The sequence below is a fragment of the Triturus cristatus genome, chromosome 11 (assembly GCF_964204655.1).
Source record: "Triturus cristatus chromosome 11, aTriCri1.1, whole genome shotgun sequence".
In the NCBI taxonomy this organism is placed as follows: Eukaryota; Metazoa; Chordata; class Amphibia; order Caudata; family Salamandridae; genus Triturus; species Triturus cristatus.
This window is the reverse complement of record NC_140594.1, coordinates 853111987-853184075: the sequence shown is the minus strand read 5'-3', so window position 1 is coordinate 853184075 and position 72089 is coordinate 853111987. Positions and strand designations below refer to the sequence as shown.

The 72089-nt window shown below is 46.9% G+C and overlaps 1 protein-coding gene across 1 annotated transcript; it reads right to left on the bottom strand.

Moving 5' to 3' along the window:
• Nucleotides 1-21837: 21837 nt before the first annotated feature.
• On the bottom strand, nucleotides 21838-50428 carry OTOS (otospiralin). The gene is made up of 4 exons (XM_085633397.1): nucleotides 50334-50428; nucleotides 49105-49167; nucleotides 48402-48428; nucleotides 21838-22264 (listed from the first exon to the last, which is right to left on the bottom strand). The coding sequence occupies exons 2-4, from the start codon at nucleotides 49160-49162 to the stop codon at nucleotides 22080-22082; spliced, it is 270 nt and encodes an 89-aa protein (XP_085489523.1). The 5' UTR covers nucleotides 49163-49167; nucleotides 50334-50428; the 3' UTR covers nucleotides 21838-22079.
• Nucleotides 50429-72089: the final 21661 nt, after the last annotated feature.

Below are 72089 nucleotides of genomic sequence, written 5' to 3'. Positions count from 1 at the left end.
GTGCGCATATATATACATCAATAAATTGATAAACAACTATCAAGACAGTTTCCTGCCAAATGCATTAAATGACAAATGATAACATATTTACAGATATACATTGTCTGTTATATATGTCTGACAATACAAACAAAGGAGAAATGACAAATCATAACATAATTACAGATATAAATTCTCTGTCTTATAAGTCCCGTGCTCTCCATGCCACTGGAATCAAGCTATCCTGGCTGAAGAGGGGTGAAACCCCGAAACCGGTCCTAGGATGCTTGTTTCCAGTCCAGGGAGGACCTGGCTTGGCAATTCGGGCTGGACTGTTCCCATAGGGCACAGGGTCAAGACTGATTTGCATATGGCTGTGTGCAAACTGGAATGGCATGGTGAGCAAAAAAACGATGGATTTAGGCCCAGATCTCTGTACTGGGGTGAATGTAGGACATTATTTTGCATTCTGTCCAACAATAGTTCTTTTTGCATTTGTCACTCCGAGTGGGACGGGTATGCTCAGACATGAGTTCGTGCTCTCCATGCCACTGGAATCAAGCTATCCTGGCTGAAGAGGGGTGAAACCCCGAAACCGGTCCTAGGATGCTTGTTTCCAGTCCAGGGAGGACCTGGCCTGGCAGTTCGGGCTGGACTGTTCCCATTGGGCACAGGGTCAAGACTGATTTGCATATGGCTGTGTCCAAACTGGAATGGCATGGTGAGCAAAAAAACGATGGATTTAGGCCCAGATCTCTGTACTGGGGTGAATGTATGACATTGTTCTGCATTCTGTCCATCAATAGTTCTTTTTGCATCTACACAAGACACAGCAGAGCCCTGGCCACACACTCCAAATGCTACTCGCGGCCTGTTGGCACGGGTCACCTTGACAATGCAGGACTCGACTGCTTCATTGCCCCCAATGCAGACTGTTGCTAGGCATTGTTGGCCCTGCCTACTTCCACGAAGCGAGCCGCAGCGTGACTCACTGAAAGACAGACTTTGTTTTCCCAGAGTAAAGGTACTGTAATACTCGAGACCCGTGAGGTCTCTGCACCCAGCCTACACAATATCACGGGCGTCTGGAGAACATTGAGAACTTGGGGGAGTACTATGCTGGTGCTCCGACCATGAGGAAGTTCCTTTGCCTTTCTTTTGTATTACCACAAAGTACCTAAAAGAAGTGGATATATTTATTGCAATGTTATTTTACCTGTATATTTTGACTGCACATATCCTGAAAAGCGTTGATTGTATTTTATGGTTTTGGTCTCATTTTGTTGGCAATGCAGAACGTTATTTATATACACCTATGTGGAGTCTTTTTGTGGTGTATTCATTGCATTACTGTGTGTGTCTGTTGCACAAATACCTTACACATTGCCTCTTTTGATAAGCCTGCCTGCTCTGCGCCAGGTTACCAGAGAGTGAGCACAGATTATCTGATTTGTGTATCAAGCTTACCCTGACTAGAGTGGTAGGTTCTGCTTGGCCAAGGTGTATACCTTAGCCAACTAGAAACCCCATTTCTAACACAGTAGAATTAGAACCACAGTTCCTTCTCATGCTTAGCCTTTTTGGGTACCGACTCACTCCAAGGGATGAGTGCTCATGTTCCCTATCCCTTTAGACATGGAACAACAATGCCTTCATTTGCGCCTGCCTGGGTACCACCCCTCACACTGTAACAACGACATCGTCTTCATTCTACTTTCCACTGGGGGCTCTCATTTTCCTGATCATCAGATCTCCCCCCCTATTGTTTCTCTTAGAGGTATTGGCTCTGGAACGGCTTGTGAAACAAGATACATCAGTAAATGGAACTTGTCCTACATTGCTCAGCCTGCTTCTAAGCTGCCTCCATATTTCTCTGGACATCTAAACATGCAGTTTCACTTGTGATCAGCCAGGTATTTTCTTTGTTTTTGGAAACCATGCCTTTTCCTGGCTACCAAAGGACTAGTTTGGACCCTCCCACCCGGTTTATGTTGTTGTACTGGCCATAGTACACACTCATGTTAACTTCCTCCTATACATAAGAGATCAGCCAGAGAAATCTCTGAGACTGCTTGTTACTTTGCCATTATATTCCGTAGTTATGGAGTGGTACTATCTACGAAATACAGTGGCTTGGCAAGGTATATGAGGAGGTAGTGAAATAAACTGCCCAAACTTTTGGAATTGAGTTATGAACAGCTAGAGGCTAAAACAACTGACTAATTTTGCAAAACAGAATGGCTCTCATTTTTTAACCTAGCTGTGAAAGGTGGGATTTCCACAATTGTAGGTTCAAAATGCTGTATTTTCATATGAAATGTTTTCTTAGTCATACATGAACAGATTTATCAGAAATGTGAAAATGCTACGAGAATACACATCATAGATAGATCAGTACTGAAGGGTGGAATATGTGGTCCTGGTTGAAGAATATATATGAAGGTTGGAAAATTAAGATTTTGGAAATTGTGATGCACACCTTTTTTGTTCTCATATTGATCTACATCATTGTCCTTACTAGATCCCCTTATTATCTATTGATAGATTTAAAAAAATTATGTCCCATATTAGAAATCTTAATATGGATCAATGGAATGTTTTGAAACTGTTGATGCAAATTTTCGTCTCTTAGAAAATGTTTTTATTTTTAATGTGCAAAGCTTATGTTAAGTAACACATATGCTAAATGTAAAATTAGTAGTAGCTAATCCTGCTTAAATGTTATAGGCCTGCAAATAAATAAAAGTGCTGTTTGAAGTTAACCTAACTGTCGATGCCATGTTAACTGAAAAATAATACATTAACACGGAAAGGCCTGTTTTCCATATTGACCAGTTGTTTGCACATATTGTTTATCTCTTTATTTCAAATGTTGCATTTTTTCACGAAGACTTATGTTAGCTAGCGTATAGACGCTTGTTTTGTATTAGACAACTGATAGTGAGTTCTAACCGGGAGAAGAGGATGTGACCAGAAGGATGACTGATGAGAAGAATTGTCTGGATTCCAAAATATCAACTGTGTAACTTTTCAAGGTTTAATGTCTGAAAGTCTGTTGTGCCTCTTTGTGAACATGGAGAGTTTGCCTGTTCCCCGGAGTTTGCTGAAATTCTATTGGAGGTTAAAGAAGACTGAAGAAATAATGCTGCAACATAGAATAGTGTGCGTTTAAATTAGTGCGCGTTCCTAGAGTAGCAGCTAGATTCCTTGATTCCAGGATTCCATTCCTGACTCTCTGTCTAGAGACTCGCTGTTGCCTTACTTAGATTGTGAGGAATTGTCTCCGAATAATTTGAGCTAATACTTTCCAGCTTATTATGCAAAGGTTTTGTGCTTGTACAGTGATTATTTCATCAGAGCTCTTAATTGGGTTTCTGAACTGCCACCTTTTTCTCTCATTATTCCAACTTAATTTAGCATATGGAATTTTCCTTTATGGAAGACGCTTGCTTTATTATTACTATATGAACTGGGATTCTAATGAACAGTAAACCGTTTCTTAAAAATAAAGACACTTGAATCTACACATTGTGTAAGCCTACCGCATCCTGGCCAGGCCAACTTACCCAGTCCTATATAGACCATGGACACCGAACTAGCGTTCAGTGAGGAAACATACGCAGAAATACTTAGAGCACCGTCCCTGTGCTCTAAGTATTAGAGGACAGGGACGGTGCCCTGTTAGCTGAGACTGTCGTAGCACAAACAGTGCAAAATTCAGACGAATGCGAGGCGTTGTCAGACAAAAAGAAGGAACAGATTTGCATGGCCTTACATGGGGCAGTTATGATGGAATATATGCAAAAGAATACCGCACCAAGGGGTCTCATAATCACTTACAAGTCCAGGCTGTTCCTTAATAATAAAGAATTTTGCACCAACTGGTCCTGCATTGCGTGGAAATGCAACAAAGACTGGCTGGTACTAATCATAAATAAGGCCAGACAACTGGCCAATGCCCTCCTGATCAAGATCCAGCAGAGTGAGAGTTGCCTGAAAACTACAGTGCACATTTCGGTGTTTAAAAATAAACTTGACGAAATTAATAAAGACCACTCTGAGTATAAAGAATATTTAACCCAATCAAAGCTCACAAAACTTAAAAAGGATGTGCAAAAATTCAGCCGTGAGACTGTATACCCATACATCACAGATGAACATTATGAGAAACCACCACAACCACAGGCGGGCAGGAAACAACAACGCTTTAGACCAACCCCGCAGAACTGGACGTTCAGTTCTGGAGAAGAGAGGAGTGCGAGCGACAGTAGCAGTGACGAGAGTACAGGGGGACAATATGGCAGACCACAGCAGAACTATCGCCAACCAATGATGCACCCGCAAATGCCCCATTTTGGCTTCTGGCAGCAGCCATACTATCCACCAGGTTTTGGCTTCCCACAAGGCCCGCAGCCTTTTTTATACAGGGGCAGGGGCAAAGGCAGAGGAAAACAAAAAAGACAAAACCCAAGAATACAGTGGGAAGACCAGCCGCCCAACACAGTAGTGACCAGGAGCAAAGGGAGAGGGAACGGCCCAACGACCAGCAGAGAGTAACGGATATCGTGAATCTCAGCAATCACATATTAACAGAGGATGAAGAGTCCTCTCTAAAGGCCTTGGATTTGTCCCCACACCGACAAATGACCCATTTACCCTGAATATAGAACTAGCCCAGTTCTTTAGAAAAATAAAGCTTCAAAACCACTTCGGGGATTCTAAAGATGAGCGGGACGAAAGCACCAATACAGGCTTCAAGAAAAAGTCTACATTTCTACCTCCTACCCAAACCATTAAGTGCCATATACTAGCATTTGAACAGGTGGTCCTCAAAGAAGTGGAAGAGATTAACTTTAAAAAAACAAAGGGCTTCCAGAACCTGACAACATGTGAACGAACCGCACTCCAGAACCTGAAGGACAACAAGGAACTGGTTATAAAACCTGCGGATAAAGGGAAGCCATTGTCCTGATGAACCAGACAATGTATCAAGAGGAGTGCGATCGGCAACTCTCTGGCACAATCAGTTACGAAATACACCACAGTGACCCTACGAACAGTCTCTCCAACAAAATCAAGAGTCTGGTGGACGAAGGTCTTAATAACAACTGGATCACCAGACCTGAAGCGGAATTTCTCTTCAATGAGATCCCTAGAACTCTGAGGTTCTACACCCTCCCAAAAATCCATAACGAGAGAATGCCCCTTGCAGGAAGGCCGATAGTATCAGACTTCGGCTCTATCTTGGAACCCTTGTTGCAGTTCTGCGACTGGTTCCTTAGACCTACTGTACAGAAATCACTCTCCTATTTGAGGGACACAAAGGATGTGTTGTGCTTTTTGCGTGACCTGGAGATTAACACAGATGAGGACCTCTTCATTACAATGGACATAGAGGCTCTGTACACCAGCATTCCACAGAGATGCACGCTTGCAGTCGTAGAACAGATTCTACTGAATATGGATTGGGATTTCACCACCCCCCAACACTTCATCATGGAGTGCGCAGAGTTGGCCCTGACTGAGAATTACTTCGAATTTGAGGACGTGATATATCATCAAATCAAAGGCACGTCAATGGGCAGCACTGTTGCCCCAAGTATGGTGTGCCTCTACATACAACAGTTTGAAGAGGACTACATCTTTAACCAGGATAACCCATACATTGAACAACTGAAAACATGGAAGCGTTACATTGATGACGTGTTCATCGTGTGGCATGGAAACGAAGAGACAGCAACAGCATTTGTACAATGGGTCAATACCAAGGACCAACACCTAAAGTTCACTCATTCCATCAACAAAGACCATGCCACCTTCCTGGACCTTGATATCATCATGACTACAGAAGGCATCAGCTCTAAGGTACACAATAAAACCACAGACAAAAATAGTCTGCTTCTCTATGAAAGCTATCATCCCAGGGCTCTACGACAGAATCTCCCTGTGGGACAATTCCTCTGGGTCCGCAGGAATTGTTCCAATACCGAAACCTACAATGAACAAGCAGAACAACTTGAGAGGAAGCTTCTCGACTGTCACTATCCAAGAAAGATGGTTAAAAGAGCAAACAAAAGAGCCAGAAACAACAATCGGGAAGCGCTACTTGAGAATAGTCCCAAAGAAAAAACAGACAGAATTGTATGTGTAACCACACATACTTCAGTATCCAACGATGTACAGAATATCATCAGGAAGAATTGGCACATTTTGAACAGTGCAAAAAAAAAATGGGAATCCCTACTGTTTGCGTTCAGAAGAAACAGAAGTCTACGGGACGAGCTGGTGCTTGCAAAAATACTGACCCAGGAGAAGGAAGAACAACCCACACTATGGAATCTATAGAAATTAACAGGAAAACAACCCGTGTGGGGGATCCGTCGCATGCCCACTAACTATTACCACTAAAGAGGTGGACATAGGCACTGCGAATCCCTGGAAACTTAAAAGTTTCAGCAATTGCAACACAGAGAATGTGGTATATCTTCTCACCTGCCCCTGTGGTCTTATGTATGTGGGCATGACCACTAGGAAAATAAAGGTCCGCATAAACGAACATCAGAGCACCATTAGATGCAAAAAAAAAAAAAACAACACCAAACTAACGAGGCACTTCTTAGAACAGAATCACAAGGACACCGATATGAGATGGGTAGTCCTTGAGGTAATGAAACGCAAGACGGACTTGACCAAACCTCTCCATACCAGGGAACAGCGGTGGGTCTACCGCCTCCGGTCATGGGAAAGGGACTCAATGATGAGATCCCATGGCTACAACTGGGACGTTAACCAAGTACACCTTTAGATCGAACCAGACTAACATGAGCGTGTGCTTTCCGGCGCCGGGCGTCAATGACATTGTCCTCTGGCGTTTCCGGTTGCCACTCAGGGTGATGAGGGATGGTGTCAGTGACTATTCGTCCCATTAGTAGATGCGCAGGAGCCACACCAGTGGTCGTGTGAGCTGTCTGGCGATAACTCCGGAGAAAAGTGAATATAGCCAATTCTAAGGATTGAGCTTTGTCTTGTGCAATGCGTATTACTTTGTTAAGTGTCCGCATAAATCTTTCAGCTTCCCCATTTGCCTGCGGCCAGCGTGGGGTGATCCGGCGATGATGGATACCTAGCACTTGTAGGTATGAGGCAAATTCTTGACTTTGGAAAGGGGATCCATTGTCAGTTCTTATCTCTTGCATGAGTCCATGGGCAGCCATGATCTTCTTGAGTTTTGGTATGACTTCCGTAGCGCTGAGTGCTGACAGTATCTCCACTTCGGGATATTTAGAGTGGTCATCGATAGCTACCAGGGTATGGCGACCATCTGGAAGACTGCCAAAGTCTACACTCACTCGGGACCATGGGACCCTCGGCCGAGGTTCCACAATGACAGGGGCAGGTCGGGGCGCCTCCCCGGTGACCTGGCACGAGGGGCAAGCATTGACAGTGGCCTCTACAAGGTCGTCCATTAGTGGGAACCAAACTTTGGTGCGAAGCCGCAACTTCGTTTTGACCATGCCCTGATGTCCTACATGGGCAAGGTCCACCACCCTCTGGGTTAGAGATGTCGGGATTACTAGCCTATGCCCTCTTAACAGGCACCCAGTGTCATCCTCGGTGAGCTCGTCCCGGACATGGTGCAAGCTGTCCATTATTCTTTGTGCCGTGGCTGTTAAACTCTTCCACTCCTCCTTAGCTCTGTGCCAGCCATTGTTCCGGATATCTCCCTTGGCGCACTGCAGACAATCATCTTGGTCCGTGGCCTCCCGTAGGCTTGTCATGGAGATGGGTATAGGGCATGATCGAGCGGTGACACACCTAATGTATTCTTCAGTGTCAGCTGCATCCTCCATTTCCTGGGCCGTGGCTTTCCGAGGATGGCGGGACAGGTAATCGGCCGGATTTTTGGACCCTGGTTGATACTCTACTTTACAGTTATAGTTCTGGAGTTGGAGCATCCACTTCTCAATCCGTGGCGGCGGCTTGGTCGAGGTTCCTGAAAAGAGTGCCACCAGCGGCTTGTGGTCTGTTGCTACTACAAACGTTTTTCCGTACAAGTACAAATGGAAGCGGTGGCTTCCTTTTCTATTTGTGAGTATCTCTGTTCAGTGGCGGTAAGGGATCTGCTGGCGAATGCTACGGGAGCCCACTCTTCTTGAGGGTTCCTTCTTTGCAGGAGGACGGCTCCTAGTCCGACCGGACCAGCATCCACTGCGACCAGTGTCAGTTTCGTGGGGTCAAAGAATGCCAGGGCGGTGGCTTCGGAGAGAGCCTCCTTGATTTTCTCGAAGGCCTGGGCTTGTTCACAGCCCCACTTCCATGTGGTGGACTCCTTGGTCAGCTTCCTCAGCTGTGACGTCAGGTTGGCCAAGTCTTGGATGAATCTCCCGCAGTAATTGACCATCCCAAGGAAACTGCGGACCTCTGTCACGTTGGTGGGAGCGGCAGCTTCTTTAATGTCCCGAACTTTCTCAGGGTCCGGGTTAACCTCTTCCATGGAGAAGGTATAGCCAAAGAATTGCAGCCGGGACTCCTGCAATTAACTAGTGTATCACATTTTGGAACACCTCCGCAGCACTGGATACTCCAAAGCTTAACCTGGTGTACCTCCGGAGTCCCACATGTGTAGAAAACGTGGTGATGTTGCGGGAGGCTTCGTCCAGCACCAGTTGGTGATATCCGGATCTCAGGTCCAGTTTTGAAAACCAACAGGCTCCTGCCATTTCTCCGATGAGATCGTCTATCGTGGGAGTGATGTGGCGTTCCCGCTTGATCGCGACGTTAGGAAGTCTCATGTCAACGCAGATTGTCACCGCACCCGGCTGTTTGGGTTTCCAGGCGACGACGATAGGGGACACCCACGGTGTGGGACCGGACAATTTTTCGATTATTCCTGCTGCCTCTAGCTTCTTGACCTCCTCCTCCACCAGTGGCCTCAGGTGGAACGCTATTCGCCGATGTCGTAAGGCGACAGGCTGGACCGTTGGGTCAATGTGGAGGTGAACTTCTTTTCCTCTGAACTTCCCGATCCCCTGGAAAACTTCCTCGAACTCGGCCAGGATGTGCTGCAGGGACTCCTGGTGGACGCCAAAAGCAAAAGTTATGACTCCCCGGTCCTCGGCCGCTCGGCACCCTAGCAGCATCCCCTGGCCATCCTCTGTGACGTAGACGTTGGTGGTTACCGACTGCATGCCGTGGGAGATTACCGTCCGGAATCGTCAGCGTATTTTCAAAGGAGCTTCTTGGCCATACGCAAACACTGTTATCGTTGAGGGGTGTAGTGCCGGCTTCGGGTTCATGGTGCTGTGTAGGGCTGCGGCCATGATGTTAATGGTGGCGCCGGTATCTACAACTGCGGTGACCTCCTGAGACCCTACTCGGATACTGCATTGTGGTAGGCGTCTTGCCTTGCGGGTGGTGGTGCCAATCATGTGGATCTTGTGCACCACTCTCTCTTCCTCCTCATCGTCGTCCATGTCGCTGGGTGCTGGGTCTTCCTCTTTGAGAGTGTTCGCCACTTGTCGGGGCTTGCGGTACTTTTTTGACCGGCATACTTTTTCGAAGTGATTGAACCTTCCGCACCCGAGCACCTTTTACCTTTCGTGGGACACTCTGCTGCTGAGTGCAGCGATCCTCCACAGTACCCGCATGACTTAGACTGCCCTTGGGAGGGTGTTCCCGCTCCTTTTTTGCCCCACCTCTGGGTGGGTCTGGTCGACACCGCGTTCACCGGTTCGGTTTTCACCGGTGCTTGAAGAGCGGCTTCCATGTGCCCCGCCCACGCTTTCCACAGTTCTTTGGTCCGACCCATGTTCAGGATTTCCGCCAATGGCTTCCCAGACTCTTCTAGTATACGCTCTCACAGCTTGGCCGATGCACAGCCCTGGATGATCTGCCCCCTGATTTCTTCGGTCTCATCCCGGAAACCGCACGTGGCTGCAAGGTTTTTCAGGCGGGCGTGGTACGTATCTAGCGATTCTTCCGGAAGCTGGCGCGCTTGTTGGAAGATGAACCTCTCGTAGTCTTGGTTGGCCATTGGTTCAAAGTGTTCAGGGCGGCTATCAGTGTCAGGTGTGTCCTAGGAGTGGCCTCCACTAGCGTTTTGACGATGTTGTGGATGTCTTTTCCACCCAGGTGTATAATCATTGCCCTTTTCTGGTCCCTATGGACCTTGGTGGCCTCGAAGAATATTCGCAAGCGATCTTCCCAGTCCTTCCACTTGGCCGCAATCGAAGAGGGTGATCTCTCTACTATGAAGGATTCTATTGGTGGTATTGTGGCCATTGCTGTTGCTCAGCGCTGTGCGTGGTCCTCTCTGACCTCTGCGTTTATGTAGGCTGCCTGACTTGCCTCCAGTCCTCTTGGGCCTTCCTCTTTTCTGGGGCACTCCCCGCTCGCAGCATCCTGATGCACTCCTTGATATAGGTGTTGCAGGGGCGTGTGGGCAGCCCCTCCCCTTCTCCTTATACGCGTGTGCTTGGGGTGCACCTCTGTTCGCTGGGCCTGCCCCTGACTGCTAAAGCCTCCCTCCGGTGTAAAGTTAAGGAGGGCAGGGCCTCTGCACTGGGTGGTGAGCTTTTCCCCCTCAGTCTCTCCAGTAATTGTGGCCCCCGGTACTCACAGGGCATTCCAGGAACTGCTTCCCCTTATCAGCACAAGCAGCAGTCACCCGCGGGGCTCAGCGCGTTGGCGCGCTACAACCGGCACTCTTCAAGGCCTCGACCACGTGGCTGGAAGGCCGACGCTACACGCGCCTCATGCGCGAATTTCAGCAGCGCTTCTGCAGGGTCGTGCGAGTGCACCGCACACCAGGCGCCCCACGAGGTGCGCAAGGTACAGCGCTCCGCGCCACGCGCTGGGTCACGAGCGCCGTGAGCCAGAAGGAGCGCTCGCGGCAGCCACACCAGCGCACCGCACTTCGGCGAGGGCACGCCCGCCCTTGTCGCCAGTTTACGTAATGTCCTCCGGCTCCCGCAGTTACGCTGCGGGGAAGCGACCGCCGGGTAGTCGCGACTAGCGGCCTAGGATCGGAAACAAAAGACCCAGGAGACCAGGTAGTTTGGTGTAAGGTCCGCCGTCGTAGCCCTAGTGGCGTACGTACATGCGCGACTGTCTTTTATTAATCCTAACCACGTGACTTGACGCGTACGCGCTAGGCATATCGCGTCACAGTCACGACATTACACCCATGTATGTGTCTGCACACCTTGCTGCAATATAAGGATAGTGATGACAATGCACTCTCCGGCTGCCGTAGACTGGGACACCCCACTTTTTTCAGGCTTTACATTTTGAACCAACCTTTTAATAGCCACTTTGAGTGAAACTGTACAGCAGGGCTCTCCTTTCTTAGGCAGCCCCTCACACGCAAGTTAGTGAGGGTAACACATTTATGATGCTGTGCATTACATTAATCTGGCCAGTATATACGATTACAAATACATGTAACTTAGCCACGCCCATCACCCGTAGATTCCAGCCTTATCTGGCATATGGAGAGTGCTACACGAGTGAGGTGGTTACCGGCAACTCAGGTTGTTTTACACCACTAACAACATTGCTTTTAGTTATAATGATTTCGTTCTGGCGAGCAGATATGGACTATATAATTGTATTGCTGTGGCCTGTACAATTGTATTGCGGTGCAACATATATTTCTGCAAGCGAATCCGATCATTTACACACGCGGGCTCAGCCACGCCCCCTTATGTTTAAGTTGTGATCCTAGGTTGGACAAGGAGAACGCTACAATTTGTGGGCGGCACAATCATGATGCCACGCCCACACGTGGCTCAGTCATCCGGCAGCACACACAGTCACAAGCAAACATGGGCTGAGGCACGCCCGCAACCAATCTCTTGAGAGATAAAGGGGGGAGGGGGGGCGAGCCGACACAAGACCAGTTTATTGTGTGTGAAAAAGGCCGCTTTATTGAAACAGGTGCATATCACAATTTCATCCCTTGGCCACTGCCTTACAAAACTAAACACCTCACTATACAAGAATTTCCTGACCCCTTGTTCCTCCCCCCACCCCTACGATCCCCACATCAGTTCCCCCATCCCACAAAATACAACATAACATTCCATAACCATAATATAACCCAATCCTACACAATCTATCCTTTCCAAATCCTAAACCCCCCTGACCGTAATCCCTACCTGCCTTTGTGCTACTGTAACTAACCAACCTCTAATCTAAACATATCCTACCTGGTTACCCTTTCCCTGCTCCTGCTCACAAACTACCAAACATATAACAACAAACTCCAGCCAATCCCAGCCAACTGTCAACCACCCCGCCTGCACCTGTTCCAAGCGACAATACACCAATTCAACCCTTATGTACCTGTTCCAACAAATGCCGCCCGCAAAAAACTCCCAAAGCCAAAATGGCTAACCAGCACCAAAACGCCCCCTTAAACCTCTGAAACTAGGGAGGGCGGGTGGGGACAAAAAACATGCCCTGCCAAAGCGCTCCCAGCCACCAGGTCACCAAACCTAAAATGGTGGCTGGGTTAGCGCGAAAATACGTTATAATAAGCTTTTGGGCTATACTTCTGAAATTGGGCTACATTTGGGCTATTCCCAAAGTAGCCCAAATCCTACAAAATGGCCACTCCAGCCACTCCCCTCCTCCCCCCTCCCAATCTGCCCGGGGGGCAGACCTCGCTGTGCTCGGCTGCCCCCCAAGCTCCCATTGGGAGATAAAGGGGGGAGGGGGGGCGAGCCAATACGAGACCAGTTTATTGTGTGTGAAAAAGGCCGCTTTATTGAAACAGGTGCATATCACAATTTCATCCCTTGGCCACTGCCTTACAAAACTAAACACCTCACTATACAAGAATTTCCTGACCCCTTGTTCCTCCCCCCACCCCTACGATCCCCACATCAGTTCCCCCATCCCACAAAATACAACATAACATTCCATAACCATAATATAACCCAATCCTACACAATCTATCCTTTCCAAATCCTAAACCCCCCTGACCGTAATCCCTACCTGCCTTTGTGCTACTGTAACTAACCAACCTCTAATCTAAACTTATCCTACCTGGTTACCCTTTCCCTGCTCCTGCTCACAAACTACTACACATATAACAACAAACTCCAGCCAATCCCGGCCAACTGTCAACCACCCGGCCACCCAGAAACAAGGCGGGAGCGTAGGCAGATACGCCGCCTCCCCCTGTTTCTGCCCCCCCCCCAACAGTAACCTTTCCCGCCTAACGACGGTAAACCCCTAACAACCGGGCCAACACCTCCCGCAATTCCAAAAGATACAGTTCCATGCCTAGCCGAGACAAGTGTACCCCATCATCTCTGAAAGAATCAGGCGAGTTGTAACAAATTTCCCTATGCGCAATCCTACCAATCCCCAAGTGCCGGCAAAACCTCACCATCTCAGAGTTCAACTTCTGCCTAGCTTTGTCAACTGCCCCAGGATTGACCGCCCCCCTCCAAACTCTCCGGGGGACAAACTCCGTCCATACAATGGAGCAACCTGCTCACTGAGCCTTGATCAACGACAAATCCCTCTTCATAGCCCGCATCAGCGCCAAACCCGTCTCCCTGACCATGTCGTTTTCCCCCAGATGCACCACCAACACATCCGGGCACCTACCAGCCACCAAAATCCTGTTCAGCACCGATAACAACTCCTTCCAGTGCATGCCACCCCTACCTCGCCAAGCAACAGAGAATAAGTCTTTGCTAAACCCCAAACTGTCTCCAAAGTAGCTCGAGCGGGCTTGGACCTCCGCCCGTTTCACAAAAGAATGCCCCACAATCCAGATGGACATCTCCCTGACAAGGGGACCCATAACCGAACCTGAAAAGAGAAACGAGAATGAGAAACAAGAAAAACACCAGACAAACATTTTTTTAATTTTTTTTTTTACACAACACCTCCCCCAACGTCGCTGCGCACATAACGCTGATAGCAATCCGATGACCACCTGCCCAGCCTCATAATGTCCCCTCGCTCCCAACCCCTAGAATGGGCCTCCGACGCTGCCCCAATCCGAAAGGAATGTGTGCTAAACCCCTTTCCGTCGATCCCCAGCCGCCCCAGCGCTTTCCTCAGTACCGCTATCAGCTGTGAAGCCTTGACGCACCGCCCATCCCCATGAGCAAAGACCAGCCCTCCCAAACCCCTAGACAGGGATTTCCACCGCAAACCCCACCGAAAAGGACAAACTGGCGACGTGCGCCCCCTTTTCAAAGATACCCATTTCCCTTTGCTTTTCTGATCCGTTTTCGCCTTCCGGAGCCAGATATTGACCTCCTCTGTACCGAAGGAAACCTCCTCCCAAGACAAACCCCGCTCCCCTTTGGAACCCAACAACTCTGAAACTCTAAAGGCCCCGAAAAACATCCAGGACATGAGCGTAGAAAAAAGTAGTGCTTCCCCTGCATCAAAACACACCCCAGGCAACAACCGAAGCATCCCTTCCAACAGTTCCCACGACAACGGTCTCCGCACTCGAGAGGCGCGCCCACACTCCCGCGCCCAGCCCTCCAACATCCGTGCCCAAAGTTCACCCGCGGAGGGGGCGTAGCCCCACAACAATTTCCAGACGAAAGCAATTCCCGCCAGCTTGCCCACAATCGTAACCTTCGTAAGTCCCTTCTCCACCAAGTCCAAGATAAACTGTACCACGTCCTCCTGTCTAGCCACCAAAGAGGCCCGCAGCCGTGCCCCGGAACGTAAGAACTCTTCCCATGCCGCTCGATATGCTGACCTCGTGGACTGTGCTAATGAGCCTAAAACCAGTTGCAACATCCTGTGTTGCCTACGTACCACAGCTGGTGCGGCATTCTGGTCGGGGTCACGTCCACGTCCTTGGCGAGCCCACAGAATCTCCCCCACTGTGAACGAGACAAAGCATCCGCAATGTCATTGTCCACACCTGGCACATGCACCGCGCGAAAAGCAATATCATGCTTCAAGCACCCCAACACGAAAACCCTCAACAAATCCAGAACCTGTTCATCTCTCGCTGACTGTCGATTGACCACATGCACCACTGCCATGTTGTCAATCCTGAAGCTGACCTTCTTGTGAGCCAACAGAGCCTCCCACAGCGTGACGGCCACCACCAGGGGAAAAAATTCCAGAAAGGCAATACTCCTACCCCCATCCAACCATTCCGCTGGCCAGGGTTCGGCACACCACCTCCCCTGCCAATAAAGACCAAATCCAGTGCTCCCTGCTGCGTCTGAGAAAATCTGTACATCCCACACCATGTCTGCCTCCCTCACCAGAGGTATCCCGTTGAAAAACTTCCATATCCTCAAGTCTTCCCTCACCCCAGCTGACAGACGTACATGATGATGTGGGGGCCTCTGTCCCGCCAGTACCCGCCCCAGTCGCCTACAGAACGTCCTCCCTACTCTGACCACCCTACAGGCGAAATTGAGATGTCCCAGCAGAACCTGTATGTCTTTAACCATAACTTTTGGTTTTGCCAAAATGATTGCCAGCAGCCCCAACATTTGCTGCTTTTTGTCCGCATGAAGGCGTGCCTCCATCGACCATGAATCCAACTCGATTCCCAGAAAGGCAAGGGCCGTGCTGGGTCCCATCGTTTTCTCTGGGGTCAGCGGCACACCCAGTTCCCTCATGATCTCATTGAAGCTGTCCAGAGCCTTCTGGCAGTCCGTGGAGTCTGAGGTGCCCACAAAAAAGAAGTCATCCAGGTAGTGCGTAACCCCTTGGTGACCCGTCCGTTCCATAACCAACCATTGTAGGAACGTGCTGAAACATTCAAAAAGTGCGCAGGACATGGAGCAGCCCATCGGCAAAGCTTTATCCACATACCAGTGACCGCCGAATTGTATGCCCAACAGATCCCAGTCATCCGGGTGAACTGGAAGCAGCCGGAAAGCTGACTTTATGTCGCACTTTGCCATCTGCGCTGTTGCGCCCGCGGACATCACCAGTGACATGGCAACGTCAACAGAAGAGTAAGATACAGTGGCCTCTCGTTCATCAATAAAATCATTGACCGACCTTCCTTCCGGCCAGGACAAATGTTGAATAAGGCAAAACTGCCCCTGCTCTTTTTAGGCACCACTCCAATGGGTGACACAATCAAATTTGGCAACGGCCATTCCTGAAAGGGGCCCGCCATGCGGCCCTCCCGTACCTCCTTGTCAAGTTTGTCTTGCACTACCTGCGAGTGCTCTCGTGCTGATTTCAGATTGTCTGCCCAGCGCCTCACCCGTGGACCCTCGTACCCCAGTCTGAACCCCTCAAGAAACCCCAAACGTAACCGCTCCGCAGCCTCCCTCTCTGGATACCCCTGCAAGGCCGCCAGCAAGTTCCCCACTTTAACCGGAGTACGAGCCCTTTGGCCCAGGCCCCTTAACCCCCCCGCCCCCCTCCCGAATGCTGCTGTTGCTGACCTCCTGCCTTAAAGGCTCCTGACTGCCACTGCTGACCTCCCTGCGACTGACCCTGGGCCCCCCAACAGTTGACCAGTGCATGACGTTTTCCGCATCCGGAGCATTCGTGCCGGAAACGGCAGTACTCCAGAGTGCACAGTCCTTTATTATAGTCCCAGCAAGCCCCTTTTTCCCCTGCCTGTCCCCTGCCTCCTCCCCCCCACCCCCCCTCGGGTGGGGCCCCCTCGAAAGGGCCGATACACGAGCGGGAGCCCGCTGGCCGTGAAAATAGTTTTACCAGACCCCGCTAGTCCCATCGTATGCTGCCACAAATCTGTATCCAGCTCGCCCCATTTCGCCTCCGGGTCCCACGCCATGCGCGCCCGGAACTCCTCATCATACTGGGCCCAGGCATATCCACCCCCTGTGATCTGCGCCTTCCGTATGACGTCCATTTATTTAACCATGGCCACGGACCTCACAGGGAATTTTTCGCAATACACGCTAGCGTATATAAGGAAAGCCGCTGTCCAGTTTTCGATCGTCAATGGCACCTTAGGCCGCTTAGCCAATTCAAATTCCTCCTCCTTGGAGCCCTCCTTCGCCCGCACCTCCCTGTGAAGGAGCTTTAGCATTTCCACATATTCCCCTTTCCAAATCCGCTCTTTGGTAGCCAGCATCAAATGTGCGCCTAAGGGCTTAGTTACCCCCATATATGGCAAACGTTTTATCTTAACTTCTTTACTTTCTAATTTTTTCTCCCCTTCTCCCGTCTGCATCTCCACCGTCCCCTTCGTGTCCGTCAAACTCACCACGTCGAAAAACACAAACATCCTCTTCAGTGACGCTCCGTCGTCGTTGTCCCCCGGGGCACTGCGACCCCGTGGGTGTTGGGGCCGGCGAGCCCGTCCCGGGCCTACTTGTGCCAGCCACGCCGGGATCCCCTGCCGGTACTGGGCACGCCGCCCAAGGCTCCATCCTCCCTTCTCCTTGGTGCCTCCGGGCCCTACAAAGTCTGGCACCCCGCGACGGTCAGGTTGTCAGTCCACCGCCTGAAACAAAAAAGGAATGGTCTGGTGTGCTGGGCCCACCTCTCTTCTGACTACCATCCCATCCTCGCTTACCTGCCCCTAACACACTGGCTACCCAAGCCCGACCCACTGCACTCAGATCTGCAACCTCCTCCTCCTCGTCTTCCCCTTCGTCCCCTTCACTCCACTCCAAACCCCCTGCCCCAGCCCCCTCCCAAAAGCTCGGCGCCGCATTCCCGAAGCCCGTCGCGAAGCCTTCACCCTTTCCCCCAGCCATCCCGTAGCCCTCAACCCTCCCAAACCCTTCCCAGACCCCAGGCACCCCAGACACCCCCTCTGACCAGGACTCAAATATGTCCAGGCCCGCCCAATCCCGCTCACTCCCTCTCTGACTCAATCAATAATGGCGAATCCCCCCCACCACTCCACACCCGTCCTGCCCCGACGCAAGCCCCATACCCCCATGGCCTGCACCGCCCCCTGCCCCCTCTCTGGGTGCCTGCGCCCCTTCACCCCCTCCTAGCTGCTGGTCCAGAACCAAAAAGGCCTCAGGTACCTTCCTCCCCTCACCCCCCCCCCAACAACCTCCAGCCCAGCCTGCGCCCCCCGCTGCCCTGTCCCATCATGTAAGCCCCTAGGGGCTGCTCTCCTCATGTAGGAGCGGCCCCTCTCCGCCTGCGACCTCGGGGTTGAGCCACGCGACGTGCTCCCCCTCCGAGGCCGACCTCCCAACTCCTTCTTAGGCCCCAGACCCTTCCCCGTCCCCTCCCGCCTCCCCGCAGGCTTCCGGGCAGCGCTCCCCGGTAACGCGCTGCCCGTCTCCATTCCTGCTGCAGTATTAAAGGGGGCCGCTCCGCATACATCACCGCGGCCCCCACCGATCCCAGCAACGCTTCCCCCTACCTCCGGGGCCGCTTCCCTGGCATACGAGCGGCCCCCAACGGATCGGTGACTCAGCGGGGAGACGCCCGAAGGGCTTCCCCGCCCAGAAAGAGTCCCGCGCCTTGCCACCCCGCCCGCCCCCGACCCCCATTACGCTCGCTGACTCCTTAATCTCCGGGGCCGCGCTCCTGACATACTCGCGGCCCGAGCACTCACCTGCGACATCGACGCCCTCCGGGGGGGTGAGCAAGCCGCGACGGCGCCCGCCACCCCGGCTGACGCGCGCCTCACCGGGCGCGCGGCCCTCGACGCGTCCGGGATCACCAAGTCCATCCTGCCAGCCTCACTGAGCAGCCTCAGGGCCTCCAGGACACGATAATCGCTGCCAGACATGTTCTATTACCTCCGAAATTCACCTACAACTGCCGCTACCTAACCACTAGGCCGGCTAAAACCTGACAAAAAACCTGCCATGCCAAAGCGCTCCTAGCCACCAGGTCACCAAACCTAAAATGTTGGCTGGGTTAGCGCGAAAATACATTATAATAAGCTTTTGGGCTATACTTCTGAAATTGGGCTACATTTGGGCTATTCCCAAAGTCGCCCAAATCCTACAAAATGGCCGCTCCGGCCACTCCCCCCCTCCCCCCTCCCAATCTGCCCGGGGGGAATTCGTTATCGGGGTCAGGCAGCAGCCTGCCCCTTAGGAGCCCACATTGTGCGGACACCAGATCTCCATGCCCAACTATGCAAAAAGAGGGAGACTTCATTAAGCAAGTCAGGCAGCGTGTGCACATTTTTACAGTGGCGCACATTAGGACACCGGATCCCACAAACTGACAGCCAATTCATATAATGAGGGCGCTTAACAACCAGTCAGGCAGCGCGTGAGTATTCTTACAGCAACGCGCTTTGGGACACTGGATCCCACATACAGGCAGCTACTTTACCTAATCAGAACGCCTAATTAGCTTTTACTTTCAATTGTGAGTGCTATAAAAATCACAAGCATTTCACTACCATTCATCGACGGGGAGGAAAGGAGCAGACACCTAGGTGCTAACACGGGAGACGCACCTTGAGGCAGTAAGAGAGTGATGATGGGCGTGTTTGTTTGTCTGAATGTGGTAATAAGAAAGGGAGCTCTTACGGGCTTCCAGTTTTCCAAATAACTGTCTGCTCAGTTTTTTTGCTATATGTTGTTTCTGTTTCTTTCTACTTTTAGAGTTTGACATCAGGGGTTTTCCTCTCTCTTCCCCCCATGGGGCAGATAGCCTTCTGCCAGGGGTAAGATATTCAAGATGTTCCAAGAGTGTGCACGGAATAAATTCACGTGTCACACATAAAGCCACTCACTGTAAAGACCGTGCATGTGGTAATAACCTTTTTTTCATAAAAGTGACCCAGGTATTTCTTCTATGTATGAAATTTTTCTTTCAGGCTTAAAAGAACACGAGTCCTTTTGAGGTGGAGAGTGACATAGGTCACACCGCGAAGTGGTAGCCTCTCACCACAGTTTGGTAAGAACGAAGACCCCCTTCTTTCTATAGATCCTGAATAATGCCACGGACCCGATTGGGCCAAATTGCAGAAACATGTCGACCATACGCAATACGGTGGTGGGACAATAAATTCCCAACCACACCGTTCACCTGTTTTTAACACCATATAGTTGCCAGTCACAGTAAAATCAGTTGGTAACTATAATGGTTTTTAAATTCACTCACTCCTTTATGGGTCCCCACTTAGTTTAGAAGTGCATCCCTGTCGTCAGGTGTATGCCCGCCCTCTACCAAACCAATTTTCTAGATGGCGAGGACTGGCCGATGATGAAGCATGACAACAGGTGGTGTGTGAGATGTCCTTCACTTTTTGTGAGATGTCCTTACTCACTATTTACATTTTTGAAACACCTTGGTCACTATACTGGGAGCGGCCCCGTTTGTGTTAAACATTTATTGGTGGAGGCTGCCTGCTCCCAGCGCCCCGCGCCTCTGGTTCCCTCCCCTAGGACCGCCCTGGGGTTAGTGTGGTTATATATTCTAATGAACATTGCATTCTATTTTGTAATCAAATGTTGATTGATGAATAATATTAACTTTTAGTGCTGAAATGTAAAGATTAATATCTAATGAATAAAAAGATGTTAGACTAAAAGAATTGACAATAAAACCATTTAACTCACACTAATTATATTTATTGATTGAACAAAAAGTCTTTTAATGATTTATTGCTCTGTAGATGATTGCTCCTTACTTCTTGTTGTTGACGAACAATGGTTCATAGTGACGGGGGCATTTAATGATTCCACTAGAAGACTGAGATATAAAAAACCCTGCTCCCTCAAAACTGATATGGAACTGGATGTGTCTTCTATTGACGTCTGAAGCCCATCTTTTCCATCTTGGGAAGCTTCTTCCAACAAACTTTAAATTCTTTTTACAAAATTAAGTGTGCCTTCTTCCTTTGTCATGATCTCAGTGTACTGCATCTTTGTACTCCCTTTGTTTTGCAAAGTCACGTGATTTCCTTTGGAAGACTTAGCCTCCGATTGCGATGGCAGTCTGTCGGATTGCCGCCCGCTACTGCAGCAGTCAGGAGACCGGCAGACAACCATGCAGCGGTCCGACCGCCGCATTTCGATGTTATCACCGTGCTGGTGGTTGGAAAGGACTCTGTATCACGGCGGCTTGTGCTGCGGCCAAAGAAAAGGGCCACTGCACAAGCCTCCGTGGTACGAAGCAACTACTGCACGTCCATGAACTGTGTGCCATGCACCAATGCGTTCATGGCACATTCTGCATGGAGGCGAGTGGTGGCACTGCATGTGCCCCCAGGGCCACTTTGCAGGGGCCCACAACGGACTAGGGGCCCTGTTTAAGGCCCCAATATCCATTTTCGACAGCCTTTACATGGCTGTGTTCCACCATGAGCAGGCTGTCGGAAAGTGATATCTAAATCCTGACAGTGGTGCCTGGCTGGGCTCTGCTGCCATTCAGGGCCGCGACTCTGACTGACACTCCATTGGGATCCGAGATCGAGGTGGCGGTCTGGACTCCACCGCTGTGCTCTGACCACAAGCATTGAAATGCTTCAGTCGGACTGAAGGGCTGTCGAACCGCCACAGACAGCCTATTGGTGGTGGTCCGACCACCATCATAATGAGGCCCATAGTGTCAATACCTATGAATGTGTATTTTGTCTTTGCTCACTGATTTTGCTCCAATACTTGTTACTGGGGTACCCCCTGGTAGACGAACTCTGAATTCACTGATATTGTAATGCTTTTTTGTTTTAATAATAAACCTTTTATTACTTTAATTGGCATGTGCACAGATGTTCTTTGACAATTTCAAAGTATCCAAGATATTCCTAACATGGAAATCTCGCCCCCACAACTGGAGTAGGATTTGTAAATGCCTGATATTACACCAGCATGATGTAATATCATGTGTTAAAAAATGTGTTTACTGAAATATAAATGTAAAACTTTAGTATGCAATAATCTTTATACAGGACTGAAATACATGTGCCCATTTACATAATTGCACCAATGCACATTAAAATTAACTTAATTCTTTATTATCATTAGCACAAAATGAAGATATTTTATTAGAAAGGGAGAGAATAGAAATTGCATCATGTGCATTACTTCCAGAACAGGTAAATACAATACAATAATGCATACATTTTAAACACAGGCAAAGTGTACAAGAATTTAGGGACAGTTAAAAGCTCTCTGGCTTGCGCCAGTTGCTTCTAAGATGACAGCGGGGGCTTAAGCATTGAATAATAAGCGTATTCAGTGCTCGTGTTCTGAGACTTCATACCCCAGTGTATCACCAATAGGGTAGTGAGCAAAGAAGGTTCTGGCCATGTCATCAATTCTATGGTAGGCTCCCAGGCTGCGGAAATGTTCAATATAATTCCAGAAATCGTTGGTCGAATATGACCAGTAGGGTCTGGCTGGTGGATCTGCGAAGGGGTCTGAAAGAGCAAAAGCAGATTAACATTAATTGTGGAGTCTGAAAGAACAATAGTATGTCAACAGATCAGCTGTGTTTTCAACTAGCTGTATACAGATGCAGAAGACATAACAGAACATCTAAAGGCACATTCTTTTCAACCTCACATAGAAACGTGCACATTTAGCTATTAATGAATGCACGTAATCAAAGGTCTTATCAAACATTGTGCAACGCAGAACTATTATGACCTTTAACCCCATGTCTGCCGTCGGTGCCTGAAATTGAACAGATTAATGCATACTTTGAAATGTCCATGGTGTGTGGCAAAGCAAGGCTATTTTGTATGGTACACCGTCTATGCTGTTGATTTAAACTCAGGGGCACATTTATAAAAAAATCACGCAGCACAGCACAGGAGGGGTCCTTGTAGTCACACATTCGTCAAAGGTCCTGCCCCGCTGGAACCTACTTGTCCTCGGGCTCCCCGGCTTGTACTTGCTCGAGGACAAGTAGGTTCCAGCGGGGCAGGACCTTTGACGAATGTGTGACTACAAGGCCTCCCTCCTGCGCTCCCTTGGGAATCATTAGCCCTGAGTTTTGCAGTAATTCCTCATCCAGAACAGTGGCAAGTATTAGGCTTGTTCCATTTTTTAACAAATTGAATGTGCACTAGACTAACAGTATATATGCACTTACGTCTCTGGGGGAAGTAACCTCATTACGTCCCACCCTGAAGAAAGCTCAGGACTTATTTAGGCCAGATAGGAAGGGCTGAAACATGTTGGTGCTGAATTTAGGGTCATAGGACATCCTAACACCCGTTTGTATATATTTTAACCTTCCCTCCCACTCCACTATTAAAGAATTCTTTAGGAGTGGAGGAGGAATTTTATCTTTAATGGTACGACCCATATACAATATCTTTAAGTGCTCCCTGGAATATGGTTGAGCCCACCCGACCTTTAGGAGTTGGGGTGAGCCCCATGATGAAGCATATCACTATTAGAGTGAGTGAGGGCTATTAAAAGAAGGGTCTCTTTTCCTTCCCACCCGTAACAACGGGTCGGCTAGACACATAATCCTCTCAAGAATTGTTTTTTTTGAGAGAATTACCATCACACACCTAGGAACCCCCACCCACCGTTAATTGTCTTTTTGTTTTCCTCCAACCTTGGAGGTTATAATAAATTAGCAGTGGAAAGGACATTTGTTTGGTTAACAGTTATTTAAGCTTCATTAAGAAATCTTTTACATTTTTGAAACTCCCATGCCTGCCAACCTGCACAGCTATTGGCCTAGCACTCATGATTGGTAGTAGTGAGAATCGTCCAAAATAAAACCTATTTTCCATATTTAAAATTAAATTCAGGCAGGGAAATAGATGATATTTTGTTTGTATTTTCTGTAAAAATCTGTAGAAATGGAAAACTGGGAGCCTTAATTATAATCAACTGTATATGTCAATAACTCAAGCAGTGCAATGTTTAATAAAAGTGATTATCATAATAATATTAATAAGGTTTTATTTTAAATAAAGTATTTAAGTCTTTCTTTCAACCCTCAAAATGCAGACATAAAATGACCACAAGAGGGACTTGCATCCAGCGAAAAAGCATAGAGATCAATCTGGGAGTGCTTTTAAAAAACACGGTGAGCTCTCTTAGATTTAAGGACCAAAGTTACATTTTTTTCTGTGACTGATGGGCTGCGGCACTCCCTGCAGCCCCTCCCAAGATTAAAAAATGCTTGCTGATTCCCCTGCCCATTCTGTGGCACCACCAGACTCAAAACAAAAAAAATGCCCTTACAGGCGACCCCATCCCCCAGGGTCTGGCATGCGAATAATACATGAGAGTTTCTTGACACTCATTTATTATTCTCCAATTCTTTTATTTTAGAATTTTGGGTGTCCCTGTGCCAACCAGGGACATCCCCATCCCGCGGGGCTGAGTAGCAAATAAAGAGGGAAATGTGGTCCCCCTCCCCTATGCACTCTTAGTCCCCGGGGACCCGGTCCGATTTTAAAAAAAGAGGAGGTGGTGCACAGAACCCCTTTCTGAGCCATTCTTTGGCCTCCGGGGAACCCATCTCCAGGGCTGATTTTTATAAAAGGAGAGGGGCGTGTGGCTCGCCTCCCCGAGTTGCTTTTAGACCCCAGGGGCTTAATTTGTTTGAAAATGGAATAGGGGGCCCCCGACATCGCCATAGCCATCCCGGACGGCTACAAGATTACCCGGAAGGACCGCATCAACCAAACCGGAGGAGGAATCGCCATCATCTACAGGAACACGATCAACATCACGACCAGCACCGAAGACACACTCTCCGCCGCCGAACACCTTCACTTCCAGATCTACACCGACCCCAAGACCACCCTTAGAGGAACGCTCATCTACAGACCCCCGGGCCCACGCACACAATTCAGCGAAACCATCGCCGACTTCATCAGCCCGCACGCCCTAGCCTCACCAGAATACATCCTCCTTGGGGACCTGAACTTCCAGCTGGAGAAAAACAGCGACAACAACACCACCACCCTGCTCGACAACCTCGCCAACCTCGGACTCAAGCAACTGGTGAACACCCCAACCCAAAGCGCTGGCCACACACTCGACCCCATCTTCTCCGCCAGCAACCACGTCTCCTTCAGCCACTACTCCGGACTACACTGGACCGACCACAGATGCATCCACTTCACCTTAAAAAAAAATACATCCCACCACCGCACGCAACAAATCCCCCGCAGATGCTGGAGCAAAATCACCACAGACCAGCTCCACTCATCGCTGAGCCAGAACCCGCCAGCCAACACCGCCGACACCAACGACGCAGCCCACAACCTCGCACAGTGGATCACCAACTGCGCCGACGACCTCGCACCACTGAAGAATCCCCCAGGCATGACCGGCAACAGGAAAACTTCATGGTTCACCGACGCCCTCAAAGAATCAAAGAAATCCTGCCGAACCCTCGGAAAACATGACAGCCTCAAGATCGCCACCCGCGAACACCACCAGCTGATCCGTACCACTAAAAGGACATCATTCAAAGAGCGACTAGACAACAACACCCACAACAGCAAGGAACTCTTCAACATCATCAAAGAGCTCTCCAACCCCAGCGCCAGCAACAACGACATCACACCATCACAAGAACTCTGCAACTCCCTCACCACGTTCTTCCACCGGAAGATCGCAGATATACACGACAGCTTCGGACCCCAGACTCCGCCTCCAGTCACCAAACCAGCAACCCCCACCACCACCCTCAGCGCCTGGACCCCCATCAGCACTGAAGACACCACCAACGTCATGAACTCCATCCACTCCGGCTCCCCCTCGGACCCATGCCCCCATCATATCTTCAACAAAGCGGACACCATCATTGCACCCCATCTCCGAAACGTCATAAACATCTCGCTAGCGTCAGCCGCCTTCCCCGAGAGCTGGAAGCACGCAGAACTCAATGCCCTTCTGAAGAAACCCACAGCGGACCCCAAAGACCTCAAGAACTTCCGCCCCATCTCTCTTCTCCCCTTCCCGGCCAAAGTCATCGTGAAGACCGTCAATAAACAGCTGACTGCTTTCCTCGAGGCAAACAACTCACTCGACCCATCCCAGTCCGGATTCCGAGCCAACCACAGCACCGAGACTGCCCTCATCGCAGCTACCAACGACATCAGGACCCTGATGGACAACGGAGAAACAACCGCCCTCATCCTCCTGGACCTCTCGGCAGCCTTCGATACCGTATGCCATCGCACCCTAATAACCCGCCTCTTCAACACTGGGATCCAAGGAAAGGCCCTGGACTGGATCACCTCGTTCCTCCCAGAGAGAACCCAGAGAGTCCGCCTCCCTCCCTTCCGCTCAGAAGCCACCAAGATCATCTGCGGCGTACCCCAAGGCTCATCGCTCAGCCCTACCCTCTTCAATATCTACATGAGCCCCCACGCCGCCATCGCACGCAAACACAACATCAACATCATCTCCTACGCCGACGACACCCAGCTGATACTCTCCCTCACCAAAGACCCGGCCACCGCCAAAACCAACCTACAGGAAGGAATGAAAGACGTTGAAGAATGGATGAAGCTGAGCCGCCTGAAGCTGAACTCAGACAAGACGGAGGTCCTCATCCTCGGACAATCCCCAGCCGCCTGGGACGACTCCTGGTGGCCCTCAGCACTGGGCTCTGCACCAACACCCTCGGACCACGCACGCAACCTGGGATTCATCCTGGACTCCTCCCTCACGATGACCAAGCAAGTCAACGCCGTCTCGTCATCATGTTTCAACACCCTGCGCATGCTCCGAAAGATCTTGCGGTGGATCCCCACCGAAACCAGAAAGACGGTCACCCAGGCCCTCGTCACCAGCCGACTGGACTACGGAAATGCCCTATACGCAGGAACCACCGCCAAACTTTAGAAACGACTACAACGCATACAGAACGCCTCCGCACAACTCATCCTCGACATCCTTCGCCACAGCCACACATCCGCCCACCTGACAAAACTGCACTGGCTCCCCGTCAACAAGAGGATCACATTCAGGCTCCTCACCCACGCACACAAAGCGCTCCACGACATAGGCCCCGAATACCTCAACAACTGCCTCTTACTCTACACTCCCACCCGCCAGCTCCGCTCCGCCAGCCTCGCCCTCGCCACTGTTCCACAGATTCGCAGAACCACCACCGGAGGAAGATCGTTTTCCTACCTGGCAGCCAAAACATGGAACTCCCTCCCCTCACACCTACGAACAACCCAGGACCATCTCACCTTCAGGAAACTCCTAAAGACCTGGCTTTTCGAGCTGCAGCAGCCCCCCCCCCCTTTCAGCGCCTTGAGACTCTCACTGGTGAGTAGCGCGCTCTTTAAATGTTTTGATTGATTGATTGATTGATTGAAAGCTCCCCTCCCTGTGCCAGTATTGGCCCCAGAGACTCTCTCCCTCAGGGCCCAATACTGTACAGTGTCCAGAAGAGTCCATCACGGTTTTCTGTCTGGGAGAGTGCAGGCATACCCTGCCAGCATTCTCCCGTTCAGGGAACTCAGCTTTGCTCCTGCCCGGCAGGTTCAATGAAAAATATGCCTCTCCCACCAGGGTGTGAGCAAAGAGACAGTCCTGTCTCCCTCCAGCACCCTGTATTGTGCTGGCTTGGGCCACGGAGGCACCAGGTGGGCACCCACTAAAGAAAAAACATGCCAGCTCGCAGTCTGAGGCAGGTAGGGAGCTGACTCAGTCCGCGAGGGCCCTGGGGTTCCCCAGTGGCCTCCAACTAAAATGAAACATGTGAGTTTCCCTGGTAGGGACCTGGACACCTATAAAAAGTACAAATAAATTAATAATAAATGAGCAGCAGGAGACGCTCATTATTCACTGTTCCTTGAAGTAGCGCCCCATAATGCCCTGTGTGGGATATTTATACTTTATTTTCAGCTTGGTGGTGTCCCTGTAAGGGGCAGGGGTACCACCAAACATTTGTTTAATGTTGTTGGGGTTAAAGGGAGTGCAGCAGTCCCCCAACAACATAAAAAAACAATATGTCTCCGGTGTCATTAAATCCGTGACCCCAGGTGAACTTACCATATTTTTCATAAAACCTCCTAGCTGGAGCTCTATGCCCTTCAGATGGAGTGCAGGCCCTCTTGTGGTTGTTTTTCTGATTGTGTTTTGTGCGATTAAAAATGCTAAAAGAAGGACTCAGAAAGATGTTGGTTTAATTTTTTGAAAAAAAACTTCTGAGTCTTTCACTAACATTTTTCAGCCCACAAAATATAATCATAAAAATTGTGTTAAAAGAATCACAGACATGTGGATCCTATTTTTTATTAAAACTATATTAAACATTTTTACAGTGATCACTGATATTAAACATGCATTGTGTGTATTACTGACATATACGTTTGTTTAAAAATATTGGTGATTTTTTAACAAAGATGATATATCTGCTTTATTAACCCCTTGATAAAGCCAATAAGCCCACTTTTTATATATTGGTGTTGTGACTCTTTGACAATGTCAGTAAGTCTGCCTGAGTGTGGCCAGGACCTGTGAGTCTGGCAGAATGCATGTGCTGCAGGGGAAGGCTCTCGTAGGAGTTGGACGCAGGGCCTGGTTGTAGGCCAAGCCCTGTGGTCTACCCCACGCTAGCACAGCCAAAGGTCATGCGCGTTGTGGGGTTGGCGTTACATATGGTAATAAAATATTGCTTTATGTAAAAAAAAATGAAATTCACTGAAAAAAAACAAAAGTTAAAGTGATGTTATAGTTAGGAACTGCACTTATATCTAAGTTAACATTAAAAAAAGCCTTAGAAATCCTCTAAATGAAAGGTTAACGTGAAGTTATAGTTAGGTGAAAATTTAGATGACAACTTAATGCTTTAAACTCCCCAAAACACCGAAGTTCACCAGTTATAGTTATCTCAAGTAATTATAACACCATAACACATATTGCCACTGGGTTTGGTATACCACTTTGCTGATGGCATGTGAAAAATAAGCCTTTCTAGAGCAAATGATGTTGGATAGCCAGAGTTATGGTGTGCATTGTGCGTGCCATACAATAACTGGGGAATTTCTGGATTTTTGGATTGGTGTTCATTGAACCATAATTAACTTTTAGCTGTGGTTTTTTCGGTGCATTACAGTTCAGCCGCACTTTCCACTGAAAAGGCATTGTTTATTTGTCGATAACATTTGGCCTTGAAGACGGACATACACAAAATTGCACAGATCACTAGCTTAATCAGGTATGGTTAATCATGCTAATATTTGTGCATATACGATCAGGGGGGAAAGGTTAGGGTGTCTGGGTCAAAAAAGAGGGATTTCCCCTTTGAGCTGCAAGGTGACATGACATTTTTCTCACACCTACTGTCCTTAATTGCTGAATAGATTTACACCAAACCTGGCACAAAAGTAGATGTTTACTCAGAATGCTTGCTTTTGTTGGTTTGCTTAAACTCTGTTTAGTCGTTTTTGAGATATTAGCATTTTAAAAAGTAGCTGAGCGGGTTGTATATCTCTGCCATTTTAACCAGAGAGTCCTTCTTGTCAATCACATTTTGAATTTTGAAGAAATGTCACTGGCTGGATGAGGGCTCTGGAATGTTTTTTCAGCCAACTTGGAAATCCAGAGGAATTGTGAACGGGCATTTAAGGTCCCAGAATTCACAGCTATTTTAAGTTTCTAATTACTTCTGACTCGAGATTTTCATGGCCCACATCAAATCTGACTTCCGAGTTCATGACTCTGGAATCACTTCTGACTGAAGCATTTCATGCTCATCACAAAAGAACCAAAGGCAAACACTTTATCAACTTCTGGCCGCAAGCAAAGACCAGTCTGAGGTCTGTGCACTGTGGGGGAAGGCTACAAATTGGGCATGGGGTGGGGGCTGGGTATGGCTGCAGGCAAGACCTTACACCCAACAACAGCACACAGGCTTTGCTTGAGGGGGTGGTGACTGATGACATGGGTTAGGGCACAGCTCCTGACCATAGGACAGATCCTTAGACCAAATCCCTACTGTCGTAAGCAGGAGTTGTCTGACAGCAGAGAGTTGAAAGGATGGCAAGCACGGCCGCACTGGGAACCCAAAGCAGCCATGGCAATGTTGACGGACCAGCTGCTTTTGTTACCAGGGGTCGATATAGCAGCACCACCGCAAACCCAGCCCCCAGTAACAACAAGCATTTGCAATGCAATAGGTCTCGCATTTATGAGATTTTGAGCTATTGGCATTGTAAATGATAATGCCTTTTATTTATGTGTTGTTTTTAAAACAGTTAAATAAAAGGCATAGTCACTTACAATGCCAATGGCTTAAACTCACGTAAATGCAAGACTTATTGCACATCTGAGCTTAGAATTGCAGCAGGAGATCACGCACTGGTGCAAATACCATTAGACACTGAACACGTGATAACCCCTGTCCGGAATCAGCACTTACACTATGAAAAACAGGCACTTCTCTGTAATCATGCGTGTGACCCAATGAGATTGCTTACTTTGCATCACCCAAAAGTCTGCATCCACCACCACTGCCCCTTTATGTTATCCACACACTCTCTAATCCATGATTAGGGAATATCACAGTAACTATGATCCTCCGATAAACACAAGAAATTTAAAAAAAGATACTTGGAGGAAAGACAGTCGTACATGGAGGGTGCCACAGCAATCGGGAGGCTTTGCTATGGAAACTGTGCTTTATCCCACCAGGGTGTCCAGCATCGCTCTAAGAGGGCAGGGTCTGTCCCAGATTTTCAGGGCAATCACTCTGCAAAAGACTCTCATTCAGAGGCTTGTGTTCAAGTGTACCGCATGTGGATACCCTAAAGTAGGCATTAACTGAGCCTTCAGAAACACCTCTGCCCTGTGCTGAAACTGACCATGAAGTGGAGACCTGGTGGAGGAAGGCTCTGCACGAGGGAGATTTTAGCCAATATAGGTGTTGCTTCAGCAGCAATATGTAAAGTGTGCAAGTAGTTTGATAGGATAGATGTTATTTATTTTGCGCTGTGGTGATGCCTGACGCGTGTTAGGGTTCTAGGATAATGAAAGTGTCAGATTTAAGGGTATGGAAGTGAACTGAGAGGATGTCGTCAATCTGGGCACATGTAAGAGACATCTTCCTAAACAGGCTGTATCTCACGCAACAGCGTTTAATCCTCATCAGCTACCAGGACGGGTGAGTGGCATAGTTCACGATCTAAAGGGGACCAGGTGAAGTGTGATTAGGCCACCCAGATTCCAGCGTAAACCCAAAACTACGAGTCCCAGAATGCAAATGGTTGGGGGCTCCTGGCCTTTGAGTTGGGATAACTTGAAATGTATGGCCAGGAGAGAATGGAAGTGAGCATGGAGGGCAGCCGGCAGGTGCTGATGCAAAGGCCTGGGATAGGCATATGGAGAGAGGCATAGGTGCCGAGGTTTCAGATTGCTTGTGTGAGATTTTCATAATTTTAGTGTGATTATGAGTGACATTCAAAGACTATGAGTGACTACCTACCTAAAGGATCGCGACAGTTATGCTCTATATTAATTGCAACTGAGTCCACTGGACAATCGAGTACTCGTTACCGGATATTAATATCCGCGCGCCTGTCACCTTAATGCATTCTTCCCATTCAGAGCTTTGTACCACTACCATCTTACGCCATGCATATTCCCTTAGTGATCATTTATCAGCAATAGCTGACACATTTATCTTCATTATAGTGCAACAAAGGGCAACATACATTGCATTAATCGTGTGGTTTGAAAGTAGGCTTCTAGTTTATATATTCATGTTTTCATTTGAATAGATGGTGATTAGAAGACAGCATAATAGCTTAAGGGCCTGATTATGACTATGGCCGACCGATGAATTACGAGTTTGGGCTGTCGGACGGCCATGGGACCACTGCTACCACCCGGGATCAGAGATCCCTGGCGGTCTTGCAGCAGTCTGAGGCCCGCAATATGCTTGTGGTGCCGCTGCGGCACCACCAAGCATATTACATCTTTCCTCACCGCCACAGTTTTCATGGTTTTGAGCCCGCCATGAAAACTGTGGCAGTGAGGAAACTAAGAGGGCCATACAGGGCCTCCTGGTGCCTGAGGCCCATGGGGATACATGCAGGGGGGCACATGGTCCCTCTCAATCAGTAACCCAATTTTTCACACTTATGCTTCCAGCCAATGACTGGTCATGTTTGTGTTGTAATCTGGTGGCTCTCAACTTACTGTGCCTCCCAAGTCGCTATTTTCAGGCCTACTTCTATGGGAATGAATAGGGGAATTTTCTCTCTGTCTTTCTTGTCATATGTGACTGCTTACAATGCTTCAATCAAATGCAATGTATTAATTGGCCCACGAGGGGGAGCCACACTTTCCTGGCTTGTCATTGGCTGGGTTGTAGCATGAAACATTTAGAAGGTACTACTGTAAAAACAGAAATAAGGAGAAGAACCATTGTATGAAACACACCATACACTTTTGGATCCGTTCAACTGCCTTCATGATCGCTAGGAAATAGATGGAGAGAGGCGGAAACAAGGTAACAGAAACGTTTATTGGGCTTCAAAGTTGGGCGCATTCACGTGATTTGGGAAAACATGAGTGGGTTCCTGCCTGCAGCGGCTGCTTCTTTGCAATGGCGTAGGAGCGTCACCCCACTGGCTCAGAGCCAGCAGCCGAAAAATAAAACAATATTTATAATCGTTTTATTTTTTAGCTGCTGGCTGAGCCAGTGTGTAGGAAGGGAAGGGGCCGGGCAGTGGGAGGGAGGAGGTGTGCATGTATGTTTGGCCGGCCGTCTTAGGCTGGCCAAACAGACATACGCAGTTAGGTTTCTCCAAACCAGCTGTATCGCACAGCCAGTTTGGAGAAATAGCACAGACTACCTGTGCCTGAGCGGGCATTAAACTAGCCCGCTCAGTCCAATCCCTGTGCTTCTCTCCCTCCAGCGCTCCGCGCCAACACCCCCTTCACCCGACCCGCCACATTTTAGGTCGAGCATTCGAGACCTCTCGTATATACTTTAGTATATACTTATATGTGTATGTACTTTGCGGGCTGTGGAGATCAGCCCTAAGACTGGCCTGCTTCCACATAAGGACTTTGTTTTCTGTTTAACTGCCTTTATTTAACTGTCTTAATAGAAAGCCACCAGTAGAGGTCAGTAAAGTACTAGAATTGCTTTCTGCTGAGGGACTTTTATTTTTGAAATTTTTCTGGCAACTGCCTCTATTTAACTTTCTTGATAGAAAACGACCTGCAGAGGTCAGTAAAATACCAGAATCACTTTAGCATTCTCTAGATTCCAGTCCATAGAAATTGTCTTCCATGAGCAGCCAAAGACAATAATATTTTTTTCAAATCTTGTATTTTCAGTGATATGACCACCGAAGGCCATGATTTTATATTAAAAACAGAGCATTGGACTATGCCATTTCTCGCTGAAATGCAAAAATTCTCTCCATGTGTTCCCATACCTGGCGTGTCACACAGTTTGGTGCTTACTTTCACTCCATGTTAAAGAACAGTAGATGTTTCAGCATCCAGGCTAATGTGCTGCATAGCTAAATACATATAAGGTCCCAAAGGTGAGACCGATTGCATTGCAAATGCTTGTTGTTTATGTAGGCCGTCGCTGCCTGCCTGTGGAGCTTATTTCCATCCAGCAGCATCAGGTAGCAAGCATGGCTCTCTTCGGAGAGGTGTGAGGGCAGACAGATCAATTAAACGAGCGGCCACTTCAGAGAAACACATGTAAAGGCGGGTGTCAAGCTCCAGTCCTGGAAGGCCTTACTCGGCCTTCAATCTTTCAGTGTTCACATAATGAACACCATTGAAAGAGTTTAAATCAGTATTTGCTTACACAGCTCCGAAAGATAACTTGGTAATTGTCATAGAATTGTAGTGACTAGTGAGGAGCAGTTGCTTCTCAAGCTGTTTCCATTATATATGCTCCAAGAGAGGTGAGAGAAATGTTCACTTCCCCATAGATAAATAGACTGACAGACTAGCAGACCAATCAAATTAACTTTGAGAGAACTGAATAAAAATCACACAATTATCCAAAAGTGACCTTGAACCACAGAAGCAAGGAAAGTGTTCAGTGTATTTGCTGAGTAGGGAGTGTGAATGACCTGACTGTATAGACCTGCATTTTTTATATTATTATATTTTGTATATTGAGCATGAAGATCTCTTGTGTACATAATTGTGAGGAGACAGAGTGACCATTGTTGTGGGAGCCGTAGTAAAGTGATTGATCTGGCCGGTGAATGAGGGGTGCTGTGGGGGGGTGGTCGAGCAGTGCTATTCAATGACACTGTGGGAGGCGGAGGGGTGCAATGCACAGGGGAGGGCAGCAGTATGCTGCTGTGAAGGGGTAAATGAGTTCTGTCATAGCGTGGAACAGTGGTGCTAAGCTTAGATTGTGAGTGGGTAAGAATTAGGGGGCATATCATCGAGGGCCTTATCGCCGCTTTTTTGGCTTTAAAAGCCAGAAAAGCGGAGATAATGTTTTTGCCCTATTAACAAGACGGTGCTAACCAGGCAGGCAACTAGAGCCAAATTTCGGGGGGGGCTGAAAAAGATTTCGGGGGGGGCTAAGTCTTCCAGCCATAGGCAGAATGGCTGTAAGAAGGGGTGAAGACACAACAAAAGCCTCATTAACGAGTAAATGGTATTTTAAAGACCTGTGAAGTACTCTGGTGCGGCTGCAATTAGACGGACGCCAGCCCGCGAGGCTGTCTCGGCCGGGCTGTCACACACGACGGGGGGGGCTGAAGCCCGCTGAGCCCAATGGGTGTTGCGCGCCTGGTGCTAACATGCATAATCGCATGTTAGCACCCTTTTTCCCTACGCATCCCTTTGCATCTCTAATGAGATGCAAAGTGGGCGTTCCTTCCCAAAATAACTGGAGAAATGTCGCTAACCGACATTTCTCCATTTATCAATGGGCACGCTAACAAGCATAGCGATAAGAAAAGTAGCGCTAACCGCGGTTATCGCTGCTTTCCTTACGCCTGCTTTTAGTTTGACTTAGCCATGATATCCAATGGAAGGTGGATATCATGGTTAAGTATGCCCTGCCCTATCAACAACGTAGCGCCAAACGTTGTGCGATTATCGCTTGAATCCCAGCGATAATCGCACATTTGGCAGCTAACTCTGTTATTTTTATCGCTCTGGAGATAAGCGACGCTGATAGCACGCTATCTCCGCGATAAAAACAAGCGATAGCCGGCGATAATTATCGTAGCGCTAAGTGCGCTTAGCGATAGTTAACGCCGATTGTTGATGATATGCCCCTCGGTGCGGAGAGAATATGTGGCTGAAAATAACGCTTGCAGATTGGACCCTACTCCTAAATCTGACTATTTTGAGGATTCCTCCCCAGATTGGGTGAATCTGCTCCTTTTTACCACCTGCTCTAAAAGGAGAGAGGGCGGGGAACTGGAGGGAGGGGGAGAGCTTCAAGGAGGGGCCATGAGCTGGCTGCAGGGAGAAATGTCTTAATGCTGAAATGAGAGTGGTAGTGCAATAGTGTGCGGCCACTGTGCACCACTGCAGATGAAAGTGCAGTGCTTTGGTGGAAGTGTCATGCTGGGGTGGTAGTGCAGTGCTGGGGGGGGAGTAGTGTGTTGTTGTGGTATGACAGCGCAGTGATGGAGATGATATTGGGGCAGCATAATTTTAGCTCCTCCCTAACACATCACAGAAGTGTGCTATTTACATGCACTCAGTACCATATATATATTGTGCGCCTTCATCCTATTTTTTTTAATAACCTTTATTTTTTAATTTTATCATAAACAGTACAGCAGTGTTGAGTGACAAAGCAGACCCACCAGTGAGCGCTAATGGTAGAGGGAAACATAACAAACACCCAACAGATCCCACATTATTTTTTCCGAGTCTCCAGATTCTCTGTCTTCTGAGTTGAATTAAATTATATCTCAGGCTACCCCTGTTATGGGATCTCCCCTCCGACTGATTCTTCCCCATCACTTTCCCCATTTTCAACATCGTTACTGTCCGAAGGGGTAATAATAGACTCCAGTTTGAGGAAGCCATCACACAGGTCCTTCCAAACACCAAGGGGCATATTATCAAGCACGGCGTTAAAATTATCGCTGCTTTAGCAGCAGAAAACTGTCGCCAAAGCGGCGATAATGGGCTTGATAATATGCCCTGGAGAATTCCAATAGAATCCCATGTTGACACCAGAACATGGGCTTCTATTGGAATTCTCAAGGGCATATTATCAAGCCCATTATCGCCGCTTTAGCTGCAGTTTTCTGTCGCTAAAGCGGCGATAATTTTAACGCCGTTTCTTGATTCTATGCCCCCAAGATCGCCTGGCAAGCCTCATGTGAGATTCTTCTGCTATGGACCATTCCAGCACATCACTATGCCAGCGAGTAAAATCAGGCACCCTATGACCCATCCAGGTTATAGCAATATGATGCCTGGCCAGTACTAGCGCCAAGTGCAGAAACGTATCTGTCATCTTCCTCTGCCTTGGATGTTTCACATTACCCAGGAGAGAGCACTATGGCGCATCTGCAAGAGGGATATGACCAGTTCACTGTATCTCTGCTACTACCTGGGTCCAGTAACTTTGCAGCTCTCTGCATTGCCAGGTAAAGTGCATGAAGTCTGTCCACCATTACGGCACCTGGGGCAAGTATCGCATACAATGCAGATATTCGGTGCAGGCGTGTGACCTTAGTCCCGTTAGGTCAGTCCAATGCAGAAAGTTATAATGTACCAGTTTAAAGCGAGCATTGCATGAAACCGCATGAGTGAGGTCATTAACTCGCACCCGGTCCCCCCTCAGTAAGTGGAGTGGCCAAGTCTACGTCCCAGGCTATACGAGACCGTGGGGGAGGACCTACCGCATCAGAGCGCATGGCTTTATACAATAGCGAGATCAAGTGGTGGCCCGCACCACATGTGTGCCTTAGTCCTATTAATGTAGGATGGAGCATTAAACATACTGCTGGGGTGTATTTAACGTAGAAAATAGTTATTCAAGTGTGTGTTCTAGTATCTTAATTAAATTATCACAAATTGTAGTTCTTGTTCACATTTACCCATGTGCATTTCGAGTTATACTGCTTTTATTGAAATTTCATTTCATATACTCATAGATTCATATATGAATGTTGCATTTATTGTTTAATCGTAGGTGCATACGTGTACAGTCATGTATTTACCGTGTATACTGACTATTTTATTAACTTAACTTAACGAAAGGCCTTAAGGAGGTCGGGCCTGATTTAGATCTCGGTGGACGGGTTACTGCATCACAACGGTGACGGATATACTGTCCACCAAAATATAAATCCCATTATGTTCTACGGGATTTATATTTCGGCAGATGGGATATCCGTCACCGTTGTGACAGAGTAACCTGTCCGCCCTTGGTCTTCAATACTTAACCTTCAACAAGAAAGTTTGGCTTGTGTTGCAATGTTTTTCCTTTTTCACGTGTGTTCACATGATCTCATAGTCAGTGAAAGGCATATTGTGTATTAGAGATAGTAAGGTACGGGAGGAGAATATTTGGCAAGGATACGAGGAGCTAACAAACTAAAAAATACTTCTGAGTTTGCGGTCCCCGGGAGGCTCCTCCCTGGTTAATGGGAATAATTTTGAGGTTCCAGATGTCCTAAATGGGAAGAACCCTAACCCATTGAGTCAAAGAGACTTGTTTTCAAAGAGGGGGATAGAGCATTCTGAATTTCCCCCAATGGAAAAAGAACAATTGGTCATTAATTCGATTTTTGAAGGTTCTATTAAATTATGTGCTTCTTGTAAGCACAGAACTTGCACAAATAACAGGGGCAGGCCTCGGGCTTTTTTAAGGCTGATAATAAGAAAGTGTACATGACAAAGGGAAGAAGAACATAATGACCAAGTGTAAAGTTGATTGAGGTGATAATGAAATAGGAGTATAATCAGGTTCCAGACAAATGTCCAAACGCTGGTGAATCCAAGATTTGAAAAGCGAAAAGAAGGGACCCCTCCCCTTTTCTTTACATTTCTACCTTGATGGATGGGGTTTATAGGGCCTAAGTATTCTCCGGGAGGGTGCCCGTGTGCCCCCCTCACCTTTATTTTATTACTGAGCTCCGAGAGATGGGGGTTCCCAGGGCATTTAAAGACACGGGGGGCACGGCCTTCAACCCTTTTTTTTTTTTACAGATTCAGCCTTGGGGGATTTGGTCCCTGGGGCCACCATTGGCTTGGGGAGGCCGGCCATGTGCCCCCCTCCATTCATCTATTTATGCGGTCTTGGGATGGGGTTACCAGAGTGCAAAATAGGCTAGAGGAGGGGGATTCTACGCACACCACCTGCCAGCAATTGTGAAAAAAGCATTTTTTTTTAAATGTGGTCTCTTTATTTCTGGGTTTTCCCTACAGGGCCTGGGGGCAGGGTATCTTTCCCGGGACCCTTATATTATTATTGTTTTTAGCTTCAGAATAAGGGACGTAGTCCGGGAGTCCTATAATGGTTGCCAGCAACATATTTTTCATGTTGCTAGCAGGCAATCAGAGGGCTCGCTCCTGCGGGAGTCTGACTCCTGTGGGAGCGAGATGGCCCAAGGGAATAAAAGCTCCCTGGGCTAATCAGAATGATTGGTGCTCCCGCAAGACTCTTGTGGGAGTCCCTCGGACCCAACTGTCCAGGTATACCAATATTTTGAACCTTAATTTCTCAATTACTATTGAACGGATTCACACCATGTCACAAATAAGACAATCTGTGGACCAAGATCTAGCTTCCTGCAAATTTGGTGTGATTTCGTTCAGCAATTTTTGCAGTAGTGCTTCTCAAAGAACCCTATAGAAAATGCAATGGGATTTTGTGTTTTGGGAACCCCCTGATTTCTCGGCCCCCGCTTGAGGAATCACCCCGAAACTTTCCACGCACAAACTAGATAAAAAAGTGAAACCTTTTGGACAGTCTCATGGAGATTCCTCAAAAGGCGTCAAAGTTATTAGCAAAAAAAAAAGCATCTCCTATGGAAACGCTGACCTAACTATGACTACCCAGTGTCAACTGCTACTGGGTAATATATAGAACTGCAATGCATGATAAGGAGTGTAAAGCCCTGCATGGTATTTCAATGCATTTTTAGGTCAACATGTTGTAATGCCCATGAGGTAAAGGCATGCAGCAGAAAGCCCTGCATTGTGATGTTTGATATCTATTAATAGACTATGTCACATGGGTTGTGGGGGTTGGTGTGTGAGGGCTATTAGGAAAGATGCTTGCCTTGATAATGCAGGGTACTTCACTACCTGATGTATTGACTACCACAACATCCACAAAAGAATGCAGCATTGGCAAAGCCAATACGCCTCAGCTCTAAAGGTCTGTGCTATTTCATTTGCCATGTAAGTCTGCCATTAGTATAGTATGTATCTTCGTAAGTTGCCTATGGGTGATTTTCCAGATCGCTCGGGTTCAGGGGTTTTCATCACAGGCTGATGTCTGAGTTGCAGATAAGTTTTGGATGTTCTGTTGTTGTATGCCTCCAAAACTGTTTAGCATACCGTGTGTGCTGAGAGTATGGGAACTTGATTCACATAAAAGAATGATAATTGGTGATCATGGTAAATGGTTAGGTGACAATGTCATAATCAAAGAGCTGTGGGTATATGCTTTGGTGTTGGAGAGGTCTTGCCAGTGTGTTTTAGTGATTGCTTATACATCTCTTAGATCAGTAACATGTCTATTACCTCATAGTTATTGGTGTGTTGTTGGCTGTGTGGTTCCTCTGGTCTGTTCTGGAATCATGTGTGAACTTTTGTCTAATATATTCCTTTTGTTTGTGATGCAGCTGTCTCCTTAGTGGGTACTGTTTTTTGTTTCTCCTGGATTTGTAGAGAATGGATGGCTATAGTAAAGTATTTTGTTGCATTTGACTTTTGTATTGGATAGCAGATAGTATAGGAAGTAGTGCAGGAAATGTTGACTGATGTTTGTGGTATTTCTATGTGTTTCGACAGATTTACTAGGCAACACATTTTAGGTCTATTTAGAGACAGCTTCAGTTGTGTCACCAGCCTCACAAAATACAAAAACTCATAAATAAAATATATGCAGATATACATACATGAAGGTCTTTGATACCACTTTTCATCCATAAGTTTGTTCAACAGTTATTCACATTTTGCTTCAGCCCACTACGGCATGCATCATGGATCAAAAAGGCGAGCCCACTTCAGCCATTGGCTCCCTTGCACTGTGAGTGATTGCATTCGCCTGATTAAATGTGCGCATCTCCCTAAAAAGAAGTATTCTACAGTATCAAGATGGGTTGGCCAGTATGAAACTTTCACAGTGCTTTTTTTATTTCCATTCTTTACCCTCTTCTAGTCATTTTGCTTCAGCCCACTACGGCATGCATCATGGATCAAAAGGCGAGCCCACTTCAGCCATTGGCTCCCTTGCACTGTGAGTGATTGCATTCGCCTGATTAAATGTGCGCATCTCCCTAAAAAGAAGTATTCTACAGTATCACGATGGGTTGGCCAGTATAAAACTTTCACAGTGCTTTTTTTATTTCCATTATTTACCCTCTTCTAGTCATTTTGCTTCAGCCCACTACGGCATGCATCATGGATCAAAAGGCGAGCCCACTTCAGCCATTGGCTCCCTTGCACTGTGAGTGATTGCATTCGCCTGATTAAATGTGCGCATCTCACTAAAAAGAAGTATTCTACAGTATCAAGATGGGTTGGCCAGTATGAAACTTTCACAGTGCTTTTTTTATTTCCATTCTTTACCCTCTTCTAGTCATCCCTGTGTCCAAATCAAATATTAAATTGTATTTGCACCAGCATTGGCATTTCCAACTTCCTTAGTAATAAAGCAAGCACCTCTCACAGGCTGTCAGTGAGCGACTTCCCCATTATTAACATTAACTCTGATCCCTCCCTAAGCACCAACAGCGCATAGCTTTCTGTTGGATAATAATCTAGAAGCCTTGTTTCTAACTGAAGCTTGGCTGCATGAAGCATCTTCAGCAGACGTGATCGCCGCATTACCTTCCAACTATGCCATCATACGAAAGGATCGGCAGGGGAGGACAGGAGGGAGGATCGCAATAATCTTTATGTACAAATACCAATGCAAAATCCAGGAACTATCCATCCCTGACTGTGAAGCTTTTTTTTCATTATATCTCACCCACAAACTCACAGTATCAGGGACCTTGATTTACCGCCCCCCCTGGAATATGCGGCAGACTGTTGCTCAGCAGTTCCCGACCTCCATGACCCTTATATGTTGAAGCGTGCTAATTTCACACTCTTAGGGGATTTCAATATCCATCTTGAGGCTCCAAAATGTAACTTGGTAAGGACCATCATAGAGGATTTGAGTGTGTTGCATTTAGGGCTTATCAACTCAGCACCCACACATGAGGCTGGCCATCTCCTTGATCCTGTTTTTCCAATATTACGAACCTCATTTCAGACCGACCTCTGCGTCTATCCTGGTTGGATCATTTGGCAGTGCCATTTTCCTTCATGAACCACGCTACCCCCTCTAAAAGACCAGCTCCCATCCTGGGCAAATCCAGAAATTGGTTGAGACTAGACACTCCTGCGCTGAACACATAATTGCGTTGTAGGGTACCATACTTGACACAGACCGTGGATCAAGATCAACCCCTAGTCGATCATTGGCTCCCAAAAACTCTAGAGGCAATTTTGCCAATGACGTCGAGGTCTTCATGGAGAATCCACCCCCCCCCCACATGGTTCAGTGAAGCCCTTCGCCTAGAGCCAAAACGATGTAAGGGCTTAGAAAGAGTGTTTAGAAAGTCCCATGATGAAGACCATAATGTGGAATACGAATCAGCTCTGAAATGTTATCATAGATGTTGCAAGGCAGCCAGGGAGGCATTTTATTTGGATAAAATTTCCAATGCCCAAAACTGTCCTAAGTGTAAGACACTTTTCAATGTGGTCAAGGATCTCTCGGACCCTAGCGAAACCTCTCTGGCACCTTTGCTGTCCCTAAACCAATACCAAGAATTGGCACCCTTCTTCATCAAAAAGGTTGCTGATATTCAGCCCCGCCTCGCTAAGGTGCATGCGGATGATGAGCAGGGTGATAATACCCGCCCTATAAGTAGCACCTGGGATTACGTCCCAAGAGGAGAAGGTAATTCATCACTGACTCTTTCTGCTGCCCTAAAATGGCATCACTATCTAAGCTTTGGTATCTTTCAGTTTCTGACTCTACTGCAGTCTATCAAATTGGGATCCCCGCTTTATCTGCTTTCTCCATCAAAACTCAATCATGTGGGCTTGGACCTTCTTCAAATAGTATTCAAACTGCTCAACTCCTCCCTATGTGAGGGACTCATCCCACCGGCTTGGAAGCATGCCATGGTCTTACCACTTTTAAAAAAGCCCACCTTTGACCGCACCAACTGATTTCAATTTAGGCCAATGTCAATGCTGCCCATCTTCTCCAAAATATTGGAGAAATACGTGAACTTGCAGCTTACCACCTTGAGGATCAAAACTTTCTCTGTCCTTCACAGTTGGGTTTTAGGGCAGGACACAGTACCTAATCTGACCTCCTGAACATCTGAGACAGCTCCTGGATGAGGGCAATACAGCTGTGCTGATTCTCTAAGATCTCAGCGCGGCTTTCAACACTGTATCCTATTGCATCCTCCTGGCAAGGCTAATGACACTGGGGCTCCATGGTAGAGCTTTGGTCTGGATGACGTCGTGCCTGGATGGCTGTTCATTTCAGGTCTTCTCAGTTACTGGGAGATCAGGACGAGGTGCCCTCACCTCTGGTGTTAACCAGGGCTCAGACCTTAACCTGATGCTCCTCAACATATATGTATGCCCATTAGTATACATGGTGGAAAGCTGTGGAGTAACTTTGTTCACGTATGCAGATGACACACAAATTGTCTTCTCGCTGTCATCTTCCCAGGGACACAGCAATGCAGCTTCAAACATGTGCTTGAGCAGGATTTCTTCCTGGATGGGGAACAACGCACTCAAGCTGAATGGCGAGAAGACTGAGGTCATGGTTCTTGCAGCCCTCCCGAAACTGTCATCTAAAATAAAGAACCTAGACTTCTGGCTGGATGAGAGGCTATCAATGAAACCTCAAGTAGCCAAGGTGGTTTTTACATGTTTTGTGGTGATGAGGTGGGTCAAAAAGATCACTAGCGCAATACCATCACCAGACCAGAAAACAGTGGTTCAAGCCTTGATTCTCTCATGAATTGCCTTACGGAAACATCTTATATCTGGGCCCAGATAAGGCAGTTATTTTGTGCCTACTGATTGTCCAGAATGCCTTGGCCAGGCTACTCTATCGCCTAAAGAAGTATGTTTCGGTGTCAAACCCCTTCCATGAGCTTCATTGGTTGACCTTGGATAAGCGAATATGGTTCAAAGCCTTGTGCTATATGCACAAGGCCATATCCAGGAAAGGTCCACAATATATTCAAGATCTGGTGGTGCCCTACCAGCCTGCGCGTGCTCTTTGTTCAGGCAACCAGTTTCTCTGTAAAGTGCCTAGAATCCATCAGGTGCGCATGGGAGGCCGTTCCTTTGTGTACCTAGGCCCGAAGCTATAGAATAACCTCCTGGTAGCTTTACGAAGTTGTACCTTCCTCACTGTGTTCTGCAAACCCCTGAAGACCTAGTTGTTTTAACATGGGGGCTGGCTTATCCTACGTGTTTTAGCGCCGGGAAACCCTGTGGGGTAGCTGAGCGCTTTACAAGACGCAATAATAATAATATAAATCAGATTTTCCTGTGATGTACAGTAAAATTTAAATATCTAATATAAGCACCACGTATTAAACACTCGCACTGTTCCATTAAAATTATATGTTATGGTTATTTTGTTGGCAAATGTAACATTATTGCAGCAAGCTTGTGGCTGCTATGTTTAGGCGAGGCATGCTTTCTTTTTTCTCCTGTTTTCTTTTTGCAGCATACGCTTGCAATAAAAATGAAAACAAATTTACACTTCACAGCAACTTGCCCAAACCAGAGTGGCTTTGCTAATGCTTGTTTTTAAAGGATGTATTGTTACACCTATCTGCGCGCCATTTGGCGTATCCAGGGAATTACTTGTTTAGACTGCCTGCCATACTGGAAACTTGTAGGGTGAAGTTCAGTAGGCGAGTGTTTGTTGTTTAATCTGATCCTATTTAAAAACGTACTGGTTTATTCACATGCATATAGTAGGCTGCGTTTATGTGCTACTTAGGGTAGCTTACACTGGTATCCTGTTATGTAATTAATAAGCACGGTTGAGGCACTATACACTGTTTCATCTTCAGGTAGAGGGTTCCCAAACTGTACTTTTAACTTGGGAATCAGATACCACATTGTAGAATGTGCCCCTGTGGTGCAACTGGTGTTTGCCCTCTATTTTTTGTACCTCTGGTGCACTCTGATATTTTAGAAGACGCAGATACTTGTATGTCCCCCTTCTGTAATATGGATTACATTATGTGACCATGTGATGCCAAGGAAGCGTTCCTTCACTTGGATGGAGGGACTGATGTTGCTGTATTACAGATGTGTGTGGACGAGCAACAGGCCATTAGGAGGTGCACTGGTTGAGTACATAAATGCGGTGGTGCACAATCAGTGTCACCCTTAAAGGGGTAAAATAAAGGGGTGTAAGGATTTTCCCCGACATTCCCCCACAGGCAAGTGCAGTCATGTGGCACCTGCTTGTGGGGGTTTCTCTACTCCCTCGACACAATATTTTGCGGGTTCCTCTGCACTGAAATATTGACCGGCCATTTCAAACTACTGCTTCACTTTTTAGTGCTGCGCTGTCCCCATATTGCAGACACAATGTTGCACCTGCACTGAGGAAAGCACATTTATATGTAATTTGGCACAGTAGTGAGCCATTATTAGGTCGAAGCCTACTAGACAGTGCATCTGTCTGGTTTGCTAAAGAGATCTTGGGGACTTTCATAAAGTTGATCTAGGAATGCATTCTGCTCGTTGCTTACCATTGGCTTTGTAACTCACAATTTCTGGCTTTCTATTTCCTGGCTTTATTTGCTTTAGGATGTCAAGCTTGAGTTTGCCCCTTTCGTTGCCCAAACTTTGTTTAATGTATTCTTTCACAAATTTGCTTTCTGTAAACAGGCATTTAAATCTTGTTGTTATCTTGTCACATTTGCTGTGCATTAAAGGCAGAGGCGAAATGCCAGGCTCTCTCTTCCAGGAAGCTTGGTGTTTTATTTATTTCTCTGACTTCAAAATGAGAGAATTTATGTGACAATCCTGCTGAGTGCCCATGTAAGAGGAGAAGGTGTAGTATGTTTTTGTTTTTCTAGCACACAACAAAAAAGATGACCTGCGGTGATGTTTCAGAATATTTCAGATTTAGTAATAATGAAGCACTTTTTGGGGGGATTTCTCAAGTGTGGTGAAAACATATTTGAATATAATCAAAGCACATCAATGCACTAGGTGATGACATTTGCACACATTATCGTTTGTGAGCAGTAAAACTGTATTTTGATGCAAATGCAATGGTTATTTCAATTGAAAATGATTTGATTTGTGTATTTGTAGAGCGCAACGAATGCTCGTGGGCGTTTTGGCGCTGGGAACAGTAGTTTGCCAAGTTTTGGTGGGAAACCAGGAAGATCAAGCTCAGTCGTTTAAGAGCCAGGTTTTCAGTGCCTTTCTGAAGGACCAGAGTGATGGGCTGCTCTTTACTGAAACGGGAAACTGGTTCCAGATCTTAACTGTCCCTAACAGGAAGCTTCTGCCACCCCATCGGGCCTTTTTACATTTAGGTGTCTGCAGAAGTTTAGTATGGGCTGATCTTAGACTTCTGGCCGGCGCATACCATTTCAGACGCATCTTCAGAAAGTTCAGTCATATACCCTGTAAAGCTTTGAAGGCTTGACATTGAGATTTAAGCTCGATCCGTTTTTTCATCGGGAGCCAATGAAGGGTTCCTAAACTGTGAGAAACTGATTGAAACTTAGGGATGTCTAGTACCAAGCTCACAGCGGCGTTCTGCAGACGTTGCAGTTTGAGTAGATACACCCCTCCACACCACACTACCGACACACTCCACTCTACCCCCTCCAATCTATCCCACTCCAATCTATTGCACTCCACTCCAATGTACCCCAATCTACCCCACCCCACTTCAAAACAGACTACCTCAAACTACTTCATTCGAATCTACCCCACTCCACTCAACCCAGTCTACCCCACTGCACTCCAATCTACCCCACTCCAAACTACCACACCCCAATTTACCCACCCCACTACAACCCGCCCCAATCTACCCCACCCCACTTCAATCGACCCCATTCTAACCCAATCTACCTCTTTCCAATCCAATATAACTCACCCCAATTTACCCACCACACACTCTTCCAATCTACCCCACTTCAATCTATCCCACTTTAATCTACACCACTCTAACCCAATCTAGCCCACTCGAATACCCTACAATCTACCCAACTCCACTCGAACCCAATCAACCCAACCCCACTCCATCTACCTCACTCCAACCCAATCTACCCCTCTCCACTCAAATATACCCCACTCTGCTCCAATCTACCCCAGTCTATCCTACTCCAATCCTCCACTCCAATCTACCCCAATCCACCCCACTCCAAATTACCCCAATCCAACCCACTCCACTCTAACTGACTCCACTCCAATCTACCCCAGTCCAATTGACCCCACTCCATTCCAATTTACCCCACTTCTCTCCAAACTCCAGTGCAATCTATCTACCTCCTCTCCATTCTAACCTATCCCACTCTACTCTAATCTAACCCACTCCACCCCACTCCAATCAACCTACAATAATCTACCCCTCCCCATTCTATCCCAAACCAATCAACCCAATTCCAATCTACCCCATCTACTCCAATCCAATCTACTCCACTCCAATCTACCCCACTCTACCCCAGTCTACCCCACTCCTCCCCATCCCACTACAATCAACTCCACCCCACTCCAATCTACCTCCCTAAACTCCAGTCTCAACTCTCTCCAATCTATCCAACCTCACTTGACTCCACTCCAATCTACCCCACTGCACTCTCCCCACTCTACCCACTCAAATCTATCCAATCTACCCGCTCTAGGCCAGCCTACCACACTCAATTCTATTCTACCCAATCTGCCTCACTCCACTTCACTCCATACTACCACATGCCACTCAAATTTACCCCACTCCAGTCTAAGCCAATCCACTTTAATCTACCCTACCCTACTCCGCCCCAATCTTCTCCATTCCAATGTACTCTACTCCAATCTGCCCCACGCTAACCCAATCTACACCACTCCAATCTAGCCTACCCATCCCAATCTACCCCACGCCGCTCTACCCAACTCCACTCCATTGTACTACACTCCGCTCCAATCTACCTTACTATAATCCACACAATCTATCCAACTCCAATCTATCCCCCACTACCCTAATCTACCCCAATCCAATGCACTCCACTCTTCACCAATCTACCCCACTCAACTCCAATCTACCGCAATATATCCCACTCCAATCTATTTTACCATAATCCAGGTGTGGCCGGCACAGGTCAGAGCAGTGGGGCAGTGGGGAGGGGTGGGAGCGGGTCGGGGGGAGTCGACAGATGATGGGATAGGTAAAATTTAATTAAAAAAATAAATAAAACCACTTACCTTGCGCTCGCCGCATCGCAGACTCGGCGATGCAGCGAGCGCAAGGTTAGTAGTAGTTTAAAAAAAAAAAAAATTATTTTACCTAGCCCATCATCTGTCGACTGCCCTCCCCCCACCCCGCCCACCACTCTTACCTATGCCAGCCACGCCTGCCATAATCCACATAATCTATCCCACTTCAATCTGCCCCACTCCACGTCAATCTGCCCCAATATATCCCACCCCACCCCACCCACTCCATGCCAATAACTTTTAGCCATGCTGAACAGCAGCCACACTGGTATACAACATGGCTAAAACACATTGTCAAAGTCAGTAGTTCTTGAATAGGTGAGACCTATTGGCTTTGCCTATGCTTGCATATGATAGGGTTTTTAGATTGAGATTATATAGATCGCACAGTGCCAGTAAATTTTGCAAGAACCTTTCCGGATTACCTACATTGCATACATGGTTATGCTATACTGCCGTGACATTTTAATATTTCATGGATTGCAATAGTCTTGGAGGAGTTTGCACCGACATTACAGGATTATAAAGTTTGCTCTGGTGCCAATGCACTTTGCACTGACATTTCAGAAATACACATATTGCGTTTATAGCAGTGCATTTTTACAGTGGCGTCTGGACCGACCTACTACTGGTGTCCCTTAGCAGCTGCCATAGTGCAAAGGTGCCGCCATTTTGCACTGGCGCATGGCTTCATAGGTAATTTTTGCGCAGACCCCATTTTGCTCATCAAAGTAACATGGAGGAGAGTGAGGAATCTTTGGGCCACAGCTCCATCGTGAAGAGCAGCCCAATAAATTTAGTACGCTAATTTATTTTGAATTATGATTTTTTGAACATCCAAATATGAGGAATTATGCGTAGAGCGCCAGCATTTGATGCAAAGGGGTGGATTTCACTTCTACAAATATTTGTAAACGAACTCCTTACCGTCATCTTCGTGGACAGGCCTGGACTCTGCAAAGAGAAGAAAAGTCACTGTGAAAGTCTGTCTTGGAGCCAAAGAGCTGCATGGTGGAAATAATGTTTTCTCAAGGTGTCAGAGGACAGCAGGTCCGCTCTACGGATGAGAGAAGGGCTTATGCGGCGCAGCAGCATAAAGGAAGCTCTGTGCAGTCCCACAGCACGCTTCTGTGCCCTGCTGCCACGATGACTGATAGGCGCTCTGCTGGTAGACAGCACAGACAGCGCACAATGTGTGTACAGAAACCTGGCACCTTAAAATAATATCGGAAGCCTAATTGGAGTTATAGTCTAATGATTTAGTTGAATCTGAAGGCCTACTAGACCAAGTTGTGTGATCCTGGGCAAGTTGCTTTGATAGGTTGTTCGGTGGAAAAAACATGAATGTGTCCGTCTGTAACGCAACTGGTACTCATTTAAAGCGTTCTGATACCTTCGGGTCTAGTTGGCGCTGTATAAAACTCCCCCAAAAAACAAAAAAAACGCTCCTCCTGAAGAGGTCGGTGTTTGTGTGAGCCCAGGTGTTTTAAAGTCTGTAATGCCATTTTCCTTCCTGAAATGTAGTTACTTTATCTGCCATAAATGTGTCTGTGCTTAGGAAGGGTTCAAGCGAGGGTTGGCAAACACTATGTGGAAAAAATTCCAGACGGCCACATTGAAACACACTTACCAATTAAAGCATTCAGTAGCACGCAGCAGCAAAACAGGCCAGCAAAGATGAACTTCATACTTCCTGCGGAGGGAGACAGAAAAAAGTAAAATAAACGCAACTCTGCGGTATCGGAAGGGCAAGGAATCTCTCTACCCTCTTCCCACCACTCCTGCAAACAAAGTTAGAACTGGTGCATATATTTTATAAGTGTGAAAATGTCAACCCACCCTCTGTCTGTTAACCCTGGTTTCTTAGTTGTACGGCTTTGGTGCCTCCCGCCAAATCACCAGCGCGAGGTGGGAAATGTCTCCATGGGTTAATGGCTCTACGCGGACCTCTGTATACAGTCTGCAGGTTTGAAACTCGGGGGCTTATTTACAAGCCCCTGGCGCCTCCGCTGCGTCACTTTTAACATGGGAAAAAATGACGTACAAGTGGCGCAAGGGGCTTGTAAAAAAACCTCCTTTCTGTGTTTGATAGAATGACTTCTTTCGAGTAACGGAAATAATAATTCGACGTTACCTGTACAAGAACGAAGCACCAGTATAAAATAAGCCATTTTATAAACTCATATGAGGAAGCTATTAGGAGAACATGCTACACTGGAAACAATTTAGACAAATATCTGAAGTAACCATGCAGTCATCTAACTCGGCGTTCGTTATAAGTTGCACCAGTGGACAATTTATTTTTGGTTATAAATAGAGAAAAACACTTTGAATCTTTATTAGTTTCCATCCACCAAAGTGAAAATAAATTAGCTATGACCCGAAATATGCAATTCAGACATGCAGATCGACCGACTCTTGCTAAAAATAAAAGATGTGACGTGTCGCCAATTTTTGGATTGCCCTTTGGACCTAGAAAAACGTGACTTGATATCTTCGCTTTTTTTTCATAAACGAGTTGTGTGATCTTGGACAACACACTTCAACCCTCGGAGCTCCAATTCAGTTAACTGCCAAAATGGCGGTTTCTAAACCTAGGTGTCCCCTGCACTATATGCTGTATAACAATCGACCATTCTGATATACCTTTTGTATCAGGGCCTCAGTGCCCGACAGTCATTCCCAGAACGTTCCTCTAAAATGGGAAGCATTGGTGTCAAACACCCTGGCCTGAAATACTTTACAACAGTTTTTTTTATCAGTCTTATTTTTATTCTTTCATATTACAGTATCAAACATCTGTTACAGTCTGTAAATTCAAAATACCGAGTTTTAAGTAACAGTACATTGGCAGTTTACCTTCTCTTCTTCGGTGAGCGCCCGCAGCAGCAAGGTTCGGTGTCTCGCTCTCTTCCAGCAGATGGGATTCAATGGACTTCTGTTCACTTCTGACATCTGGAATGTGTACAGGGGGCGTGGGCTCAGGAAGGGTGCACATCTTGGGCAACTAACCAATCAGGCGTAATTCCCAAACGGACACTTTTTTCTTTCTGTCCCTTCCATAGCAAACGAATTAACCATAAATGTAGATACTTATTACTGGGTGCAGTACAAAAAATAAATAACAAACAAGAGTACACCACTATATTTAAACGGACATAAATAAGTAAACCTTTGGGAGATATATATTTTTAATTTTGTTAACTAATTAGTACTTGGCACTTCCTTCTTTTTTAATTGATTCTCGATGGCCCGCGCCTGTGTACATAAATAATTAGCAGAAGAAAAGCAAAAACAACGCCATCCTCTTATGGCAGTTCAATAAATCTTGTGCCAGTGCTTAATTTGTGCCGGTGATTTCAAGTCGGTGTGCAGCAGTGCCCCAGCGCTCATTTTTGGAGGCTGGGACTTACTTGTCATCATCATCACACTTCGACCCAGAACAAGAGAGTGGAAAACAGAAAAGGGAGAAACAAAAAGATAGAGAAACTAGAACAAAGGGAAAAAGCTGGTATGAAGGTGGACCTGCATGATTGAGACAAAGAGACAAGAAGTGTAGGATGGTAAAAAGGAGCATGGGTTGTGACGGGCTCCTAAGAAAAGCATTGGGCACTTACACTTTTTTTCAGAAACATGTTTCTCCCTCTCTGTCTGCAGGTGAAGCTGTGCCCTTGTGTAGGCCAGCAATTGTTCCAAGGAGGCTTATGGTGTGTGCAAGCCATATATTATTCCATGCCATGCAACTATGTTTTTGACTGGGCACCATGGTTTGCTATCTAAAAACAAGCATTGGCAAAGCCAATAGGTCTTGCATATGTGAGAGCTATTGAGTTTGCCAATGTCTTTTAGCATGTTGTACATAGTAGAGTGGCATAGAGGAGAGCGGTGTAGAGTGGAGTGGCACAGGGTGGCATGGAGTAGCGTAGAGTACAGTGGTGTGGAGTGGAGTGGCTTAGAGTGGAGTGGGTAGAGTGGCGTGGTGTACAGTAGAGTGGCAGGAATGGAAGCCTATAGCAACTAAGCAACTAAGCAATAGAAATACAGCAAATGAGCGTGACAATGAAAACAACTGATTGTATGCTGTTGTAAGCCCACTGCATTGTAAATAATACATATCGCAGTACAGGACATGCACTGTGTAGGCAAGAACTATACTAATTCACCTCTAATCCTTTACAGGTTCCAGAGTACTGGCTGCTCGCCGTAAAAGTGCTTCAGAACCCCATCAGGGGTAGCAAGTGCTATATAAATGCAAACCTTTTTCCCTCTTCTATCCCTCCACTATCCTTCTCAATCCAAATGACAGACTAACACATCCACCACTCAAATTACTTTCATATTTCACTATACTAATTCACCACTAATCCTTTATTGGTTCGGGAGTAGCGTGCTACTTGCTGAAAAAGCACTTTGACGCCTCGTCAGGGGTAGTAATTGCTATATAAATGCAATTACAATACAATACAATGAAAACAACTGATGGTATGCTGTTGTAAGCCCACTGCGTTGTAAATAATACATCTCGCAGTACAGCACATGCACTGTGTAGGCGAGAACTAATGAACAATCATGAGAGATACTACATAATAGGGCCCTTCATTGGGTTTGCTACAAAAGTGGTTTCTTATTAATTATCATTGGAGTGGCATGTTGTGGCGTAGAGTGGAGTAGAGGGGAGAGGGGTGTGGTGGCGTAAAGTAGAATGGTGTGGTGTTGCATAGAGTGGAGTGGCATGGATTAGAGTGGGGTTGCGCAGAGTGAAGTGGGATGGAGTGTCAAAGTGGAGTATCTTATTATACAGTCACATAGAGTAAAGTGGCATAGAATAGGGTGGCAAAGAGTGGAGTGGAGCAAAGTAGTGTAGAGTAGAGTGGAGTGGAATATAGCAGCATGGAGTGGAGTGGAATAAAGTAGAGTGTCATAGAGTGGCATAGAGTAGAGTGAAGTGGCATAGAGTAAAGTGGGGTAGAGTAGAGTGACATAAAGCAAAGTCGAGTGAAGTGAAGTAGAGAGGTGTAGAGTAGAGCGGCATGCAGTGGCTTAGAATAGAGTGGCATAGAGAGGAGTTGAGGGGTGTAGAGTGGCATAGAGTAGAGTGACATAGAGTATAGATGTGTAAAGTCGAGTGGCATTGTGTGGAGTGGAGTGGCACAGAGTAGAGTGGAGTAGAATGGTGTGTAGTGTCATAGAGAGGAGTGATGTAAAGTAGAGTGGAGTTGCATAAAGTAGAGTGGAGTGGCATGGAGTGGCAAAGACTAAAGTGGGGTAGGGTGGAGTGGCGTAGAGTAGATTGGAGTGGCTTAAGGTAGAGTGGAGTGGCATAGAGTGGTGTAGAGTACAGTCAGGTGGAGTGGTGTAGAGTGGAGTGGAGTAGCGAAGACTGGAGTAGCTTAGAGTATAATGGAATATAGCAGTAAAGTTGTTAGTGTAAGTAACTAAAATGCCAACAGATTCTACAGATAGAATGAAAGCAACATAAATAAGAATCTATATGCGTGAGTTAAAAGTAGGAAACCACATTACATGTCCAGGAAAAATACCAGAATGCTTATCAAATAAAAAAATAATAATGCGTTGCAAAAAATACGTGGAAGAACAAAGTTGAGGAAGAACACATACTTGGTCCATGCTCCAGGGAGGAGCTAACACAACAAAGGAAGAGAAGCCTACTGGAGCTAATTAATAGAAAGGTTCCAAATGAGACTGCCAATGAAAACAACTGAAGGTATGCTGTGGGCTGGTTGTAAGCCCACTCAACTGTAAACAATGGTTTACATGTAAGCTGCAGGCGCTGTGTCGGCAAGACCTTATAAACAATGAAAAGAGACAATACAAAATAGGGTCCTTTACTGGGTTTGCTACAAAAGTGTTGCTTTTCCATTATCGAAAGTGGTATTACAAATATACAACACATTTATGGCAAAGCACATCGGGCAGGAGACAGGACAAGATAGCATTTTCCTTGAAGGATTGTTCAAGGGTGGAACGTCTATTGTTATTAGGACAGAGATCATAAGCCTGGAAGAACGTGAGTTTAAAGTTGTGCCATCCAGAGGAGACCACTATCAGGGACCATATTAGAAATCTCCGATTTGCAATTGTTTCTCGAAGTAGATGTCAGGCGTACATAGTAGGTTTTTTGGGGGAAGAATCTACAACCTTCTAATGTGTGATTGGATCATTCTATAGTTACTGGTAACACTAATGTTCAATCCCATCACGCTTGAGCTTTGAAATAATCCTCATCCAAATTAGTAGAGGCCACTCGGTTGTTGGTTGAGTTAAAACTGGGAATTTTTCTTGTCACCTATTTTTATTATTAATGCTCTAATAGAACTGTGCTATAAATAATATCTTGGGTCTTTGCAGGTTTGAAACAATGACTGGGTGACACCCGTCGAGGATATTCTATATCTATCTTTAGGAAATCTGCCCTTTCTGCATGGTCAACCCGTGTTTCTTGCCTTTTGCTGGACCCTTTATTTGTGCTGCCGTTAGACCTCTGTGCACTTCAAACCTACTAAGCAGTAGTAAATAGATTTTGCTCCACATTAGACACTGTTGAATTGGCATATTCCTAACCTATATATTTAACTTAACTATACTTTCCTATTATATAGTGCAAAATGTACCTAGGGCCTATAAGTTATGTCAGTAGTGGACTGCAGCACCTATTGTGTCACACTCAGAGTGATAGTGCAACACATGTCTTCATGCCTACCATTGTAACCTGACTGTGGCAGTCTAAACATTACAATTTGACCTTCCAAAATAAACCCTCTTGAAAGGCCATAACCTCCATTTCAAATTTTAATAAGTGACCCCTATGTAGGCCTTAAAGCTCACAAAACAGGAGGCATGGTATTTGAAAGACAACATGTAGAAATGCACTGGTTAATATGTCCTTACTGTGATTAGCATCCAAAAGCTATTTCACTGCGGCAGGCCTAGCTGTCCTATGTAGAAAACTGGAGTACAGATTAAAATCCAAATATGGACTCGCTAGAAAAATAATGAAACCACTAATTTGATAGTTAAGAAAAATGTAATTGAATGGTTAAGTCTGATGTTTAATACATTGTAAGGAAAAATAACTTTTAGAAAATTACAGTTCCTTGCCCAAAGTTTCTGGAGGCTAAATTTGCATAGGCTCTCCCATTTCTGTCAGCCAGTAATTGCACTTGAAGACGTGTGAAAAAGGTGTGAAATGCCTCCCAGGAGCAAACAACTGGTGCATCTGAACGGAGAAAGATGAACATTTGAACCTCACAGGCTATGCAGGGTTGGGGCTCTGAGCACCTTTTTTGACATTGTCAATTCCTGTTCGAGAGTCAAAACCTGTTTGATAAGTCTGCTCCGCTTTTATATAAAATTTTAGGATGCACTTGGAAGACCGGGAACAGGATGCCTAGATAATTCACATGTATCCACTATCTGGTTGCTATGAACCTTGCCTTGTTCCACTCAACGTCTGTATCCGGGTGTTACATATACCACTGGGTGCACACATAAAAGAGAAGGGGAAACAGTATGCCAAAACAATTCTTTTGTATCCACTGTCTGGTTACTGGAAAACCTGACTTTTGATCTACAAGACTTCTGTCTCTGGGATTATTGGGGGTACAGTGGCTGCTGAAACAGGATTTTAGTGTTAGATGGCAGAGGACACTAGGATTTCCATAGTACACTTTCCACACAGCCTAGCACTCAGAGCCAAAGTTTAGAGTGGCCAAAGACTTTTGCAATCTTGAAAATGCCAAAAGTGGGTATGGTTGGGGGTCGTGGTCTGGCCAAGAACGAAGATGGCAGCTTGAATTTGGAGCTCCTCGTGGACCCTGCAGGGAAGCGGCAGACCATCTGAGGTCGCGGGGGAACATCAAAGGGATTGAACATAGGCCCCCTGCACTAGTGACTCAGTGGGGAGGCTTCTTTCCATAGTAGCCAGCAGTAGGGCGGATACCCGGGCTGGAGCTGAAGAGACAGGCCTGCAGGGAGAGGTGTAGTGCTGGCCTTTTGTGTGAGCCGGCAGCGCCTCTCTGCACTTCACTGGGGACGCTCTCTGTTGGACGGACGCCCCTGCCCCAACGTGGTGACATGGGGCACAAGTGCCCAGGGGTCTCTTGGCTAGGCCTGGTCAACATTTCCTGGCCTGCATGGTCCACAGGCCCAACTGCCTGAACCTATGGATAGGAACTGCCCGCACAGACGTGGGCCTGTAGAGGCTGTCGAGCAGACTCAAGAGAGCAGGCCACCACTTTAGTAACAGGACAGAGGGACCAGTCGATGCCCGTTGAGGAGCCAAGAGGCAGTCTCACCTTCATCTAAGGATGCGATGAGTGGCTTACCACCGGCCCTCCCCACACAAGAAGCACATGGGGGCCTGCAGCTGATAAGTGCAGGAGCTCAGCAAGCCTACCCCCCTCCACACCTAAAGCATTTTGGACTGTTTTCCTCCCCCATTGAGGGACCAGACTCCAGATACACCTTTCCTCCCAACTTGGGGACCCAGAGTCACAGCGCCTAGCGCCTTACACCCAGTGGCAGAGGCCAAGCAGACAACAGAAAGCTGACTGCCATTTTGAAGCCGATCAGGGGGACCCACTACGGCCCATCAAAGAACCACAGGGCAGTCTTACCCTCACCTTAGGATTCCGATGAGTAGCCTGCCGATAACCCCCCACCCCACACGCAAGAGGTACCTGGGGGCCCATTCACAATAAGCACAGGAGCACTGTGGGCAGCCCCCCATAACTAAGGCCTTCTGGACAGCACCCCTCCCCCATCGAGGGCCAGGCCTCAGGATACACCACCTCCACCCTAACTCAGGGTCCGGGCCCCAGCACCTCTCACCTAGCTGTGGAGTGGGTAAAGTCAGATGCAAAGGACTGGCCCTGGCACCCCCAGACGTACAGTGACCAAGGGCCCAGCTTAGGCTAGCTCAGTGGCCATACCTGGGCCATGTCTGGCCCTGGGGTCCCCCTCATGAACCCTCACCTTCAGCAGCAGGCTCCTACCGACGGTGCCCGGTTGGGGGAAGGAGGACCCACCTCACACGTGGCACCCAGGGACCATGCCAGTGGTAACGCAAACTGGCCTGTGCCTTCAGGGGGAGCAAACTACTAGCTAAGGGTCCTGGACTGACACCGACCCTCTCCACTGATCGGGCTGCAGGGCAAGGTCCTGACTGGCTGAAGGAGCCCTCTCATGCCCACACCACACACAAGCACTGGCCCCCATCGGGCAGACGGCACCCTACCTCTGCTTCACTCTCATCCTAGCATCCACGCAGCCTCCCCCGCACAGGGGGAGACAGGGGCCAGTGGCCTGCTCACCAGACTGCGACGCCCCATTCCAGAGACAGGGGCCAACCAACTTAATTAACCGCACACCAACATTCACTGCGCCGGCCGGGACAGAGGGCGATCCCTGCAGCTTACATGGAAAGCACAGCGACCTGGCTGTTAACCAGTGGAAGCACCACCCCCCTCTTGTGCGGTGGGGTCCCGCTTCACAGTCCTTCCTCCGGGGAGCCAAGCTCCTTCTTCTTGCCTAGTGCCCCTGACCTGGAAATGCCCCCCGGCAAAACCACTGGAACTTCCTCCCACCAGCTACTCTTCTCGGAGGCTGTAACCCAACACCGCACTGTGGGTGGCCTGTGATGAGTGACGGCTGCCGGCCCATCTGTGGCCCCTTGGCCCCCAGCAGGAGCCCACCATAGAATGCATTCTGCAGGAGGTCACAGCAGCAGGCCGCCATCTGGAACGTATGGACTTTAAAATCTCCGACCTTGCGGCCGAAACAGAATCCATCTGCACGGACATAGCTGACTTTAAGGACCGGGTAGATGGGATGGAGCAGCGGCTCACATCTGTAGAGGATTGCCTCAACACCATTTCGGAAAGGGACAAGGAGCTCTTATACCTCAGGAATAAGATCATCAATCTGGTATACAGAAGCCACAGAGACAATGTCTGCTTCTTTGGCTTTCCTGAGCTCACCGAGGGTGCGGAGGTCAGGGGTTTCCTTAAGAACCTCTGCCCCACCCTCACTGGCCTGACGTTCACCACAACCCTGGAACTCCAAAGGGTGCATCACATGGGCCCTGTGCATCAGGAACAAACAGGGTGGCATGCCCTATCATAGCCTGTTTCCTACAACACAAATAGGTTCAGCAGCTCCTAACCGTTACCCGTTCACACGGCCCATATGCTTATGAGAGGAAAGATATCTGCATAGCCACAGATTTCTCATGGGAGAAGGAAGGTGTTCCTAGCTCTTCGGCCCCAGCTTCATCAAATAGACATCAAGTATGGACTGTTCAAAGAAGCCCGAATGTGGATCATGAAAAACAGCAGTTCCAAAGGCTTTTTGACCCGGAAGCTCTGCAGCTTTTTCTGGAACTCATGCTATGGACACAGCCCTCCTGGATTCACAACTTGCCCCCCGTTCCCCCTTCGCACCACCTTCTCCCGCCCACTCCGGTGGCCGATGGTGCAAAAGTGGGAAACAAGACATGGGCAGGGATCCAGGAAGGGCGACCTGTTCCCAGGACGGCAGGTATCTGGCTCTCAAACGGTGGCTGCCATCACGCAGGACCAGTGCAGAGAAAAATTCAGGTCACTGCTGGAGCCCATCCATCCCAATAGCTGAGACGTTTGGTGGACTTTACGGTTCGTCACCTCCCTGCCTTGGGCTCAGAAGAGCGGGGTCCATGACCTCCCAGCAGCAGTTGGATGAGTACCCTGATCCATGCCTGTACTTTTTCTCAGTGTTGTGTGAATTGTAGAGTTGTCAGATAGTTGTTCTTGTGCGGCTGCGCTATGTTTTTTTCTCTGTTGTATTGTATTACTTGTTGTGTACCTGCAGGGTCCTGTACAATTTTGACGTATTATGATGTTCTTCATAGTTCAGCCTGCTACTGTCCGCTGCACCCCAGGGGGAAGTGAGACCCTGAGCCACAGGCTCACCACTACTAGTAATACCCCCCTTTTGGGGCAAAGCTTGCCTTGCCTACACATCATAGGGGAGATCATCAACTGGGAACAGTGGTGAGCGTAGCGCATCCACACCCTGGAGAAGGTCATTTCTGATGGCGCCCTCAAACCTTTCGAGAAGCTACGCGAGGAGTTCGACCTATCACACCAACAGCAGGGGAATCCTCTCCAATTGCAGCATTGCATCCGATGCAGCTTAGGAGTGTGGCCATGGACCCTACAAGCCTTTCTATAGTATACTACCTGAGGATGTGGGGCTGCTCCCGGGGGTCATGTCGGGGCTCTATGACCTCATGAACCCCCACTTATTCTTGCTTCCTCTTCTCAACAACCTCTGAACCAAATGGGAAACCTGGCTGCAGATGGAGTACAAGGTGGATAACTGGGTGGAACTCATTGAGGCACTTGACCGGGGGACGCTGTAGTCCCGCTTGAAATTCTGCCTCTTCAAAACACTGCGCGACTGGTACTGGACTCAGGTGAAGCTGCATAAGGTGGGACAACTGCCACACAAACTGTTGGTGGTGCTAGGCTACCTATTGCTATCTTGGGCATGTTCTATGCAACTGTCCCTCGATCCAGTCCTTTTGGGACATGGTGGAGGCTGTGTTGAGTGAGACCCTGATGCTCAGAACCCCTCTCTTCCATACTTGGATTATTTTGCATGACCCGGGGGCATCCCGTCCATCTCCCACACAAAGCACCGCTTCCTACAACAGTCAAGATATGCATTCTCTGTCACTGGCGCTCCCCACACCACCTTCGCAAGAGGAGTGGCTGGCAGCAATGTTTCAGGCATTCACCCATCAAGGTATCATATATAACATCCAGGACAGAGCTGAGATATTCCTACAGACATGGACATCCTTCTACCGGGACACCGCAAATTAAATCTGGGTGCAGCACCTCCCCCTGATGCTGTAATGGATGACAGCGCCGAGACTAGCCCACTGCACTGGATAGTATATCCTCAACTTCAGGCACTCACTCAATCTTCCAGACTCCCCCCCACACCCACTTTTCCACTTTTCCTCCTGTCTTCTATCTACCCCACCTTCTTCCCCATCTCTCCCTCCCTCTCCCCTTCTCCCCCAGACATGCCATGCCCTGTCCAGCTGTGCTACTAGTCATACCACCCTCCCCACGGCCTCTGTCAAAAACACAGTACCTCTCTCCTCTTTGGGAATATGTGACCTCCCCGTTTGACATACTCCGTGCAGTGCTACCCCTTCTATGCCAGTTCGATGCACCCTAACCCATTGCCGATGTATAACAATTTTGAGGTCAATGTCTGTAATGTATGCTGTGCTCTTCTCCCTACCATCCGTGCCCTCGGTCCCCCCTCACCCCCATCCTGTATTACTCCTCTGCATCCTTTCTTTGGTTTTCCAATAAAGAATTACAACAACAACAACAACCAAAAACGTGGGTAAGGTTGTCCCTGGGAAATTTTATCCCATTGGTTTGCATATGCCCAGGAGTCATTCCAACCCACCAGCCCATGCCAGGCATAAATGTGTCATGTCCAGGCACCCATTTAAAACACTGCTGGACCCGTGGAACATCAGTAGAGGGCTGAACCTGCTGTCTGCAATTTGAGAAGAGCCATGAAGGACTGGAACTGTTATGCCTTGTACTAGGACAACGAAGTGAACTCCAAGGGTCATAAGAACCATCTCCTGCTAAAGCTACAAGTACACAACAAGCTATAAGAGGCTTTTTCTTGCAACTGCCCAGCTAATCAGTGGGAACTGGACCTGGACTGGACCCTGGTGTTGGACTCTATCTGACACTCTTTGAGTCTCCCCTGAGGTCCTGGGGGGGTTTTAGAAATGTATTCTGTGATGTATTGGGGCATAAAGGGCTAAAGCCAGAAGGTTGAATCTTTCACCAGGCTGACCATGGTTGGTGTATTTGACCTGTACTGCATTGTAGTCAGCATCAAATTGTGCCTAAGTCTTGGTCTACCGCAATAATTGACTATCATTGGCACATTGTGCTTCTTGGCACTGTTTCTACTTAAAGCTTTAAAGAAATCATATTTCTGGTTCCCCTTATTAAATTTTATCATTTTTTTGTCAATTTGTTGATTACATTTTACTCTATTTTCCTGATTCAGTTTGATATTTGTATTGTTTTGCATTTCTACTTTATTTCAGTTTTGGACCTGCATAAATATGTTAACTACGTCTTTTTGTCTTGTGCTATAACTAGTTGAGCTCAGGTTAATGTAGTGACTCTGAGAGTTTACCGTGACAACGGTTGTGATTATTCCTTGAGGAGGTTGGTAACCATCATCCACCCTACATAATAATCCAGTTTCTTACACTATTCAGGAAATTTGATGCTTTCAGGAAACATGGACCCAAAACATAGTCATAAATAGGGGTAAGTTGCCAATTTTAGCCTTGCTCTGTCTAGCAGGAAATGGCAATAATTAAGTGGGCTGATCAGTGGGGCAAGGATCCAACTAGCTTGCTCTATTGAGGTTGTGAATTCAATGACCGAGATTGACCTCCATCTCTTTTTAACTACAATTGATGCTTTACATTGTGCTTCTTTAACCTAGAAGCATCAAGGAAATCTAATTTGTTGCATAAATTGCATTTGAGTTTAACAAAGGTACCCAAGGATGCTTTGTTGGTAGATTGGGGCGAATTTAATGTGTCTATGTCTGCTCTATTGATTACCAAATTTGGCATGGAAAGTGTGGCAATCTCAGATAGTTATCAAGTGTTATGTCCTGATATTAAGATCTCTAAGACAGGGAAATCTTTTTACGGATACCTAAATAGTCCTATCTCTCTTTGAATAAAGTAATGTGCGTAACCTTAAATTAAACTCAAATGGCAAATGAAAAAAGTGTATTTCTAGAGCTAGAAATGTTAAAGGGAAATGTTGGAAATACACTTAGCCTAAATGACAGAAATACAGATTAGATCAGGTTCAGCTGCTCTTGATTGATAATGACTGAAGCACTGCCAAAAAGACACTTACAAGAGATTTAAAGAAATATAAAAACACAATGAATGAAAGTTAAAGTTGTCTGATTCTGGATCAACTTCTGAATGCTAAATAAAAACTATGAAAACTATTTATCTTGCCAAATCATAGTCTGACCTGATCAGCTGCTGACAACAAGAGACCCAGACTTACAGGCAACTAATCTATCAGGGGGAACAACCTTTACAACGCAACTTTTACAACGCACTACCATTACAACGAAACTGTTACAACGCAAATGCATTGACAACGCATGTCATTACAACGCAAGTCTTTACATCGACTTGCACTAGATGGCGTGCTAACATTAAAAATAGTGTAGTTTACTATCCAAACACCTTCCCTACTGTTACGTGGACTGGAGTTAGAATAGTAAATTACACTTTTTTAATGTTAGCACGCCATCTAGTGCAAGTCGATGTAAAGACTTGCGTTGTAAAGACTTGCGTTGTCACTGCATTTGCGTTGTAAAAATTTCGTTGTAACAGCATGCGTTGTAAAAGCATGCGTTGTAACATCATACATCCATCTATCAGGGATTTGATGGATCATGTTGCAAACCATCTATTTGGCTGTTTTCAGGGTGTAAAGGGTGGACCTTTATACCAGTCTATATGTAATAACGTTTAAATATTGTATTTGACTGTTGGCTAGGGGAACAGTTCACATACGCTATGGTGGTGCCTCGAGGTGGCATAGATTTGAATCCAGGCAGTAGTTTACACGTTGTAACAGTACATTCATTAGAAATAGCTCTAAAATCAGAAGAAGCAAAGTCAGATCTCTTACTATTACATTTAGCAATATAGACATTTCTGGCTATTGACTTTAACTCAATAATTGACTGCTCCACTGCTGCAGAAACTTGGAGAAATTAGGTGATATTTTCTATTAAGTAGAAAGGGGTTAGAACAAAGCTGGGAAATTACCATATGACCCTTCTGACTGATGCAGCTATCTTAAATATTTGGAAGGACTATATTTAGTAGAATTGTGTTACAACTGGAAGAGAAAGAGGAATTGTTGTGTAGAAGTCAAAGTACTTTGGTTCTAGCTAATCATTAATAAGTATACATTTTGTTCTTGGTCTTATAGGGATGTGCCCTACATTTTGATGGAACATTCAGCATTAAGTCAAATGGTGAAAAGATTATAAATCTACCTACGTTTGAATTTCTAAGACAGAATCTACAAGCAGAGGATTGGATGAAGACAACAGAAACAATAAAAACAAACCCAGTCGTAAACTTAAGGTCTCATTTTTGAAGGAACTTAAATAAAAAAGAACAAGACCCTAACATACCATAACAAGACTAGACCATAACAATGGCAAAATGCTTGGACCAGGTGTAGGAAAGTGAGTTTTTGTTGCAGTAACCCCCACACTTTTTGCCAGATTTCTGATGTGCTTTGACTAAGTGTGTCCTGGGATTCTGATAATCAGGCCCCAGCACATCTTTCCCAAAAACTGTACCTTTGTTTCCACAGTTAGCACACCTCTGGCCCACATATAAGTCCCATGTACAAGTTAAAAGTGGTACCAAGGGCCTTTTGACCAGAGAGGGACCCTTAGGGGTGCAGCATGTCTTGGGCCACCCTAAAGGACCCCACAGCAAACACATACATACTGCCATTGCAGGCTAAGTGTTGTGGTGTAACTAAACTAAAATAGTCAACATGGCAAACCTTCCTGCGTGCCATGCCTACACAACACTGCTTGTGGAATGGGTAAGTCACCCCTCTAGCTGGCCTCACAGCCCTAAGGCAGGGTGTATTATACCACAGGTGAGGGCATAGCTGCATGAGCAATATGCCCCTGCAGTGTCTGTGCCATTCACAGACATTGTAAGTGCATTGAAGCCATTTTGAGTGCATGGGCTGGTAGTTTTTCAACACGAACTCCACAGCTCCATAATGGCTTTACTGAAAACTGAGAGATTGGTACCAAACTTCTCAGCATAATAAACCCACACTGATGCCAGTGTTGGATTCATTATAAAATACAATACACTCAGAGGGCATCTTAGAGATGCCCCCTGAAAAACAACCAATTTCTAGTGTATTGGCTGACTGGTCCTCTCCAGCCAGCCACCACCAGACAGGTTTCTGATCTCATGGGGTGAGAGCCTTTGTGCTCTCGGAGGTCAGAAAGAAAATCTGCTCTGGGTTAAGGTGCGTTCCACCTCCCCCTGACAGGAATAGTAACACTTGGCGGTGAGCCTCATGTGCTGATTTTGGGCAGCTCCAACCAGTGGAAATCCCGCCCCCCTGTCCAAGGCCCACTTTTGGCGGCAGAACAGGTGGAAAAATTAGTAAGCAGAGTAGGAGTGTTCACCTTAGCCTTGCACACCCCTAGGGTCGCCAGGAGCTGAGGTGAACCCCTTTCTTAGAAATTTCCATCTTGAATTGGAAAATTAGGCACAATAGGAACAGTGATGTGCGCCCTCCCTAAAGGGAGGGGGCACTCAAAGGGTGTAGTCACCCTAGGGGACAGTAGCCATCAGCTACTGTCCCCGACCTCACTAACGCCCTTAAATATAGTATTTAAGGGCCCTCCGTATCCTGTTCCTCAGATTCTATGACCTACGATGAAGAAGGACCGAAGAGCCGTGCAGCAGTGGAGAAGAGGACTACTGACTTGGCCCCAGCCCTACCGGCCTGTTTTCTCCTCCAGCGATCCTGCTGCAAGAAACCGGTGTGGCCCACAGCCAGCAACCTCAAGAACCCCAGAGGACCTGTGATGTCTTCAACAAAGACTCCTGTCTCCCATGGACACCGGATTTGATCAGCAAGAAACCAACACAGGGACTCTGGATCCAGGCGGATCTGCGGCACCTGCACCACGCTGCAACTGATACCCATGGCCCAAGTCCAGGTGGCCCACCAATCCAGTGAAGTATACACAGTAATCCTGGCCTGGGATCCAGTGTTGGATGAACTCTCCTGACCTCCCCCTCAACACTTGCAGCCTCAACCTGAGTCGAACTGGTCATAGTCGACAAGACCTAGGTGTGATTTGAGGCCTAGTGTGAGGCAGCAAGTGGTGGCTGGTAAGGGCTCCATGAGGTCAGATGGCTATTGGACGAGACTCCGTTGAAACCAATTACTTTTGGCACGAAAGCTCCGAGTTGGAGACATTTTTATTTTGTGTTCAAGGAAGGTCCCTCTCCATCTGGATACTTTTGGCACCTGCGCCCTGTAAAGATTTCTTCTTCACACTTAGTCAATTATTTGGAGCCCGGATTCCTCTAGCTAGGCATCACTGCAGGCTGCAGCCAAAGAGGGCTGAAGGAGGCCTGCTACCACCTCCATGACGTCCAGTTGATATGAATTTCCAGCTGAGCAAAAGCTCAGGTTAGTGAAAACCTGTATCTTCAGCCCAGCGGCAAACAACCTTTATTGCATCGGCTTTGCAGGTTTGTCTAGGTACTCTACAGGTCTTTTTAGCTAACAAGTTTCTGCGTTCCAATTTTCTCAGGATACGAGGAATACACTTGGACACACCCCAGGATTCCAGGACCTCAGGAACAGCACTTGGGGTGGGGGGGGGGGGGGGGGGGGGGTGGTAGACCCTCTCCACCTAAAGCCACCAGCTGGGTCCATAGCAGGTCCAGTTGAACTGGGCAGCTGCAGAAAAGGTCTCTTGTAGATTGTTTTGACCCTGTAGGTTTAACAGGAGGCTAGCCGTATCACCCTTTGAGTCCAATTCTTTGTCTTGGGTACAAGAAGGAGAGCAGGCCCAGTCAGGGCCGGACTGGGAACCAAAACCGGCCCTGGCAAAGTGTTCGGCCTCCCCGCCCCGCTTGGGGGTGCCGCCGAGCTCTTTGCGAGGGCTGGTTTTCGGCCGATTTTGTTACTGGGCCGATTTTGCAGCTATACTGCAAAACGGCCCTGTAACAAAAACGCCCCCCAGGGGCCCAAAACCGGCCCCACCCGTGCGGCGCACCGGGGGATTGCCCGGTGCCCGCTACGGCCAGTCCGGCCCTGGGCCCAGTACTTCAGGGCTCTTCTTAGGTCTCAGACAGCAGGGTCAGTCCTCTTCTGATCTTCTACAGGTCTTTTAGTGTTCTGTGGAAGGTACAGGAAATCCCAAATTAATGGTTGACACCAGTCTGTGGTAGTGGGTAATTCCTGGCCCTTCCTATCCAATAAGGTAAATGTTTCCAGGGGTAAACCTACCCTCTTTTACAGCATTTCCCATGTGCCTTACAACTAAAAATTCCACCGTAGTGTCCCTCTCTGCCTAAATGAAAATGGTGAAACTCTTCACCCCTTGTGGAGAGCCTGTGTGCCATCCCAGAGGTGTATGTAATAATAACAATGGTTTAAGGCAAAAATTCACAAAAAAACTGAAATAAGAGTGCAATACAAGAAAATAATAGAAGATAATGCCCATAAACAGAAAACACTTAATATTACAAAAACGTTTTTACTAAAGCAGTAGACAAATTACAATGAAACAATGGACAGACAGGTGCTCATACAGTTACACAACCAACAATACAAAAAGAACAATAGACAGTGTAGATAATAAAACAGAGGCAAAATATACAAAAAAAACTGAGGCAAACAATTGCCGAAACAGAATTGGCAATAGATGCTTCCTCTTTAATGTGTACCAAAGATGAGCGTTGGCGGTGTTTCAACCAAAACAATTAGAATGGTCATCATCAGGACAGAGAAGACATAATTCAGAGCATCCAGTATATGATTTTGAAGGTCACAAAATAGATTGAGGCCTTCCAAACGATGGAGAAAAACTCTTACAAGATCGAACCATAAAGAATGAATCAAGGTGCTGCCCAATAATATGCAAGAAACCTAGAGTAAATCATACAAGGATCAGTGCAATTTATATGGCCGGTCCAAAACCAATACGGGAAACGTCCTATGCCCAACAATTTTGTCACCCGACCGTTAACTTCCACAGATGACTCACCGCCCAACAATGTGGTCGGAGACCGAAAATAATTCAGAATACGAACCAGTACAATTTAAATGGCTGCAATTGTTTGCCTCAGTTGTTTTTGTATATTTTGCCTCTGCCATTTTTTATTGTTTACACTGTCAATTGTTCTTTTAGTATTGTTGGTTGTGTAACTGTATGAGCACCTGTCTGTCCATTGTTTTATTGTAATTTGTCCACTGCTTTAGTAAAAAGGTTTTTTATAATAGTAACTGTTTTCTGTTTATGGGTATCATTTTCTATTATTTTCTTGCATTGCACATGTATTTCTGTTTGTTTGTGGGTTTTTACCTTGAACCATTGTTATTATTACATACTTTACTTTCCCTAGGTTCGGGTAATAAGGCTGTCCCTGTTTGATGCAGCCATCCCAGAGGTGTCGCCCGGGAAATGAGTCACCTCTCCTCTGTGATCACTTCAAAGCAGTTCTGAGGGCAGCTCCCTCCTCACTGTGATTAGATTCTGGCTTAGTGCGGGAATAAAGAATGGGTCAGTGCAGGTGTCACCTGACATCTGCCTGTGACAGGGAAGGTCCCTTTTAAGTTAATTAAGTTCTTGGGCACTGCCATAATGGCCGTTCTTCCAAAGAGGCTGAAACACCTCACCACACCCAAGTCTTTGTCTCCTGCTGTGGGAGCAGTTTCACACCTTATTAGGGGTTAGGCACTCAGAGGGCTACAACTGGAGGCTAATGCAAATTAGCCCCCATAAGCTTTAAGCAGGGAAAATATACATTTCTATAAATACCCTCTCTTAATATTGAATACAAATCCAACTTCACCAGTTCATTGAGCTTTTAATAAATATTACAAAGAGTACAAGAATTACATTTCTAGCTATTTCCTAGCCAGAGGTAGCATTAATAAATTGAATATAACATCCCAGTGGTTTCCTATTGATCAGCCAGCCTTGCTAAGGTGAAAATAGCTTTTGTGGCTTTTTCACTGTAAGCACATGTCTAACATTACATTTCAAAATACCCTACTTTTAAATACCATACCTACTTAGGAGTAACATATTAATAATTAAAAGAAAGGTTTAGACCTGTCAAAATGATTTTTTTGACAGGTCAAATTGCAGTTCAAAAGCAGCTTTAGTCAGGCTACAATCTTTGACTGGCTCCATGTTTTACACTGTCACTGTAGTGGATGACAGAATAGGGGGCCAGTGGCAGCCTGGTAATTGTAGGAGGGAGGGGGGTGAATGGGACACACATGCACATGCACACATACACACTCACAGAAATGCATTCACACACACCATTCACAACACTCATTACTAAATATTCAAACATACATGCGCGTACGCACTAAACAATAATTTAAAAACAAATCACACTTACCTGCAGCTGTGCCTCAGAGGTTCCAGGAGGCTTGAGACTGCTGCCTTCCCTCATTGGCTGACCTAAGGTCAGCCAATGATGGAAGGCAGCAGTCCTTATGTTGTCACAGAGTGGGATGGGTTAAGTGAGACTGCTGACACCACCCCACTCGAACTGTCACTGATTGACACTCAACCCTGGGCACTTCAGGGATTAGAAGATTAGAAGTGAAGCGCCCAGGTGCGAGGCAATGAGTGACGCTACCCCTCATCATGAGGGGGAGGACCACAGGAGCTGTGACTTCCTCAGCCCAGCAAAGTTTGGCTCAAGCAGTCAGGAGCCACTCATTTAGTGCATGTCTCGCTCCTGGCTGCCTGACCTGAACATTAACAGTGTCTGTCAGGCTGACCTATGTTCAACCTGACAGACACTGTTCATGAGGGGCAAAAGTAGAGGGGGCGTGGACGCTCAGCCCCAATGGACCGGCTGCGGCTCATAGGTGCTGCAGTCCACAAGTAACATTTACCAACGAGCCCTGGGTACACTTTCTACCATATACCAGGGTCTTATAGGTAAGTTAAATATGCCAATTAGTGGCATGCCAATTTCATCATTTATAAAGGAGGGGTACAGGCACTTTACCCCTGCTTAGTAGGGGTAAAGTGGATGGAACTTTACAACCAGCAATAACAGTTACGGCTAAAATCTGGGGTCCACCAAGCAAAAGATGGTCATTTTCAACAACCAGAATTTCCTGTCATTTTGCATCATTTTTAGCCATATCACATAATTCCCACAAGGGAATCACGCACATTTCAATGTGCAACAGAAGTACATGAATGCAATGAAATGACACTAAAGTATTCAAAAGGCTCACCACTGTGAAAGTGGGTGGGCATTAACATTTTAGAGAGGGGGATCGCAATATATTAGTGTACAAAACCCAACAATAAAAAAAATCCTGCTGAAATACACTAGAGTGTAGATATTCCTCCATTTCGGCCTACATTACCAGGGTTAGGCTTGCTTTTGGCATGTACCTGTCTTACTACACTCTCTTATGCGTGACACCAAACACCTCCTTAAAAGATTTATTACATTCTCCAGGAGCAAAATTATTGGTTACCTTACATGATTGGGAATAGCCTATACACTTTTTATTGAGATTACTAAGGGTCTCAATGGTGTGAAATGTGTCTCATCGCCAAGTGCTGGTTCATACTGATCTAACACAAGTTTATGATCTGGACCAGGATTTTCTCACATCACGTGTGCCTGGCTGAGAACATGTTGGTTCACTGGATTACAGAAAAAGTGCACTCTCGCCTGTGCAGGTACAAACTCAGGAGTTTGCGCATTCACTGAGAGAGCAAAGCAGTGAGCGATAGAACAGTGATTTCAAACAAATGTTCTGTTTTTTCACTAATTGGGACTCCAACCTGATTTTCAGAAGGAGAGCGTTGCACCAAAGGTGACTGCAGTGTGTGATTGAACTCACTTGTGGAAAAATGAGTGAGGCATCTTTCAGACACCTATGCTCTCTCTTACGGGGAACGTTGGGAAGGTGCACTGTCTATGTACCACCTACTACATGACACTTGATTAGTGTGCTTCCTGATGACTTGTTTGCCTTTGTGTCCATTTTTGTGGTACATTACGGGCACAGGAGCATAGGTTTTCCCTTATTTGTATGATAACATGCCTTGTCCAAATGAGGGACCACCTCAATGATCTGCAGAGAGCACAGAATCTATGCCTTCACAATTTATACTACAGAAGAAGCCGCACAAATGTCTGCGGTCCCTTCTGTAATTCCAAAGTTTGCAAGGACCAGAAAAATGGGTGCAAGGACTGATGGATGGGAGAATGCACATAAAGGCGAAAGCCTGGCTCGGTGAAACGATGGATGATAGAAGAGTGAACTAATGCATGGGTAAATGGGAGGATGGACAAGGGGTAAAAGGATGGATGGAAGAGTGATATGATGGAAGAATGGATACATAGAAATATTGATGGGATGGATGAAAAGTTGGATGTATAGAAGGGTGAAAGGATGAATGAATTGAAAGATGAGAGAAAAGAGGTGTAGAGGATGCATGGGTTGATGGGTCAAAAGGTAAAAAGGTGAATGGATGGATAGATAGATGGACGGAAGGGTGAATAGGTAGTTGGCGAGATCAATCATCGGAATGGCCAGGGTAAAAGGATGAACGGAATTCTTCTAATGACAATTGGATTCGCTCACTTGTTGTACAGTTCCTGCTTTCTTCATAAGACTCTGCGTTTAGGCAACATAAGCTTCAAAACTATGTAGGAGTGAGTTCACTCATACTAAAATAATATATTGACTTAATTTATGGCTAGCTCACAGTGCGCCATTCTGGCACCTAAACTGACAGGGCACCTGATGGTGACTGCAACTTCAGAACATGCCAACCCTAATTCCCCTAAGGAAATCATGGAAACCGATCCTACCCTCTTGTTAGTAGCACAGGCATGACCAAAGGAAGATGCAATAAGTACACAAATTGGTATGCAACAGTGTTGACATCAATGGAACAATGTTGTATTGCTGACTTAAGCTTGAATAAAGTCTGTGTACAAAAAAAAAGAAGTACACAAATTGGCATTTCAAACATTTATTAAAGAAATTATACTTTTGTGTAAAATATGTGTGCTGCAATGATTAACAGAATGGAGCAGAACAATGTTACCAGCATTACAAGAATGGTGAACACAATGAACAATGCAACCATTGTGCATTTGCATTGGATTATTTGAATACATTTAATTGTACTCCTACCTTTGCTGCCTATCCTATAAAGCATAGGGGGTGCTGGTCTACCAGAATGCCTTACAGTGGTCTAACTCCCCAATTACATGCAGGCGTGTGTCATCTGGCAGCCAGCCTTGGTGTAGAACAGGCCGCTATCCTCTTCAGGATGGTGTTGGAAATCAGTTGGGTTAGAATTCAGGCATGGGGCGACCTTCTGCAATCCATCTAAATGCTCCTCTATCTAAACAGAGGCGTAGTGCAGTCTATATAATAAACTGGATCCATTTGTTCCATGCCTGAGTCCCGGTCCTGTTGTCATTGTTGATTCTATCCACCCAGAGCTGTCAACAAACGGACAATACTACAAAAAAAGACATTTTGTGCAGTGTACTAAGTCCTTGTACAAAATGTTCTAAGTCCTGATAATATTCCACATGAAGAAATGCACCTGTAAGCAAACAATTTCTGAGTACATTATCTCATAAGGCCACGCAAGCAAATGTGTGTTAAAAGACATCATCTAAAAAGATGTCAATTTTAACCCCTTCCCCGCTCATGACGGAACCGCTCCGTCATGAGCCACGGTTGCCGTGTGCTCATGACAGAGCGGTTCCGTCATGCCGCGACCGTTGGCGGCCGCTCTGCCCACGCGGCGCTGTTTCCCCGCCTGTGCGGGGGGACAATGCAACTGGGCGGAGTCATGACGGAACCGCTCCGTCATGAGCACAGCTCAACCGTGGCTCATGACGGAGTGGCTCCGTCATGAGCACAGCGCCACCGCGCTGCCCCCCCACACCCCCCAGCGCTGCAGCGGAATTCCCGCTGCAGCGAAGGGGTTAAACGTGAGCATGTAAAATGGAAGTGTTTGTGCCCGGGGCTATGTAACCTCACGACACACTATGTGTGATTAGTGGTGCTTTTCTTAGTGAAGGGTATTTTAATTTTCTTACAAGTCCCTTGATTGGGTGCCTGTGTGTTAATATGTGTCTGTATGCCCGTTGGTCTGTGTTCAGATAGCCAGCATGAATGTTGGTCTGTTTATACGGTAGCTAAAATGAGTGTGAGATGGGTTGGTATGTGCTTGGTGGCCTGACGGTGTAATTCTCTTTGTGCCTGTAAGTTGTGTTTCTCTGTGCGCGTACACAATAGAAAAGTTAGGGGCATATTTACTAGTACAGTGGCTAAGCATGTCGTTAAGCCAAGAAAGCTAATGGCACGCTCCGTTATTTTAAAGTAATAAGCCACAGGAGTATAACCCATAAACCACGCTGAGATTTGGGTAGGTACGTGAGAAAAGTAACAATATCTCAACTGGTATCATTGAAAAGACAGTTAAACATGTATGTTGAAAACATTACACGAAAGGAAAACGGGAGACTCGGAGCACGTGTTTAGAATGTGCACTTGGCATCATTTAATTAAGAACGTAATTAGAAGGTACAGTTGTAGCAGCACTGTAGGCAAAAAATTACAAGAGCAACCCGAAATTGGACTTGGTTCTAATTAGTGTTTGTGACACATAAATTGACGACGCAAGTGACAATGTGAAAACAGT

Bases quoted from the DNA above. Each gene is read 5' to 3' on its own strand.
- OTOS (XM_085633397.1), bottom strand. From the start codon at position 49,162: ATGAAGTTCATCTTTGCTGGCCTGTTTTGCTGCTGCGTGCTACTGAAT. The intron at 48,429-49,104 runs GTAAGTGTGTTT...TTCTCTTTGCAG, and splicing joins GCTACTGAATGCTTTAATTG to AGTCCAGGCCTGTCCACGAA. The intron at 22,265-48,401 runs GTAAGGAGTTCG...TTGCTCTTTCAG, and splicing joins GCCTGTCCACGAAGATGACG to ACCCCTTCGCAGATCCACCA.